Source organism: Miscanthus floridulus, chromosome 16, assembly GCF_019320115.1.
Source record: "Miscanthus floridulus cultivar M001 chromosome 16, ASM1932011v1, whole genome shotgun sequence".
Taxonomy (NCBI): domain Eukaryota; kingdom Viridiplantae; phylum Streptophyta; class Magnoliopsida; order Poales; family Poaceae; genus Miscanthus; species Miscanthus floridulus.
This window is the reverse complement of record NC_089595.1, coordinates 7,863,491-7,935,579: the sequence shown is the minus strand read 5'-3', so window position 1 is coordinate 7,935,579 and position 72,089 is coordinate 7,863,491. Positions and strand designations below refer to the sequence as shown.

Genomic DNA, 72,089 nt, shown 5'->3' with positions numbered 1-72,089 from the left:
ATGTTCTATTCTATATCACCGTTAGGCAGAAATAGAGTAAAATATCATTCTTGTACATTAATTCCACATCACCGTTGGGCAGAAATGGAATTAACGTATAGAAATTCAATAATCTTGAAAACATAGAACTGCTCCTCAAAATTAAATTCTCCTATTGGTTCGAATTTAATTAGAAGACAATCAACTTCATTGCAGCGGAAACATGAAAATACTTTATCTAGTTTAAGAGCATTCCTTGATCTTTATCTATTCTCTAAAAAATTGGTCACTTTGATGCAAAATTCACCGGCCTTGCTTTTCCCTTTCTGCTTGTTTGGATCTTGTTGCTCTTCTCGGTTTTGACCGATTTGGGGATGGGGATTGGATCTAGGGTTAGGGTTTTGTTGTTCTCGAAATCGAGACCCCTTTTGTAGATCTTTTCTTCCCCAATCTAGACCAATACGGTAAAACCTGGCTTGATCATCCGAGGGATTGGAAAAGGAGCTGGTGGCCATCACAGGTTCGGCGGTGAAGTCTGCGCACAGGCAGCGACGGTCGGAGTGTTGGCGCGGTGCAGTGGCGGCAGCGGTGCTTCCCGTCACTGGCTGCGCCCTCTGTCGATCGGGTTTAGGGTTAGTAGGTGGGGCGTATGGCTCAGGCGAACCTCGTACTTAGAGCCGCCGGCCCCCACCTCTATTTAATGCGTAGTGTGACAGGGGCCCGCCAGCCATAGATGGACTAGGCACCCCCCGATCAGGGCACGAGGTCAACGCCCAAGTGGTCGTTGGGCCACTGTGGTTGGGAGATCAAACCAACACTGGGAGTTCTAGATCTCGAGAGGTTCAGTAGAGCGCTGCGACTGCGTTGGCTCTGGTTTTCATGGACAGAACCTCAAAGGGCATGGATCAGAACGACATTACCTATTGACGACATTGACGCCGCCCTTTTTGCTGCAGCTACAATAGTGACTGTCCGCAATGGTCGTAAGGCACTATTTTGGCACTCCAGCTGGGTCCATGGCTGCCCTCTAACCACCTTCTTCCCGCTACTCTATGGCCATAGCAAACGAAAAAACAGGACAATACACGAGGCGCTACAGAATGGTGCTTGGATCAAGCATATCGCTTACGACCTAAATAACCCCCTGCTCACAGAATTCTTTAGATTATGGGACCTACTACAGTCCATGGAGCTCAACCTAGATGATAGCATAGAGGAAGACCAGATCAGTTGGATATTGGAGAGTTCGGGCAAATATACTACAAAGTCCGCCTACAATATGCAATTCTGTGGCAACATCGGCTCCAACTTCCCCCAAGCTAATTTGGAAAGCCTAGGCGCCTCCAAAATGCAAACTCTTTCTTTGGCTGTTCCTACATGACCGCTTATGGACGGCGGCGCGTCTACAGGCACGAGGATGGGAAAACAATTACTTTTGTGGGCTTTGCATTCGAAATCTGGAGACTGCCATGCATCTATTTATTGAATGCCCCTTCTCCCGTGCCGTTTGGGATCTTGTTGCTACCTAGTCCAATAGCCATAATCTGCGACCTTCTCAGTGGAGCGAGCCTGTGGATGTTGAGGACTGGTTCTTGTCATTGGTGGAGGGGCCTGCATGACTTCCTGGCATATGGGTTATTCTGCGTCTGGTGTGTTCACGGGAAGTTCTCATGCCCAATATGCAAGGAAGGTCTGAGGTTCATTTGGTTGTAGAAGGGTGGCAAGTATTCGTCGTTCGACAAATATCATCAATTCCTCCCTCTTGACCATCCATTTAGACAAGACATCAAGAACTTTACGAAAGGTGTCGTAGTGTCAGACCCTGCACCGCAGATGATGATTGGTGCCAAGGTTCATGCTCAGATAGATGCTCTCGTGGCCAATCAAGAAGGTGGTTTTGTGGGATATGGTGAGCAACATATATGGACTCATAAGTCGGGCTTGACGAGACTCCCCTATTTTGATGACCTTCTTCTACCACATAACATTGATGTAATGCACACTGAAAAGAATGTCGCCGAGGCACTTTGGGCAACACTCATGGACACTAAAAAGTCTAAGGACAACCCTAAGGCTAGAGTGGACCTGGCAACGTTATGCAATAGACCAAATCAAGAGATGCAGCCTCCTAGAGGCGGCAAGAATTGGAGAAGGCCTCAGGCCGATTTCATCTTGACCAACAAACAAAGGAGGGAAGTACTTGAATGGATTAGACGCTAATGTTCCCTAATGGGTATGCAGCGAATCTGAAGAGGGGAGTGAACTTATCTACTCTGCGAGTCAACAGGATGAAGAGTCATGACTACCACATATGGATTGAGCGGCTTCTTCCGGCGATGGTTCGAGGCTATGTCCCCGAGCATGTCTGGCTAGTGCTGGCAGAGTTGAGCTATTTCTTACGCTAGCTTTGTGCCAAGGAGCTATCTCGGACCGTCATTGATGACTTAGAAAAAGGGGCACCTATGTTGCTCTGTAAGTTGGAGAAGATCTTTCCACCCGGCTTCTTCTTGTCGATGCAGCATTTGATTGTGCACCTTCCGTATGAGGCACGAATGGGGGGGGGGGGCGTGCAGGCCCGTTGATGCTATCCAATCGAGAGATGTCTAAAGACTCTTCGCAAAAAATGTAGAAATAAAGCCAAAATTGAGGCTTCCATTGCAGAGGCATACATTCTGGAGGAGGTGTCAAACTTCACAGAAAAATACTACACTGAGAACCTTCCTAGCATGCATAATCTACCCCCTCATTACAATGCTAGCGAAAATGAATCGAACCTCAGCCTTTTCCAAGGGCAACTCGGAAGCGCAAGTGCATCGACCACTAAGCACTTGAGTATTGAAGAGTGGCGCAGTATCATGCTATATGTGTTGACCAACCTTGTCGAGGTGCAGCCGTATGTGAGGTAAGTTCTCAACGAACTTGTTTCAGTATGCGGTCACTATTCTGCATTCAACTCCCTTGTTTCTCGTTGGTACAGGGAATTTCTTCGTGAATCCTAGCATCAATCAAGGGATCCTACCCCGCAGGAAAATGATTCCCTTCTTTCATAGGGTGCGGGACCAGGGAGGCCCGGTTTCATTTCTTGGTTCAAAAATATGGTACTGTCCAATTTAGCTCGTCTTAGTTCGACATTCCAAGTTGCTCGTATGTTCGAATAATATAACGATCTATCCTGCTTGAGCTTGTAGGCCCAAACCGATGCGTCTATAAGTGATGAGCTGAGACAAGTTGCAAACGGCTGTGCCTTAAGGGTCAGGTCATTTACCAGTTATGACGTGAATGGATATCGCTTTCACACAGCAAGCTACGAGCAGAGTCGGCCTAATAAAAAAAACCACAAATAGTGGAGTTTTTATGCCCGGCACTGATGACCTCGACTATTATGGAAGAATTGAAGAAATATACGAACTTTCATTTTATGGTGCCAAACCTTTTAATCCTGTCATATTCAAATGCCATTGGTTTGATCCTCGAGTAACGAGACGGACCCCTAATCTTGGGCTAGTCGAAATTCAACAGGATTCCGTCTATCCAGGAAACGATGTCTATATTGTGGCTCAATAGGCCACACAGGTTTATTATACGTCATACGCGTGCCAAACCAAAGGGCATCTTAAGGGTTGGGTATCGTGCACAATGTCTCGCCACACGGTAAACTACCTGTCCCAAACGATGAAGATTACAACTTCAACCCACACACATATGACGGAGAGTTCTTTCAAGAAGAGGGGCTAGAAGGGAGGTTTGAGATAGACTTAACCGAAGCCATCGGAATGGAACTAGACAATGAAAGGGTTGATGACGAGGACGCTGGAGATGAGGTGCAAAATGTGAAGGACATCGAAATGCTTGAGCGATTACGTTTAGGCAATGACAATGAAGACAACATTCCTCCTTCGTATAGTGTTGATTATTTGGGCAATGATAATGTTGATAGTGATGACGAGACCTATGATCCAGCTAATCCCAATCATGAAGATTATTTCTAATACATGTAATACTATGTTTTTGTAATTATGTCGGGCCGATGAACAAAGATGGTAGGCCGAAGCGACCGTCACAGGGACGTGTCCTCGCTTTACCAAACACCACGCACTGCAGATGCCGCTGCAGGTGAGGGGCCGTCGGATAGGAGGAGGAGGAGGAGCGGCCACAGTAGGCAGCCGCCACCGCTTCCTACCACACAGCGTGAGGAGGACGAGGAGGAGGCGAGGCTCGAGGACGACGACGAGCTGGTTCGGTAGACGGACGAGGAGGAGGGGGCACACGAGGGGGAGGGGACGCACGAGGAGGATGGTACGGGTTCTGCTTCCTCTGGTTCGTCCAACGTCTACTTGCGAGGTCTAGCGAGCCTCCCTTCGGTTCTGCTTCCTCACCAACGCCCAATGATTCGCCCCGAAGGGCAAAAGTAAGTAACTTTAGATTTAATCACCACCACTTCATATGATATGTTGAAAATTGATTGAGAAACTAATAATTTTTCTTAATCACTTGTGCAGGAACTAGACGATTGTGTCGGGTGGTGGTCACGGACGCCTGGTCAATGGCGTCCTAGGTCTTCTGTGCAGACAACACTACCCTGGCCTAGTTGACTACGCCAGCAGGAGGGAGCCGGCCTAGACATTTGACCACTATGCCGCCGCCCTCGATGTGGGTTACCCCAACAAGGCAGAGCGGGTGAAGGCGAAGTTTTGGGTAAGTCTCCCTCGCATTACACTACTCAATACATCGCATTCATTAGACTTTTCTTGAAATAATGAATGGATACATCGCGTCTGTATGCAGACTTATTTCAGATGCGAGGAGGGATCTGAGGCCAGGGCAAATTTGGTGGCTACCAAAGCCTGTAAAAAACTCATCACCGACATGCATCACGAGACGCACATCCAGGCCATCATAACCTACTACAGGTCAAAACTTGGAGAGAAGGTCAGCAAAGAAGAAGCAAGAAAGATGACGCTGACCCGGGACACGTACCTTGAGATAGATAAAGAACATTAATATTGATTCGTTTTGAGATTAAGTTGGTTTAATTTGATCTTTTTATATGTCAAATACTTGATGATGTGTAGATGTGTCCCTGGAGGTGCTCCTCGTATCCCGAGTGCTGGGCGATGATCATGGACAAGTGGTTCACACCTAGGTGGGCCGAGACACACGATGCTGCCTGGGAGCGGCGTTTGCAGATGCAAGGTCTAGCACACCATCAAGGCAACCGCAACCTCGTCGGATACAAATAATTATGGGTACACGAATTCATTTATCTATTCTGACGCTCAATTATGCCTGATTTCTAATCATCTTGCTGTCTTTCTCGCAGTCGGAGGCACATGGTGGCCAACAATGCTCCGACTTCTAGGCATGGTGTATGTCCCACAAGGGCAAGGCGACGTTCGGCGTCTCCTACAACCCAGAGGACCCGCCCGAGGTGTATACCAACCCGAGCGTCCACACCCGCATCAGTGAGTACACGTCGGCGGCAAGGTCGGTCCATGGGCCAGAGTACAACCCAAGCACCGAGGACATTGATGCAGAGATCGTCATGAGGGTGGGTGGAGGCAAGAAACATGGGCGGTACTGGCTTGGTGACGGCGTCATCGACTCGACCTCTACTCCCTCTCTCCCAGATCCGAGCACGGAGCACGAGCGCAAGCCCGGCCATACGGCCATGGCCAAGCGCTTCACAGCAACGGGTCAACGCACTCGAGGTTATTCCTGTTTTACTCGTCGTACATTGATATTTACACACCTTAATTAGCTTTGCATTACTGAAACATTGGAGTAAAATATTGCAGGCCCGGCTGGAAGAAGAAGCAAGGCAACGTCAGGACCTGGCGGCCCAGCTGCAGTCCGAGCGGGCCGTGCAAGAGGCCCAAGCGCAGAGGATGGCGGAAATGATGCAGTTCATGCATACTCTTGGGCAACATACGGGTCTAGCTGTGCCACCTGGGCTGTTCGCTCCACCTCCGACTCCTGCAGCTACTCGTGTGAGTTTTCGCTTGTGCTTTGCTTGTATGACCTAGATTAGCTATCCAAGTAATCTTGTCTAATGCATGCAATCTCTTCTCCTTTGTGCAGCCTCAGTCAGAGGGTTTAAATAATCCAGCTCATGCACCTCCGACTGATCTAGCTTTTCCTTCACCAGGCACTCAGTTCCCACCTTGGTGATGAGTAGCATTAGTTGTATTTGCATTTGTTGTTCACTTGGTGATGGATTTCTGATATACTTGTCATGCACTAGTGGTATATTTGGATAATTGTGATATATGTGATAGATGTTTGAATTGATGTATGTGATATATTGTGACGAATGTGATATATGCGATGGATGTGATAAATATGTGATGTATGTTTGGATGGATGTGAGATATATGTGATAATTTGTGTTTGTCGTGATGGAATGTAAAAAATGAATAAAAAAACTAGTTTTGGTCAGTTTGCTGAGTGCAATGGTCACTGCATTTGGCAAAGCTAGAAAAAGGGGCGCCAACCTGTTTCCCAGCTTTGCCGGCAAAGAATTGTTTTAAAAAAAATAAAAAACTTTGCCGAGTGTCATCCATCCGGCACTCGGCAAAGATTTTTTTTTTAAAAATAAAAAAGAACTTTGCCGAGAGCCACCCATGCGGCGCTCGGCAAAGAATTTTAAAAAAAATAAAAATAAAAAACTTTGTCGAGTGCTAGCCCGCGCGGCGCTCGGCAAAGAATTAAAAAAAATAATGAAAAACTTTGCCGAGTGCCATCTGGGTTGGCACTCGGCAAAGCCGCCGTCACCGTTTCCTACGCCGTGACGGCTCGTTTTCTTTGTCGAGTGCCCGACAAATGGCTCTCGGCAAAGGCTGCTTTGCCGGCCATTTTTTTCTCGAGTGGCCTTTGCCGAGTGTATTTAGGGCTTTGCCGAATGGCGCAGGCACTCGGCAAAGCGCCTGAATCCAGTAGTGTTTTCTGGTGTCTGACTAGGAAGTAGGAAGTCGCTTCGCTTGCAGGGAAGGGCAGAATCACCAATTCATTTCAACCATCAGATCGGGTGGAGCGTCGTCGGCCGAGCGAATGAAGCCGGATCGATCGGGGCATCATCGGCCGCGGAGGACGCGAGTGGCGCCGGCCGCTGGGGGATTTAAGTCTCGGGCTGGCTTGCAAGACCGGGAAAAGGCCGCCGCCGTGGATTCCGATCGGCAGTTGCGAGATGGCATGCATCTCCCAGCGACGTTGTTACAAACAATTTCATATATATGACACAGGACCTTGATGCTAATGCTTCAACCAATCCATGCCTGCTCATTCATCCAAAGCGAATTTGCTAATGTTGTGCTTGTGCCCGATGTGTCGCCAAATGCTTGATCCATGACTGCTCCATCCAAGGGAGAGATGCTAATGATGCAATGCCATTTTGCCTTAAAAAATGATGCAATGCCATACTTTACAAATAGTGTGTGTATGGGCAATCTACTAATAACATGTCTGCTCCTTTCATCCAAGGCCGATATACAAATCTCATGTACTACACATTACGAGCACTGATTTGTTTAGCCCAACTTGACTCCCCTGAAGGCTCAGCTAACATGAATTTGATAACATTTCTTAATTTCTCTCTCTGTCTTTATTTTTGTTTGAAACCAACATTTCATAACATTTCATAACGCATGTCGTAGCAGGAGCTCGCTCCATCGCTGCAACTGCTGACATGCATGCATGCCGATGACGGAACCAGTTCTTTTTTTTTTCTGAATTATTATTACCTCACCTGCAATGCAAACACAGTGATATCGTCGTACTGCTAGGACCCCAAGTTGCCAGTCGAACCATGGCCTGCAAAAAATAAATAAATAAATAAATAAATAAATAAATAAATAAATATATATATATATATATATATATATATATATATATATATATATATATATATATATATATCTCATACTCACTGTGTATCTGTCTTCAGAGATACACCCACTTCATGCAGGCACGTCCAAAATAACCAGCTTTCTACAATCTAAGAAAATGTCTACATTAACTGTAATGTCTCGGAGAGGGAGCTCTTTCCCAAACTGAACAAAAGCAAACTGAGCAAAAGCAGAAACTAGGGGCCTCTTTGGTACGGTGATCCGGCTTCACCTGACGCCTTCAACAGTGAATACGTCAGGAGGAGCTAGATCGAATCCATGCCAAAGAGGCCCTAGATAGTAGCTACTAGAAGCGTTCCTCTCTGGGCGGCAGCGTTTTCAGCTGTCGTTCTCTCTGAGCGGAGGCTGTTGGTTCCCATCCCGGAGAGCAGTATCCAAGCGGATGAAGACTTTGCGTTGCTCCTCCATCAATTAGTGTTGCTGCTCCATCAATTTGCGGTTCAGATCCTTCAACACGGATATTTCATGCTCGACTTGGGAGCGAGAAAGGTTGGCCTTCTCGAGCTCCTTCTTCAAGCTGTCGTTCTCGGTATTGATCTTTTTGAGATCCCCCGTCAGGCGGATGATCTCCGCCTGGGCTTCATCAGCTTCGGAGCGAGCAGCAACGGCCCGCTTTTCCGCATCAACGGCCTTGTCCTTGGCTAGTTTAATCTGGGCTACGCCATATTGTGCAGCCTTGTTGAACATATTTTCCATATCAGCATCCTCTTCCACCACCTTAGTCGGTTCAAAGGGCTGGGGGGGGGCATGACCTGGTGGGGCGCCGCAGCGGAATCCTCTTCGCCGTCCACCTCATCGTTCGTGGCCATGGCTATCCTCACCCTGCTGTTATTCGGGAGGGCGGTCTCCTGGTCCAGGACCGACTGACCAAAAATCTCGACCATGCTCGCGTGGATCTGGTTCTGGTTCAGGAGGCCGGCTTCTGCATGCAAAAGGAGCAAGGAACCACGAGTGAGTAGAATAGAATGTTGTTTCCTGTTAGATACTATACATGTAATGAATTGTTGCATGCTTTGGACCTAATAAATGTTTTCTAGATTGAATATCTGTTGCAGGATTCTTCCTTTGTAAAATTGGAGTACATGATATATCTGTTAATTTTCAGAGTTGTTTTGCTTCCCTCAATCCCTCATTGCAACGTGTCTTTCATATTTCCGTGGTGCTTCACTGTTCACACTTACCATAGCATCATCATGTATTCATACATAAAGATAGATATATTCCTATACAATTATATGCCAAGAGCCTGAGACTTTATATATTCAGAGTACATCAACTAGTGCTGTATGAAGTAGTAGTATGACGTGAGACTGCTGCAGTGCATGCTTACCTGGAGGGAACATCCTCATGCCGTCTCGGAGCGGCGCCAGCCGGTGCATGACGGCGTCGGCCATCACCATGGCCCCGGTGAGCCCACGTCGCTGGAGGTCCGCCAGACGCGCCCGGCGGTCGGCCAGCTCAGAGGTATCGCGGGGCTCTAGGTGCCACGACTGTGTGCTCTACCGGACACCCTCTCTTTGCCGAGTACTTGCGCAACTCGGCAAAGCCCTCGCATTCGGTAAATAATTAATCGGCAAAGAAGCCTTTGTCGAGTACTTTTTTGTCGGGCACTCGGCAAAGCCTTTGCCGAGTGCCGAAAAAAGCACTCGGCAAATATTTACGCTCGGCAAAATAAAAATACGAAAAAACCCAAAAATAATAGCAAAATTTTTTTTCGGGGAAGGCCGCCACCATCGAAGTCGCTGCATTTGTTGTGTAAAATTTGCAGCTAACGTGGCCGACGGGATTCGAACTCACGCCCTTTCCCTCGCGTGTCTGTTGCTCTACCACTGCACTACACTATCACTTGTATCTGGATTCCATTATCTATCCTCATATATTATACTAAATCGAGAGTAAATTGCTTGTTTGAAGCGCTAAACGAATTTAAATCAAAAAGTGGTCAACTACAAAGTTTCATAACTTTTCGAGATCTACAATTTTCATTTAGGAAGTTTTTCCATCCGAGGTCGTTTGAAAAATTCGAATTTCAAATTTGAGATTCAAACATAGTTTTGCATGATAAGATGATTTCAAATCAAAAAGTTGTCAACTACATAGTTTCATAACTTTTGAAGATCTACAATTTTCATTTAGGAAGTTTTTCCATCCAAGGTCTTTTGAAAAATTCAAATTTTAAAATTTTCAAATTCAAACGTCGTTTTTGCACGACAAGATGATTTCAAATCAAAATGTTGCCAACTACAAAATTTCATAACTTTTCAAGATCTACAAAGTTTATTTTGGTCATTTGTTCATTCGACATAGTGGTAGTAACATTGTTCACAAATCTTATATATCTCTCTTCTACTTTCATGAAACTAATATGAGAGATATGAGAGAGATGTAGATTTTATGAACAACGTTATTGTCGCTTTGTCAAATGAAGAAATGACCAAAATAAACTTTGTACATCTTGAGAAGTTATACAACTTTGTAGTTGAAAAGTTTTTCATTTGAATTCATTTAGGGCCTCAAAAATTGCTTTGAAAAAATAATTTGCCGAGGGCAAAAAAAAATGCACACGGCAAAATGCCTCTTTGCCGAGTGTCAAAACAAAGGCACTCGGTAAAGACGCATTTTGCCGAGTGCCAGAAAAAGGCACTCGGCAAAGACGCATTTTGCCGAGTGTCGAAAAATGGCACTCGGCAAAATACATCTTTGCCGAGTGCCAGAAAAAAGACACTCGACAAAGACGCATTTTGCCGAGTGCCGAAAAATGACACTCGGCAAAATACATCTTTGCCGATTGCCGAAAAAAAACACTCGGCAAAGCCATCTTTGTCGTGTGTTTTTTGTTTTGCCGAGTATATTTTATTTGGCACTCGGCAAAGACCGTCTTTGCCGAGTGCCCGATAAAATACACTCGGCAAAGTGCCGGTTTCGGAGCCGCCGGGATGGCCGTCTCCGCAAGGCCGCTACCGTCCTCGATGTACAACTACTCATCCTTCCATTGATAAAAATGTCCGCGCCACGGGATGTGGATGAACTCTGTGTTAGTATTGATCTCATCCATCTTGACCCAACGGTCGAGACGGACCCCTTGACCGCGTCCTGATCGGGGACGTCCAGCCATCTCGTGGCTAGTGGGCCCCCGTCGCACAGTGCCTATAAAGAGGAGGTGGGAAAAACGGCACACGGTACGAGGTTCACCGCCGCCACAGCCCCACTGTCCTAACCCTAATCCGATCCAGAGGGTGGCACTGCCAGCGGCGGGAAGCGCCACTGCCTCCACCACCACCGCCGGTCTCCACCACTACTCCGACCATCGCTGCCTAGTACAGAGCTTCACCAACGAACCAGTGAAGGCAGGGAGCTCCTCCGATGGTCAGATGCTCCTACATCTCCCTCTCTCTCTGTTATCTACTCCCTCTGAATCTCAAAGTCACTGATTATCCCAAATAGAAAAGAACTCACCCCACTGATCCACACCTAGACGATCCAAAGTAACTAACAATGGTATCGGAGCAGGTTCTTTAGTATGTGGATCTAGATCGGGGATGAGATTGAAACACGGTTTCAACAAAGAACAGACTCTAACCCTAGTGGGTGAAGACGGAAGGGGCTCGGTTTCAAGACCGCTTGATCCGAACCCTAAACCCGATGAACTTCGGTTCGGAGAAAATGAAATCCTAAACAAATTGGACGGTCCGGAGAAGTTTTCCCCACCGCCGTCATTACCGCCTCACGCGGGATGGAGCACCCGCCGCTGTTTTGCTGACGCGCGGGAAGAGATGAGTTAGATCCGGTTCGGATCGAAAGAAAAGAAATATAGAGGGTTCATCGAACCCTAAACCCTAATCGGGTGATAGAAAGAAAAGAAAGAAGGGGATTCAAATTCGATTCGGATTACCCTAAAGAACCCTAACCCTAAAGAACAGTGAATCGAATCGGCCCTAACCCTAACTTGCCGAAACCCTAACCCTAGAATCCCCAAATCCCAGAAAAGGTGAGAACGAACAAGGGTCCTACCTGGGCCGACCGCGTCGTCGGCCCTCGCCGGCGTGCGGGAAGACGGCCGTGCCACGCCACCGCGTGGGCTCGGTCCGCAAAGGGCACCACCGTGGCTCTCCTCGACGGTGCCGCGCGCGGCTCTAGCCGCACGCGCGCGCCGGCGAGAGGTGCCGCGGCGGCGCTGTCACCTTCAAGTCCTCCTCTGGACGCCATGCGCAGCTGCTGGCTGCACTCGGCGTGGATGAGAGAGAAGGGGAGGGAAAGAATGAAGCTAGGGTTGAGGGACGCCGCGGCCGGTGGGGGTTTTGTTCCTCCGAGATCGATGCTCAGCCGTAGGATTGGCGCGAACGGTGGGGATTGTGTGGGCCAATCAGCGGCCCAGGCGGGCGAGCGAGCCGCGGTGTTTTGCCGGCCCAGGCCCACGTTGCGGCCTGGGTGGCTGCGCGCGCGCGCGTGCCGAGTTGGGCCGGGCCATTTTGTTGGTTGGGCCACAATGCAGTAAAGTTTAAGCCATTTTCATTTTTCATTTTCCAGTAAAATTTTATCTCCTAGAAAATGAATAATGGCTCAAAGAAAATTAGAAAAGAGAATTTTACTATGGGTAAAATTCACTCAATTAAGTTGATGTTTCCGCTGCAAAGTTAAAGGTTTATTGTCTTCTAATTTGATGAACAGTTATAGTTATTCAGTAAATGATGAAAAGTTTATCCTCCAGTTAAAATTAGAACCAAAGAGAAGAATTTTTTTTAATTGGAGGAATAGTCGGTTTATAGATAAAATGAATTATAATATTGTTATTTTCTGACCAACGTTGATGATAACAATATTATAAGTTCATTTATGAATTTAAGCTTAAAGTTAAATTATGGTATTGTTATTTTCTGACCAACGTTGATGACAACAATATTATAACTATATGAGTTTTATGTTTAAAGTTTAAATCTCTGATGAATTTTGCATCAAAGTGACCAATTTTTCAGAGAAAATATAAAGATCAAGGAATGCTCTTAAAATAGAGAAATATATTTTCATGTTTCCGCTGCAAAGAAGTTGATTGTCTTCTAATTAAATTCGAACCAATGGGAGAATTTAATTTTGAGGAGCAGTACTATGTTTTCAAGATTATTGAATTTCTATACGTTAATTCCATTTCTGCCCAACGGTGATGTGGAATTAATGTAGAAGAATGATGTTTTATTCTATTTCTGCCCAACGGTGATATAGAATAGAACATAAAGTTTTCAAAGTTTAATGAGCATTATTGTTGAATATTTTTCAGACAAAAGACCTCCATGCTTTCATTCTTGAAGGCAGAAAGAGAAATGAGCTGGGTACTTGTGACTCAGATGATGAAATGCCTAAGGGCAAGTTATGTACGAAAGAATGCCATTGGTTAAGGGACTGTGTTCTCTTTAAAGAATGACTTCAAAAGAAAAGAATTCTAGGATATTGATCCAAGAAAAGAGATAGATCAATGAGAGTTTTCATTGAGAAATGTCTTTTATGTACTCTCTGTGGAGAAGAATTTATTTTCAGTTTCACTTATGAGAGTTGTAAAAGTCATATACATGTTTAATTTGACTAACATTGGATTAAACATGTGTGTTAAAAGAATATTCGGATTTATTTCTGAATTTGATGACCGAACACGAGCCAATACTGGCAATTATGTCCGTTCAAAGGAATGTCTCGCATGGCTGGAAAAAGTTATGATAGTACCCGCATGGCGGGAAAAGTTTGAGAAAATACCCGCATGGCGGGATAAAGTTAGCATAGTACATATGTTAACCAATCCTGCATGGCGGGAGAGTTTAGCAAAGTACTTATCCCGCATGACGGGAGAAGGATGTGATGACTCATGTGCTCTAAGTGTATCCCGCACATGGAGAGAAGTTTGAGGTAGCTTTTATGCTATCATAGTATTGACCGTACACTCTGATTGTGTCATGGCCATAAGTACTCAACGAGTTTGAGAACAAAAGAATGTTGCATGTGAACCAAGAGATAAGAATGATATGCAAGTGTGACTTGTAGAAGTATTGATAATAATAGACTATGTTGAGTTTTGAAGTGTAATGAGGAAAATGTACTCCCATACAAATTTTGTTTGCATGATGTAATCATGTGGATGAAGTAAGTAATCAAAGTTTCCTCATTCACAAGAGTTCTAAATGTTTCGAAATTGTGGTAGAAAAGTTCATACCACATTTCGAGGGGGAGAAATGTAAGATTAAGAAAGATACTTCCCCATACTTCAGATAATGCAATGCATACTATGCATTGAAGGTAAAAGTGATCTATAAAAGATGAATGCGATCGTTGAGGGAGTAAGACGGTCATAATAACGATACCCCTAATGTAAAGAAATAGCTAAATTCCTGGACTTTTTATAGTTCCGATGGGAAGATAGCATAGTCAGCTAGTATTCATACTGGACGAGTTCAGAGTCATCAAGGCGGTGCTAAACGCGCCGTATGAGTTTTTTGACAGATTAAACCCAAAATAAGAAATTTGAAGATACACCATATTTACAGAAGATGGAGTAATCTGGGGGAGCATGGTATGTAGATACCTAAAGCTTGAATAGAAGTGGGATTACATATCCACTACAGTGTTTAGAGCAACAAATTGCTTAATACATGTTGATGTTGTATGATATATACAACACCTGATGTTAGCTCTTAAAGAAGATGAATAAGTAAACAAGGATCTTATGATACGGGAGGCTATAGAACATTTGCCTTTTGGCAATAAAGAGCAACAATAGCCCCATACGAAAGAAGTGCCACGAGGCCCCAGAAGGTCTCAAAGAATAAGAAAGAAATTTAAATGGAGGATAATTCCACCTCATTTGAAAAGCCATGAGAGGGCGTTCACTCATCTAAATGGCAAGAAGTAAAAGAAGATGAAATACCAACGATGTTTGGGACTAAGAAAAATTCCCAATGGAGCCAAAACAGTAGGCTGTAATGGGTCTACAAGACAAAGATGACTCCAAAGGAAATATAGAAAGATATCAAAAGGGAATATTGAAAGCTATAAAGCGTCACTTGTGGTGAAATGATTTACACAAAGAGAAGGAATAGATTATAATGAGCATGCAATGATTCTTTTAGAATCATAATGGTGTTAGTGGCACATTATGATTTATAGTTACATCAAAAGGATGTAAAGACACATTCCTCAACGGGGACTTGTATGGAAAAGTTTACATGGCATAACTCAAAAGGTTTTGTCGTAGAAGAAAAAGAACGTAAAGGGATGTTGCCTAAAGAAATCCATTTATGGATTAAAGCAAACTTCAAGATAGTGGTTCTTGAAGTTTGACAGTACAATAAGAAAGTTTGGGTTTTAAAGAGAATATAGAGGACAATTGTATTTATGCAAAGTTTAAACATGGGAAATTTATTTTCCTAATCCTGCATGTGGGTAGCACCTTACTCGCTAGTAGTGGTGTTAATCTACTGTTGGAGAAGAAGCAGTTCTTGTCCTCAAGTTTCAATGAGAATGGTCTTGGTAAAGCATCATTCGTTCCAGGAATTGGAACTTACCGAGATAAAAGGAAAAGGGGTATTAGAACTGTCTCAAGTGTATACTTAGAGAAGATTTTAAAGAAATAAAGTATATATGTGAGTAAACTTGCGCCTGTTTCTAAAGTAAAGGGTAATAGTTTTCAAAACTTTCAGTGTTCCAAGAATGAATATGAGATCGATCAAAAGGACGTCCTATATGCTTCAGCTGTTGGAAGCTTAATGAATGCTTATAAGCAAGAACTTACCCTGATATAGTTCATGTATCCGGGATATTTTGGTAGAAGTCCAATCCAGATATAGATCACTGGAATGGAGATGAGAATGTTTTGCAATTGTGCAAAGATTTATAGGCCTCATGGTGAGTAAGAAAGAATAAGTACTCTCAAATAGTTGTGGGTACAAATATTAAATTTTAGCGAGATGTTTAGTGAAACCCACATAGTAGCTAACACTCGCAGTTGGAGTTTTATTGTGGAAAAGCTCCAAAGAAACAGTTGTGGTGTCATCAAGGATGCATACCCACAGTATAGCTTGATATGAGGCTTAAAGGACAGGCGAAGTGGTTAAAAGAACTTACACTCGGAATTGATAATGGTATACAACAGCAATAACCATTTAAGTAGTTCGCTCCTATAACAACGGGTCAAGTGTGCTGCCAAACACATTGACGATAAAGTTGTACGTTGTGAAGGAGAAAGTCCGGAATCATACTAAAAATATTGAACATAAAAGTAACAAGCAAGTGCTTGCGGATCCGCGTACAAAAGGCTTACCACCCAGTGTGTTTAGAGAACACACAGTCGACATGGGTTTATGGTATAGCCTATGATTTCCGGACAATAAAGGGCCCAAAGTTAAAGAATCTGTTTCAGAAGAGAGATGTGTATTGTAGCTGTTAAGTCTATCGACGATTGACCGTGACGATGAAGCATGCTCTATACACTAATCTGTGATGGAACAAATAAAAGCGAAAGGGATTAAAGTCAAAGTTTAAGGTTAAAGTATGAGTTGAGATCAAGGGGGAGAATGTTAGTATTGATCTCATCTATCTTGACCCAACGGTCGAGACGGACCCCTTGACCGCGTCCTGATCGGGGGACGTCCAGCCATCTCGTGGCTAGTGGGCCCCCGTCGCACAGTGCCTATAAAGAGGAGGTGGGAAAAACGGCACACGATACGAGGTTCACCGCCGCCACAGCCCCACTGTCCTAACCCTAATCCGATCCAGAGGGTGGCACTGCCAGCGGCGGGAAGCGCCACTGCCTCCACCACCACCGCCGGTCTCCACCGCTACTCCGACCGTCGCTGCCTAGTGCAGAGCTTCACCAACGAACCAGTGAAGGCAGGGAGCTCCTCCGATGGTCAGATGCTCCTACATCTCTTTCTCTCTGTTATCTACTCCCTCTGAATCTCAAAGTCACTGATTATCCCAAATAGAAAAGAACTCACCCCACTGATCCACACCTAGACGATCCAAAGTAACTAACACTCTGTGGTAGACTTCCCTGCACGAAGGTGGAAATGGCATGTGCCGATAGCATGCTTCATCGTCGACGACAGCGACGAGAGATGGCATGTGCCGATTGAATGCTTCCGCGACGAAGACTGCGGCGAGTTTGCAGAGAGGCGGTGGGTGCGGCAAAAGTAGTACCAGCGGAAGAGGTCGAGCGAGGGCGGCTCCCCCAGGAACTGATCGCAGAGAGGTAAGCGAAGACGGAGAGGATGATGATGGAGTAGGGCGTGAGGTGGGCCAGCCGGATGCCGTAGTGCCGCAGCACGGCGATGAGGAAGTCCGAGTACGGCGGCACCGCTCCAGCGAGCAAGAAATATTTGAAGGTAAGGCTCATGCCGTCCCGCGGCTGCAGCTCTAGGCGCAGGTCGTCGCCGAGGCGCGCGCGGAGAGCGGGGACGTTGGCCTTGGATCGTTGACTGCTTCGTGGCCCAGCCATGGCAACGGGGCTGGAGGCGGCGGCGCAGTTGGGGCGCAGGCGTGCGTTGCTTAGGGAACGGGAGGCGGCGGCGCTCTTAACGGGAGGGGAGTGAAGAGCGCCTCAAGCAGAGGGGGCAGGGGCGAAGCCAAGGCCGGCGGACCGGCGGCTCTGGGTGCCAGCCTGCCTGACACTAATACGTGATGAATTGAGGCCTAATCAGCCCAAGAATGCCTCACGCGTGTGTGTAGGGCGCGGCAACAGCCTTCCCAAGCTACCTAGGATAGGATCCTCTCTCTCTCTCTCCTCTCTCTCTCCTCTCTCTCTCTCTCTCTCTCTCTCTCTCTATATATATATATATATATATATATATATATATATATATATATATATATAGAGTAATATAATAATACTATATATAGGCCAGATCTTTGATCTTTTCTTCACAAAACCCCTGCACGTGCCGCAACTGAATCAGGTCAGATCCGGGCCATCAGGAAGGAAGACGTAGTGTACGGCCAAGAGAATCTTGCTACTCCTTCCGTCCCTGAATAAATAGTTCTAGAGTTGTCTTAAGTCAAACTTTTTGAACTTTGACCGAATTTTTAGAAAAAAAGCATTAAGATTTATGGTATTAAATTAGTATCATTAGATTTACCATAGAATATATTTTTACATGGTGCTTATTTTATATCATAGATGTTATTTTTTCATATAAAGTTAGTCAAAGTTAAAAAAGTTTAGCTGGCACGGATTCTAGGAATTGGTTTATTGGCACGGATTCTATGAATTGGTTTATTCAGAGACGGAGGGAGTATTTGAGTTTATAATAAAGTTGGCTGCTTAATTTTATTCCTCTGCACTATTTCAGACATTGAGGAGCAGGCAAGAGTTGTTTAGAAATCACTGATTCCAAATTGTTATGCTAGCTGTTCAGAAATCACTGATTCCAATTGTTATTCCTCTGCACTATTTCAGACATTGAGGAGCCCTACAATTTTTGGAAAAATAAGATAGTAAGAGTAAGGCTGTAATTACAATTTATACTGCCTTAACTGCAATTCCAATAGTGGTTGTAAAAAAAAACCTTGACTACAGTAGATATAGAACTTTAATTTAATGGTATGTTGTTTAAATGTTCAGTTAGTTCGGTAGTGATTACAATTTTTTTTGGGCATTGGCATATTCCATTAAACAAGTTCACATATGAGTTTTTATATGAGGCACTAAGGCTTGTCCTTTTGATTGGTTTTAGTTCTCTTCTATCATCCACCTTATTTTAGATCTGACACATGGTTCTATTGAGTAATTCTTAGATAATGGACAACCGTCAATCGCCCACCGGCGCGGCGTCAGACAAGGCGATTCCTTGTCACCAGTGCTGTTCATTCTGGCCATGGAGGTGCTAAGTCGGTTGTTTGCCAGGGCGCAGGAGGAAGGAGTACTCCGAGGCGTGAACCAGGCAGGGTTCAAGTTTCAGTGCAGTATATATGCTGACGACGTAATCCTCTTCGCTCACCCGGACGAGCACGAAGCCAACGCGATCAAAGAAATCCTAGCCATCTTCGGCGAAGCATCCGGCCTACATACGAACCTGGCAAAGTGCTCCATCACGGAGATCTTCGGCGCAGCTGAGCACATCGAGGGAATCAGAGACATCATCCAATGTCAGGTACTGGGATTCCCGATCCGGTACCTGGGTCTTCCACTGAGCACAACCAAGATCCCCAAGGCGGACATCAGGAAGACAGTCGATGCGGTCGCGAGAAGATTGCCGGCGTGTCACGGGCCACTGATGGCAAGGAGCGGCAAGCTGATTTGGATCAAGTCTGTCCTCTTGGCGGTGCCAATATATGCCATGATCGCTGACGGCCTACCACCATGGGCGAGAAAGGAGATTGACTCCATCTGCCGTAGGTTCCTATGGACAGGCAAAGATGGCGGCGTCAGGGGCAAGTGCATGGTGGCTTGGGAAACATGCACTAGGCCAAAGGAACTCGGCGGCCTGGGAATCACTGACATGCGACTCGCCGGGACTGCGTTCGAAACCAAATGGCTGTGGCTTCAGAAGACTGACAGCGATCGTGCGTGGGCTGAACTACCACTGAGGACGTCGCCCGAAGCAGCAGCATTCTTCCGCGCCTCCACTTATTCAGTAGTTGGCAGCGGCACAGAGACAAGGTTCTGGATTGACAACTGGATCGGAGGGTCCTCCATCGAAGCAATGGCGCCAACTTTGTTCCAGTTAATACCGAGAAGGCCAAACAGTGGCTGAGGCGCTGCCAAACCGGGGTTGGATACAGCAAATCAGAGGAGGGATGCCACTGCCGGCCATCGCAGACTACCTGCGCATCTGGAACGCGACGCAAGACGTCGTGCTCAACGACACGCCAGACCAGCTGATTTGGAGATGGGCCTCCGACGGCAAATTCTCAATCAGGACTGCCTATGGTGCCCTACACCATGCTTCGCACCCGCTGCCGGGGTGTGATCTAATTTGGGAATCCTGGGCACCACTGCGCATTAAGCTATTCCTATGGCTGGCCCTCAGGAAACGTCTATGGACAGCAGACCGGCGACGACGACATGGTCTAGAAGCTCAGGACAACTGTTTCCTTTGCGATCAAGAACCAGAATCTGTTGACCACATCATCGTTCTGGTGGTTCATCCGTTCGGCGCTGCAGGAAACAAGCCAGCTACAGCCAGCAAACTCTACCTTCGACTGGTGGAACATCTGGAGAGGACAGTGGTCTGGACAGTGCCGCCAAGGTGCCGATTCCATCTTTGCGCTGGTCGCTTGGGAGCTTTGGAAGGAAAGAAATGCCAGGTGCTTCCGCGGAGCAAACACCCAGGTGGCCGATCTGCTCAAGCTCATCAAGTATGAGGCCGAGCTGTGGATCACCGCCGGCGCGAAGAATCTAGGTTGTTTGATGCAGCGAGTAATACACTAGCAGCTGTAATTTGGGGGGGTTCATGCTTGTTGAAAATCCGTGAGATCAAATCCCCGAGCTTGTAAACTTTTTCCTCCACACTTAATACAAAAACACACAAGTCTTTTGCGAGACCGAAAAAAATATTTTATTAAGTTTTTTTAGTTCAATAGTAATAGCTTCTTTTATTTGTTGGATATCTTTTCCTCTTGTTCTCACTGATTCTTTAAAAAATTAAATTTTACTTATTATATTCAAACTTCATTCCAGACCATGGTTTCCAATATCGGCCGAAATCTCTCGATATTTCCGATATATCCTCTTTATTCGTAGGTGCCAATAAGAAAATATCTATCTTTTTCGTACAAATTTTGTTTAAATTTATTTAAATTTACTTAAATTCAAATTATATTTTATTTGAATTTGGTCCGATATTTCCGATATATCAAGTTTATCCTCTTTGTCTGTGACCCCCGATAAATTTTAATTTTCGAAAATGAAAACCTTGGATATGACCGAATTTGGCTAATGCTTTTTAGATATGTTCTATAGTTTTGACATTTCTATTTTTTGTACTGAAATATACTTACATTTTTTGTGGATCATTTTAAAAATATTGTTAGATTTCTTTCTTCAAATCAGTTTTATTATATGATACTGGAAGTGCATTGGCCTCCTATTGGTTTATTCTCCGGTGGCTTTCCTAGTCAAGTATTCATGCTAGATTTTATAACGGTCATAATTGTGGTAAATAATGAGGCAATTGGATCATTCCAGGAGCTTATGAGGGACGCATGTGTGGATCCCTTGAGTATGAATCAAGTGAGCAAGATGGATTTTATTCTAAAGATTCTTAAACAAAAGGTTATTTTTTGACAAGGGTGGTCAGTTATGATAACTCAGCATAGAACAAGGGGTGTTTTTTCTCCTTAAAGCTCGTAATCTGTTGATGTATTTTCTATTTATTCCTTTTTTCTCATTTTTCTGATTGACAGGAATGGAGAAGAACGTGTACATCCAGTTTCAAATTGACTAATCCAGGTATTGTGGTAGTTTCAGTCCGGCTATTTTAATACCCATTGTGGGTTTACTTGTTATATGCCTCTTGAAAGCTTAAACAGTTTATGTTATTGCCCATCAAGACATTTGTTGAGCTGAAGAGACCAATGAGAAATTTAAGCTGTGCAGAATCTTTATATTAGCTAATACTTTTATGCATTGTGAGTTGCTTCTAAAGACTTCCAAACTACTTTCATCCTTGTAGCTGAAGGAGTACTAAGTTTGTTCTTTTTAGTAATTTTTGGACCTCTTTGTTCTTTTCAGTAACTTTTGGGCCATAGAGTTTGTCTTCTACAATTCCAGATAGTCCTTTTCAATTGAATGGTACTGGTATTCTTGTACTTATTTTTCATCACCAACCCTGTACTACATCTGGTCCATCTTTGAGGTTAACTGTTAATTGTAGAAAAACAATTATAATATTATGCACAAGTACATTTATTTTGCAGAACACTAATTTTCCATGCTATTATGTGGAATTGTGGTCAGCTGTCTAAATGAATATTTAGTTGTGTATTGTTTTAGCAGCAAAGCTCAGTGAACATCATGTCTATATATATAAGATAAGATGTATACAGTTTATGAGCTTGCACATACCAGGTTCCGTAGTTTACGAGTTTTCAGTAACTAGAATTCGGGTATGCACATTTTTGTTTCCTCCAGAAAAAAGTATTGCTGACATGTCATCAATTGGACAAGTAGTTCTAGTTAACAGTAACAGGGATATATTAGTTTCCCCAAAACATGAATTATGATTTCCTTCTGAGGTGACCCATTTGTGTATTCACTTTTTTACAGGAAGCATTATTCTTTTGAGGCGACACATCTCATCCCAGCTACATCTGTTTACTTTTTAAGTGTTATACTGTTGTATGTATGAGAACCCACTAAGCATATTTTTTTATCCCTATGATCTCTTTTTTTGCACAGTGCACAGCTATATTCTCAATGGGATTAGTCATGTCCTTTACACTCTGTTTCACAGTCCTTTGACCAACAGGATCAGTGTATATATTTATGAATTTTACTGATAATTAATTACTATCTTGCACTCAGAAGTGTTATTAGTTATCTGGTACCCAACAAGGATTTTTTATTTATTGAATACCTATGAAATCATTTTTTAAGTGAGCTATATCCTGAAATAGAAGTCCTGTTTTTTTGGAATACAGTCCTATTTTTCAATCATACTTTGGCCAACAAGATCAGTGTCTATATAAATTAATTTTGCATTGCTATGCGAAATTACTAACTGTGTTTCAGGATTTGCCATCTAAAGATATGTAAGTTATGGATATGGGAGCTTGTATTGAACTAGTATGTAGAAATTAGAATACATGGTGTTTTACTGTGAATCACCTTCTCCTGAGTCGAACAATTCGAGCTGATGATGAGCGATGCTGGCTACTGCTTGCTCTCAGCTTGCCATAGCTTTTCTGTTTGTTCTTGCTCTGTTCATCAAGACTTCTTTTTGTTATAGAGTATTTGAGCAGAAACAATTTCTGGATATCTGATACTGAAACAATAGTATACCTTCGGCTTTCTTAAGAGGCATTGATCGCCTCAATTTGTTTGATTTGATCTAACACCAGTAAATCACCTGTTTCACCAAGCTCACATGTATCATGTCCCCTCTACTTCACTTTATTGACAGATACACCAGTATACACTCCATCAATACCTATAAGAAGATTTGAAGACACCAATTGTACTTCTTCACCTGTGTGGCCCTGTTCAAATGTACTAGTGCATATCTATGAGAAGGTGGTCATCTTGGTGTATCTCTGGTGGGGAAAGAGATGTGCAGTACATGAGGGAGAGGGGCCGAGGGCGAGGAGTAGCTCACAGCTCGCACTGATGATCAGAACATATGCTGAGGAGTGTTCAGTGTTTGAAAAATTCAGAGCGGAACTTATTTCCCGTCCGACAATACCAGTATGGAGCAAACCTCCAGAAGGCTTTGTCAAACTCAACTGTGATGGAGCATTCAGACATCGAGCTGTGGAGTTGGGAGTGCAGAAAATAATCCTAGCGACTGATGCTGCAGCAGTGATTCAGGCGCTCTCCAGACAAGGTGTTGATCGAAGCTCGGCAAGTGGACTCGTCTGGGAACTCAAGGATTTGATTCACTGTAATTTTGTTTCAAATGTAGTAGTTCATAATCCCCGTTCTTGTAACTCAGTAGCTTTCCTTAGCTGCTTGTGGAGCCAGTCTTGGTTCGGGTACTGTCTCAGTACGAGATAGTATTCCAAATTGTACTCATATTCTGTTGGCCAATGATTTGGCCTCAGTTAATGCGTAATGGAGATCCCTTTCCATGTTCAAAAAAAAAAAGAACCAACTGACAGACCATTGAGAGGAGAGGAGAGGAGCCTGCCTGTGCCTGTGAGGCTCTGTGACTCTGACCTTCGTCTCCTTCACACGACGATCGAGTACTCCAGCACGCAGTCGCAGTTGTCGTGTGGGGTGGTGCCGTGGTCGGTCGAGGTGGAGTCGTCGGGTCGGGACGTCGGGTCGGGTCTCAGTCTCTCACACAACTCTCTCGAGTCTCAAGACTCAAGAGAGGAAAGGTTGCTTTCTGGCCGGAAAGGGAGGCGAGCGCGAGCCCCCTGTGATCCCAATTAAGCGCCCAGCCGCGACGGCCCCAAAACGGCAAACCTCCCCAGCCCGCCCGCCGCCCGCCCGCCCGCGATGCCACCCACGCCGCCGGAGACGGAGACGGAGCCGGAGTTCGCCGAGGTCGACCCCACCGGCCGCTACGGGCGGGTAATGCCTCCCTTCCCTTACTCCCCGACCACCCTCCCCGCCTCCGCTCGATTCGGCCTCTGATCCCTCGCCCCCCGCTCCCGTGCTTACGCATTCCGCACTCTTGCAGTACACGGAGGTTCTTGGCAAGGGCGCCTTCAAGACGGTGTATCCTTTCATTCCCCCGGGGGCCTTTGACGCCTGGGTCCGATTCGGGGCCGTTTGACTTCGCGCGATCGATTAAAGATCCCGTTTTTACGCGGTCCATGCCATGGGAGGGGATCGTTTCTTAGGTTTTCGCCGATTTGGATCGGGTCCATGGTTTCTGATGCGCTCATTGTCCAAAAGTTCCAGCCCCGATGCCACTCTCTCTATATGAATATGATATGATGCCTCACATATTGCCTTTTTGTTGGGAATTCTAATCTCCTTTCGTTTAAATACGTGACTGCATTGCTCTGCTGTGACTGCTCGATGCATTTTCTCCATTTCAGTTCCCAATTCCATTTTGTACCTGCTGTCCTAGGCTCATAAGTTGACATTTTGGTGTGTCGATTCCAGCCTGGGTCGTTTGACTTCGTGCTATCAGATGAAGACCCCATGTCTACACAGTCCATTCCATTCCATGGGGGGTCTGTTCTTAGGTTCTCAGTGCTTTGCCCAGTTATAGCACCACGCCATTTGGATTGGTTCAATGATTTCTTATGCACTTATCACCCAAGTTCCTTCTCTGATGCCTCTGGGTGCAGGCCTCTTGGGGCCTAGGAGACTCTGTCTGAGTGTCTGGCATATATGCCGTTGTGTGCAAATTCTGGCATTCTTTCATTTAAATACATTACCGCATTGCTGTGCTGTGATTGTTCAATGCATTGCCTTCTTTTCAGTTTTCCAGCCGTTTCATTTGTACAATTGTACCTGATGTCCTAGGCTTATTAAGTTTGACATTTTGGCATATCGATTCCAGCCTGTGGATTGAGACGTGCACGTCTGACATGATTATTTAGCTGCCTTTTTCTGGTGTGGAAAGTGATAAGTGCCATCTTCTTTTGGATAACTATCATTTATGTCATCATTTAGTATGTTCGTAAGCATAAACGTGTCGTTTTCCCCTTTTTCTGTGTACAGTACATTTATCTTTAGTATGTAAGTTTTCGTGGTAGCCATTCAAATTGCTTGGATACTTGAAATAACTCTTCCTGTGCCAAATTAATCTTATGCATGTTGATTCATTTATCACTTGGAGCACTAGTTTCTAGCTGCTGGTAATTGAACGGTTTTCCATCCATTGTAAAAAGTTCAGTTCTAGAAATTGTTTATTTCTGGTAAGATCAAGGTCATGTGTGTATGTATTTCATTTGAGAGATTTTCTTAGTCAATCTTGACGAAAAGGCAAACCCAACATTTCCTTTAGATGCCTAGACTTTTGTGTTATGTCCACAACTGTTTTTAGTCCATGGAGATGTGCCACAGTGATCATCTATATTTGCTAATTAACACTTATATATCTGCTCCAATTCTATCTGCTTGGGATCCTTGATTTAGATTTTATTGGCATAGATACAAGGCTTTTGATCAACTTGAAGGGCTAGAAGTTGCTTGGAACCAGATCAAAGTGGGAGATTTACTTCGGAACAATGATGATTTGGAGAGGCTGAGATCAGAAGTGCGGTTGCTTAAAACCCTCAAGCATAAAAACATAATAAAGTTCTACAATTCATGGCTTGACAGAAGAAGCAACAATATAAATTTCATCACAGAGGTCTTCACATCAGGGACGTTGCGCCAGTATGTGCCTCTTTGATTATAATTGTTTTTCTTCAGATATTCTGTGCAAGCTGCATTAAGTAACTGAAACCATTTGGGTTAACATTGTTGTTATCACCCAGTCATAATACTAAGGGACGCAACTTTTTTTCCCGAAAATTGCTGGCAGGACTTCTGCCTAGCAAATATATTAATATAGGAGAGAAGAGAACACAACATTGATATGAACAAAATTTACAAGCTGCATACATTTTAGATCTTTGAAAATACATGACCTTTCTCTTGCTGAACTTTGTATCGACCTCTTCCTTTTTCGTTAGGTACCGGATTAAGCACAAGAAGGTAGACATTAGAGCTTTAAAGAAATGGTCAAGGCAAATCTTGAGTGGTCTTGTCTACCTGCACAGCCACGATCCACCTGTAATCCATAGAGACTTAAAATGTGACAATATATTTGTGAACGGAAACCAGGGTGAGGTAAAGATTGGAGACCTTGGTTTAGCAACTATCCTGGATAATGCACGTTCAGCTCATAGTATCATTGGTAAGCAATTTATTTGATTATTGTTCCATTAGAAATTTTATAATTTCTCGTGTGACCTTTGCTTCTTCTTAGGTACACCGGAATTCATGGCACCGGAACTCTATGATGAGGAATATAATGAGCTTGTAGACATCTATGCTTTTGGGATGTGTTTACTGGAGCTTGTTACATTTGAGTACCCATATTGTGAATGTTCGAATGCAGCACAGATATACAAAAAAGTATCTGATGTTAGTTTACTTATCCTTCCAATTACTTTTAGCTATTTTTCAGAATGAAAATGACATATGGAACTTGGCTAAACATGAAGCCAGAGTTATGCATTTTAGTTAGGGCGATCTTTGAACATTGTTTTCCGACATAATGTGTGACTTTTTATATCTTTAGGGTTAGTTAAGAGCCATATGTTTTAAACAAATAGTCACCTTTTTCTGATGAAATCTGTGAGACTACTGATCCTGCAAATGGTTTCAACTGAAATAATTTAAAGTATAGGATCCGAATAAAAGTTTTAAAAAGTGTGCATGCTATCCGACTCTTCTAATGTAGTTCTAGTTGAGTCAATACATCTGAAGATCAGTTTTAATGTTCTCCACATGGAAAGTGTTGGAGTATGAGAGTATGAGTGTATTAGGCCCATGAGGCCCATGTATGACTAATATACATTGCTACCCTTCTAGGGTTAGCCCAATAAGACTTACACAATTCTAGCATGGTATCCAGCTAGGCCTTCCTCCCTCCCCTTCCCCGACCAGCCGCCAGGCGCCGCCGGCCGGCTTGCCGCCGCCATGGCTGGCCGCCCTCCCCCTCCCCCTCCCTCCCCAACCTACTTCCACGTTTTCCCCTCCCTTCCCTACCCGTCGTGGGCCCAGCGCGCGGGCGCCGGCCCCCTTGCCGCGGACGCGGATGGCCGGGCCGCCGCCGCTGTCGCTGTGGGCGTGGGCGCGGGTGCCGGCGCGGGCGCGGGCGCGGGCGTGGGTGGCCCAGCCGCCGCTGCGGGCGCGGGCGCAGGCGGCCCCCGCCGCTACGGGTGCGGGCGCAGGCGGCCCCGCCGCCGCGGCGCGGACACGGCCAGCCTGCCCACTGCCGCCGCCGCCCGCTGCTGCAGGGCGGGGCGCGGGCGCAGGCAGCCACGCCGCTGCCGCTGGGGGCGCGGGGGAGACCCTGGAGCCTTTCTTCTTCCCCGCTCCCCCTCCTCTGCCGCCCCCTGCCCCTCTCCAGACGGCAGGGGCCAACTCTGCTCTGGCCGCCGCTCTCGTGGCTGCACGGGCTGCTGCTGGCGGACAGCCAGGCCCGGGTGCGGGCGGCCGCCCTCGCTTTGGAGCGCGAGCGCGACGCGGCTGATGCCCTGGCCCGCCAGATCGCTGAGGCGGAGCAGCTCCTCGTCCTCCCTACATCCTGCGACACCGCGGCCACCTCTTCAGGCTCGACGGGTCACCGCGCGTCTCGCACCACGGTCATCTGGCACGACCCGGCCGACCCGCACGTGGCTCAGCTCCACTACCAGGCCGGGGGTGTCCAGAACATTCGACTCCTCGTCCCGGTCGTCCTCGAGCCTGAGTCGCCCTCTTACGCCCGCTGGAGGGACCTGGTTCTCCTCACCCTCCGCCGCTACGCCCTTGACGACCACGTCCTAGTCGACGCCTCGGTCGCGGTCCAGACCCCATCGTGGCTGCGCCTTGACAGCGTCGTCCTCTCCTGGATCATCGGGACGATCTCCCTGGACCTCCACGACCTCGTCCGCAACTCTGCTGACGCTCGCCGGGCTTGGCTTGCGCTCGAGGGCCAGTTTCTGGGCAATGCCGAAGCCCGGGCCCTGCGTCTCGATGCGAGCTTCCGCACCTTTGTTCAGGGTGACCTCTCCGTTGGCGATTTCTGCCGGCGCATGAAGAGCATGGCGGACTCCCTCGGCGACCTTGGCTGGCCCGTGGAGGACCGTATTCTGGTCCTCAATGTCCTCCGCGGGCTCAGTGACCGCTACGCCCACCTCCGGACGTGGATCACCCGGCAGAGGCCCTTTCCCTCCTTCCTGCAGGTCCGTGACGACCTTGTCATGGAGGAGCTCACTCAGGGCGTCCAGCCAGGGTCCACCTCCGCGCCAGGGTCCTCGTCTTCCTCGACTGCCCTGGCCGCTACTCCTCCGGCGCGTTCGTTCGCTCCACCGCCGTCGTCGCTTCTTGGTTCTCCTCCCCCCGGGCCGGGCGGGGGTGGGGGGGGGCCGTGGCGGCCGCCGTCGCCGCGGAGGGGGGCGTGGGGGCCGCGGGGGCCACCACACACCGGCTCCTCCAGGGAGCCACCAGTCGCCCGCAACTCCACGGGGTGCAGCCTGGCCCTCTTTCCACAACCCGTGGTTGGGGCGCATCTCCATGTGGCCCTTCCCGGCTCCAGGTGGCGAGCCTCGCCCACCAGTGGCCTTGCTCACTGGAGCTCCTCCGGGGATTTACTCCCCGTCTGCGTGGGCTACACCTCCCGGCGCATCTTCGTGGGTGCCACCTCCCGACACCTTGCCCGGGCCTGTCGGTTGGAACCCGGCGGCCTTGGCCAGATCCTTCAGCACCATGGCCCTGACACCGCCTGCCGGTACCGACTGGATTGCCGACTCGGGTGCCACTTACCACACTACTCCAGACCCTGGTATACTCTCCTCTATTCACCCTCCTTCTCCCTCTCATCCTTCGTCCATCATGGTCGCGAATGGTTCGTGTATTCCAGTCACGTCCGTGGGTGCCGCCGGCACTCATGGTTCCTTTCTTCTTCCTGACATTCTTGTTGCACCCTCTATGGTTCACAACCTTCTTTCTATTCGTCGTTTTACAGCTGACAATTCCTGTTCTGTTGAATTTGACTCTACTGGTCTTACTGTAAAGGATTTGGCTTCCCGGCGTCCTCTTCTCCGATGTGACAGCACGGGACCCCTTTACACCCTTCGGCTTCCGACGTCTGCTTCCTCTTCGTCACCGTCTACTTTGTCAGCTGCCTTCGCCGCCACTCCTTCTTCCACCACTTGGCACCGTCGCCTCGGCCATCCTGGACGTGATGCTCTGACGCAGCTTAGTCGCAGTTCCGACATTGGTTGTACTCGGGCTCACGATGAGCACTTGTGTCATGCGTGCCAGCTGGGCCGTCATGTTCGTCTCCCTTTTTGTTCTTCTTCTTCACATGCTACGCATGTGTTTGATCTTGTACACTGCGACCTATGGACATCTCCTGTCATCAGCATTTCTGGGTATAAATACTATCTTGTGGTGGTTGATGATTTCTCGCATTATTCGTGGACTTTCCCCTTGCGTGCAAAGTCGGATACCTTCACCACTCTTCTCCACTTTTTCGCCTGGGTGTCTACTCAGTTCGGCCTTACCATCAAGGCCGTCCAGTGTGACAATGGCCGTGAGTTCGATAACGGCACCTCCCGTGCCTTCTTCCTCTCTCACGGTGTCCAGTTGCGCATGTCTTGCCCGTATACCTCCTCCCAGAACGGCAAGGCCGAGCGCATGATTCGCACCACGAACGACACCATGCGCACCCTTCTGCTCCAGGCGTCGCTTCCTGCTCGCTTCTGGGCCGAGAGTCTGCACACCTCCACCTATCTCCTTAACCGCCTTCCTTCCGCTGCCTGCCCGGCTCCCACACCACACCACGCTCTCTTCGGTACCCCTCCTCGGTATGACCACCTTCGTGTCTTCGGGTGTGCGTGCTACCCTAACACCACTGCCACCGCTCCCCACAAGCTGGCTCCCCGTTCCGCTCTGTGTGTCTTCCTTGGGTACTCCCCGGATCACAAGGGGTACCGGTGCTTTGACCTCACCTCCCGTCGGGTCCTCATCTCTCGCCACGTGGTGTTTGATGAGTCTGTCTTCCCCTTCTCCACCACCACCACACCATCTCCCACCCCCGATCCTGACCCCTTCTCTCTGTTTCCCACTGACACGGTGGTCCAGCCGCTTTCACCGCTGTCTCCTGCAGGTACTGCTTCCCCGTGCCCCCGCTCGCCGCCCACCAGTGACGCCCCTGGCCCTGCGCCCTGCCCGGGTCCGGAGGCATCGCCCACCGGAGCTGCCCCTGCCCCTCCGTCCGCAGCGGGTCCGGGGACACCGCCTGTCGCACCTCCTGCGCGTTTCGCCCAGCCGGTGCACGTCTACCAGCGCCGTGTGCCGGCGGCAACGCTGCCTCCGGCACCACCGGGGTCCACCTCTCCACTGGTGACGCCTACACCACCGGTGGCTCCTTCTCCGCCGGCGACCCCTACACCGCCGCCGCCGCCTCAGGCTGCCCGTGTCGCGTCGCCGGTGTACCACCCGCAACTCCTTCACCGACACCTGCGGCATGTTCACCCTATGGTGACGCGTCACGCGGCTGGTACCCTGCGGCCCCGGGCTCTCGCGACGATGCCCGACGACCCGCAGATCTCTCCTGTACCCTCTTCCGTTCGCGACGCCTTGTCGGACCCTCATTGGCGCCGCGCGATGGAAGAGGAGTACGCGGCTCTCCTCGTCAACCAGACATGGGATCTGGTGCCCCGTCCACCCGGATCCAACGTCGTCACCGGCAAGTGGATCTGGACACACAGCGGCGGGCTGATGGTACCCTTGAGAGGTACAAGGCTCGCTGGGTTCTTCGGGGTTTCACTCAGCGCCCTGGAGTTGATTATGATGAGACTTTCAGCCCCGTGGTGAAGCCGGCCACCGTACGCACAGTGCTCTCCCTGGCTCTCAGTCGCTCTTGGCCTGTGCATCAGCTGGACGTCAAGAATGCTTTTCTCCACGGGACTCTCACCGAGACAGTCTACTGCAGCCAGCCAGCGGGGTTTGTTGACTCTTCTCGTCCGGACATGGTCTGCCGGCTCAACAAGTCTCTCTACGGCCTCAAGCAGGCCCCCTGGGCGTGGTACTCTCGGTTTGCTGCTTTCCTGCTGACACTGGGGTTTGTGGAGGCCAAGTCGGATACGTCCCTGTTTATCTATCACCATGGAGCTGAGACTGCCTATCTGCTGCTCTACGTTGATGATATTGTCCTCACAGCCTCCAGCCCGTCCTTACTCAGCCGTGTCATCGCCTCTCTTCAGCAGGAGTTTGCTATGAAGGATCTTGGTGTGCTCCACCACTTCCTCGGGGTCACTGTTGAGCCTCGCCCCACCGGTCTTCTCCTTCACCAGCGGCAGTACACTCTTGATATCCTGGAGCGTGCTGGGATGACTAACTGCAAGCCCTGCTCTACTCCAGTTGACACACAGGGCAAGCTGTCAGAGGCCGTGGGCACCACCGTGGCAGACCCCACTGCTTACCGGAGTCTTGCAGGTGCCCTTCAGTACCTCACCTTCACCAGGCCAGACATCACCTATGCAGTACAGCAGATATGCCTTCACATGCATGATCCCCGAGAGCCTCACCTCACTGCGCTCAAGCGCCTCCTCCGTTACCTCCGCGGCACTGTCGACTATGGCTTACTCCTTCAGCGGTCTTCCTCCACCGAGCTCGTCGTCTACACTGACGCCGACTGGGCCGGGTGTCCGGACACTCGGCGCTCTACCTCCGGCTACGCTGTCTTTCTGGGCGGCAACCTGGTGTCCTGGTCGTCCAAGCGCCAGCCGGTGGTCTCCCGATCCAGTGCCGAGGCGGAGTACCGAGCTGTCGCTAACGGCGTGGCTGAGGCCTCCTGGCTCCGACAGCTCCTTGCCGAGCTCCACAGCCCTCTCTCCCGGAGCACGCTGGTCTACTGCGACAACGTCAGTGCGGTGTACCTCTCCACCAACCCCGTGCAGCACCAACGGACCAAGCATGTGGAGATCGACCTACACTTTGTCCGTGATCGGGTTGCCATCGGCGATGTTCGGGTCCTACACGTCCCGACCACCTCCCAGTTTGCCGACATCTTCACCAAGGGCCTCCCGTCATCGACCTTCACCGAGTTTCGCTCCAGCCTCAACATCATTGGTGGCTAGTTGCGTCTGTGGGGGGGCTCGTGTGTGTGCTTCTTTTCATGTCCAGTCTGTAACTCCGCTGCGACGGTAGTTCAGACTGCGGGGGGGTGTTGGAGTATGAGAGTATGAGTGTATTAGGCCCATGAGGCCCATGTATGACTAATATACATTGCTACCCTTCTAGGGTTAGCCCAATAAGACTTACACAATTCTAGCAGAAAGATCTTGTAGGCTTCAGTGGAAGGTATCTTTTTATGGTTATAAATGACCAAACAGGGTTATTCATCAGTGAGTATTGTACTGGAAGCATGGCTGTGCCTAGAAATTACATAAGTAATTGCTAGCATGATTTATTTGAAGTATCATAATGTATTGATGGATAAGGCCTAAGCCATAGGCAGTGTCACATGTATCCCTATGGTTGTCTTGTCTTATACTATATGCCTGTGCTTTAGTATTTTTGTTCATAGAAATTACATAAGTAACCACTGTCATTTGCACTGGCATAATGGATCGGGGGGTAGTGGGCTAGTGGCTAGCTACAGCTAGTGTGGCTTCTAGCTCTGTGGTCGTCTTTTATTCTACTAGCATGTTGCATTATTTGCTCAACCTGGTATCAAACTGCCTACAGTGTCATCCTGGTGGATTTATCATTCTCAAAGAGTTCATGACTTTTCTTTAATGCAAATCACATACTAGTCTGTTCATTGGTAATGTTTTGAAGGGATATCTTTTCTTTGCTAGCGTTCTTTTTCTTGATTGGATTGAACACACCTGCAGATGATGCACATACTAGATTTGCTACATAGTCTAATCCAAAAATGGATTTATATTATTCATGCTCTGCGTGTCCTAGGAAATGTATTCTTCCTTGAATCGATGTTCATAGTACAATGAAGTGACGTTTTTCAGTTTCATAATTTCTTTATTTGTGGTATATATGACAGGGTGAAAGGCCAGGTTCACTGGCTAAGATTGATGATCCTGAAGTAAAGTTATTTATAGAGAAATGCATTGCTAAAGCCACTGAAAGACTTTCGGCAAAAGAACTCTTAATGGATCCTTTTCTCCTAGATGTTAGCGATGAAAAAATATTCTATCCACTGCATCCAAATATTAATACATCAGGTACGTGACTGAATTGGAGATATCTCATGTTACAGATACAGATTGCAGTAAACTTTCTTGTTCCCACATAACTGTACTTTAGAATAAACATGGCAGATACTGGTAGTCCAAAACCAAGCTCTAGTTTCAGATATGACAGAGTAGCATCATCTGTGGGCTGCCATGATCGCTCAGGTATAGTCGTGAAAAGGCGTAATGAACGTGGCACCGATTTAATGATTCACCAGTACGAGGCTTCTCTCCTTTTGATATGTCAACCTTATTGTGAAATGCAGGCAGCATGTCAGATTCACATCCTTCTGATAACTATGTACATGACACCATGGATCCACATGCTGCAATTGGTCGAAGTATCACAGTCGAGAGTCAACGGAAGGATTTGAATACAATATTTTTGAAACTGCGCATTGCTGATTCAACAGGTTTTTATGATCAAATATTGAAATCTCATTGAATTATCATTGTATTGTTAATCTGACACTTATCCTATATCCATTTTTTTATCCCAATGCACAGGTCATGCCCAAAACATCCACTTCCCCTTTGATATTGAAGCGGACACCTCAATCAGTGTTGCAACTGAGATGGTTGTGCAGCTGGATCTCACAGATCAAGATGTGACGGCGATTGCAGAAATGATAGATGCTGAAATACGTTCGCATATTCCTGATTGGGAAGCAGAGGAATCAATTGACAACCAAGGGGATGAAGCTGCTCATTCTGATACCCATAGTTCAGAAGGTGACGAGGGAACTTCTGAATTCCGTAATGAGGTTGATGCCTCACGTAACGGCTTTGTTCAAGAACAGCTTCCTTCTGGACGAAAGTACTGGTCGGACTCACCCAGGAGAGATGGTGAAATATCTCAATTGGTGGTGGAACCTAAAATCGGTGATAGTATTCCCAATGGAATACCAAAGAGGAACAAAGTAGATGACATTGTGAACTGTGCAAGAGATAAGGAGGATCAATCCTTTGGCTCTTCCATCCATCCTGTTGAAGGCATGTTTGAACGAATATCATCATCTGTGGACTTGTCAAACTCATCTGTGGTCAACAGCATGTCTAGGGAAGCTTCTGTCGGTAGCAGCCCTCGCTCTTTACATGATGAGCGGGAGCACAATTCTGATCAGCATCTGGTAGCAGATGTCACTGAGAGGTTAATAAACCTGTTGGCTGAGCAGCAAGAGGAGCTTAGTGCACTGCAAAGGAAGCATAAGGCAGACATAGAGGACATGTTGAAAATTGTACCTGCAGAGGATCGGGAAGAGACCTTAACTCGATGCCGCTTGAAGATGGAACAGAAAAACAGAGCCGACAAACCTTAGCTGTGCATCTTCTGTGTGTTGTTAGATTTATACATACTCACACCAAGGAGTTGTTTACAGCCGTTGTTGTGCAAAAGGGGATCTCTGTTGTGCAAAAGTTAGTCTGAAGCCTTTTTCATTGTACTTTTTGATATAATGGAGAAGCTTGAAGTGCTTGTCTGGAGGTCTTTCAATTCACCGACCAAGCACTAAATAGTAAACAAACAGTGTGGAGGTTTTTGACGGCAAGATGAAGTTTCTGCCCACCTAATGAAATCTGCAGATACCACTATGCCGCTATGTACCTGAATACATAAGGAGTGCCTCCCTTTCTTTTTCTTTTTCTTTTTTATGTCTTTTGTACTTTGACTTGCCAAGGATATACATCAGTGTTTGAGCTGTTCCAAACCTGCAATGACAAACTTAAAAAGGGCGTACCCAGTGCAGAGAGCTCCCGCTCTGTTCAGGGTCTGGGGAAGGGTGTCAGTGGCAAGTCTTACCCTCGCCTGTGCAATGCGAGGAGACCGCGACTCGAACCCAGGACCTTCCGGTCACAGGCGGTAAGACTCTACCGCTTGCACGAGGCCCGCCCTTCAATGACAAACTTAAAGTGCAATTATTTTCTGGATCACATGGTTCCACCAAGTTCTTAGAGCTGTACCATATGTGGGCACATACTGATATATATTATTAAAAAATATAGGGGAAAGATAGATGTACATATTTGTTAATTGCAAGTGTGCCGTGGAGGCTGCTGAAGCTGCGGAGGAAGTCTCAATGCACTCCCAGTGATGAGGTAGCAGATCTGGATTCTGGGAGTGGGCAGTGGATGACAAGCATTTGTGCAACACATGCATGCTCCAGATCCCCCACATGCATATGCCTGGCTGCCCCAGTTTTATTTATGCCTTTGTGCACTTCTTTTCAGTGGTGCATCTGAATCTGTGTACTTGAAACCTGAGGCTCTGCAACCCAGCTGGTTGGGTTAGGAATTGTGCACATAGAAATTGGATCTCTGTTACAGACTACAGTGGCAGGGCCACCCTCCAATGCTCCGTCACCACATCTTGGGATCAACCCCCTTCATATATGAAGGAGAAGATGTGGAAACTTGTTGACCACTAGAGCTGGTTTGGGGGGACTTAAATAAATAAGCAGCATCAGGACAGATGAGTCCAAGACTTGCAATACTAACAAAAGATTACAGAGCTGTTTGGTTGGAGGCCTCTGATCTCCTAGCCCAGTCAGCAATCTCAGTGCCAGGTCTCCAAATTTGGACACCTCAGATTCATGTCTTGATCGGGCAGTTTTGCCTGGGCTCAAACCAATCAGGCCCTAACCCAACCAACTATTGTCGAGCTCCAATTTTTTTTTTGTGAGACCAGACGCAGACACTCACATATACGAGTGCACACTCACCCCATGAATGCGCGCACGCACACCCTATCCCTATGAGCACCTCCGGAAAACCGAGTTGGACCGGCAAATCTTGAGATTGACGAAGTCACCACAGGCACCTCGCTGTCGACGGGCACGTCGCCTACCACTGAAAGAATAGCGCCGTTAAATCCTAGAATAAATCCAGAAAAATACGAATGCCTGTGTCAAGCTCCAAGGTACTCCTATCCTAGTGAGTGTTTTCCCTCTGAGATTATGGCATAATACTTGCATAAGTAGAGTGTTGAGATATGATAAATTGCACATCTCTATATCTCTAAAGGTGCATGTTGAATGATGATTGTATGTATATATGCGCCCCACAAACAAAGCCTCTTTATGGATATGGTGCATGCATCAAACCAATAAGGAAGGAGGATACACATGCATGCCCAGATGGCCATGAAAACAACAAGCACACCTCTTGCACTGCAGTGCAGTGCATGCTGTTGCTGTCCTCTCGTTTTCACACGACAGCTGCTAGTACTAGCTACAACGGCTGCACCGACATCGATCAGCGCAAATCAAGGAGGAGCAATGAACTGAAATGGATACAAACAAACAAGAGAAACTAAGTAACTAACACAACAGATAATTCAATACCAAAATCACCAAGCTGACTGGTTGCTATTATTATATATACATATTATATATATTCAAAGATGATGACGATGATGATAATGATCCATACACAAATACATACATACATGTATCCAACAAACAACCCATCATCCAACACATGAATCCAATGCAATTATGTAGCATTTTGCCTGTATCCAGCAGAGCCGATCGATCTGATCGAATAGAATAGTTTAGTGATGGCGAAAGGTATCGTAGCTCCATGATGATGATGATGAGTTCATCACCCACCACACCACCGTACCCTATCATCCATGTTCTTCTTCTTCTTCCCCCTCCCTGGTCTCTGCAAGCGGCTAGATGGTCTTCACTATATAAGCATCTCTTGTTCCTCCCCTGCGCCTTCCTCTCTCTCTCTCTTTCTTTCCTTTTCTTCGTCCACCTCTCTCTCTCTCTCTCTCTCTCTCTCTCTCTCTCTCTCTCTCTCTCTCTCTCTCTCTCTCCTACATGACGCTGTCGCGGCTGTAGCAGTGTAGCCATGATGGACCACCACGTGTCGTCCTACACGCACCGGAGCGGCGGCGACCAGCCCGCGGCGCCCTCGCCCTGCGACCTCGCGGCCGTCGACGACGTCGTGGGCAACGGCGGCCACAAGCCAGGCAAGGCCGTCACGGCGTCCGTGTACCGCGCCAAGATCGCGGGCCACTCGCGGGTGGTGACCGTGTCGTGGTCCCGCGACCTCCTGTCGCACGCGTTCGCCGTGGCCATCTCCGGGGCCGACGGCGCGTCCGCGGAGTGCAGGGTGGAGCTGCGGCCGTGGCAGTTTTGGCGCCGGGCCGGTTCGCGGCGCGTGGAGCTCTGCGGCGGCGCGTCGACGGCCCCGGCGCCCGTGCGCGTGCTGTGGGACCTCCGGCGGGCGCGGTTCGGCGCCGGGGTGCCCGAGCCCCGGTGCGGATACTTCGTGGCGCTGGAGGCGGCCGGCGAGGTGGTGCTGGTGCAGGGCGACATGCGGCGCGACGCGCTCCGTCGCGCGGCGCCGTGCGCGGCCGCGGAGGCCGAGGCCGTCCCCGTGGCGCGGCGGGAGCACGTGTTCGGCAGGCGGCGGTTCGCGGCCAAGGCGCGGTTCCACGACCAGGGCGACGTGCACGACATCGCCATAGAGTGCGGCGGCGGCGGCGAGGGCGGCGACGCCGACGTCGAGATGACCATCGCCATCGACGGCGAGGAGGCGGTGCAGGTGAAGCACCTGCAGTGGAAGTTCCGGGGCAACCAGTCGCTCACCTTCAGCCGGGCCAAGGTGGAGGTCTTCTGGGACGTGCACGACTGGCTCTTCAGCGCCGGCACCAGGCCGGCGCTCTTCATCTTCCGCCCCATCGTGCTGTCCAGCGCGTCGGCGCCGGCGGGGATGGCCGCGGGGATGCTCGAAGGCACGGTGGCAGCCACCACCGGCTTCTGCTTGTACCTCTACGCGTGGAAGCTGGACTAAGCTGCTAGCTGCGGTGACATTGCTGTCTGCTCTCTGCTGCTGCTGCTGCTGCTGCCGCCGCCATGCATGTTGTTGATCGATCGATGAGACTTCACTGCTCTGTGACTGTCAGCCAATGCAAAATGCATTCCTGTGAACTCAAATTAATGATGAGTAAGAATTTTTTTTCCTTTTCCTTTTGTAATTTTGGAAAGATATATATATAACTATTAATTGGATATATAATTCTTCAATCAAAATAAAGAGGCCATTGCCACAACCCTGTTACATTGCAATTTGCAAATGTGTTCAGCAATATGAGAGGTCATCAAGATCACAGCCTTGATCTCTCCCTCCCTTTGTGCAGATGCTCCTCTGTTTTTTCTCACCAGGAATAACACCAGCAGTAAGAGAAGAGCAGTTACCGACTTACCTCTTGTAAACTGGATATTGACTTTACCTATGCTACATCTGTATACATATGTAGTAATGTAGAGAACAATGCATATACTTGTTCAGTCATGTGTATTAGTGTATATATGGTCATGCATGCTGCATGTTAATCAAGAAGGATACATATGCACTGTAACTTGTAATAAGTAACTAACTTCTGGTTAGGGAAATGATATGAGAGAGAGAGAGAGAGGGAGAGGAGGCAGGTGGTCTGCAAGACTGCAGTGCAATGTGCTGGGTGGGAGGCACATGGGAGGATGAGACGACAGGGAGTGGGTTCCAGTGCTATGCAGCCTGTTCGGCTGGAAATTCAGCCGGAACAGTATTTTTCTATCACACCAAACAAGCTAACAGTATTTCTTTACGATCCAGCAACGAACAAGCCCAGCCAAACGAACATGCCGATGGTGTGCTGCCTGCAGCCAGACAGAAGAAGCAGCAGCAGTTGTGGACTAGCTAGCTCACTGATCCAAGAAAAATATACAAATATATTGCCACCGCAAAAGATGACAGGTTGGATCCACCACCCTAATCTCCTCTTGCCCCCACATACACTTGATTAGTTTTAGGTTTATCATATCATGTACCAGTAGTTCACATTATTAACCTAACAAGTCAGGGCATCATATGTGATGCATGATGTGAAAAGAACTCACATTGTGACCCCTCACCCACTGGGACATAAGTGAACAGTTTTCATTAGGGGCGCGTTTAGTTGCACCAACTTTGGAGGTGCAAACTTTGCACAGTAAAAGATTCCCCACTGTAGCATTTTGTTTGTATTTATGAATTATTGTTCAAATATTGACTAATTAGGCTCAAAAGATTCGTCTCGCAAAGTACAACAAAACTGTGCAATTAGTTTTTGATTTTGTCAACATTTAGTACTCCATGCATGTACCGTAAGTTTGATGTGACGGAGAATCTTCTTTTTGCATAGTGCCAAAGTTTGAATTTTGGGGTAACTAAACAAGGGCTAGATTTGGAATGTTTGGCATGGAGGAGTCAGACTCAGGTGAACGAAAAAATTGTCTTATTATTTTGTAACCACGGAGGGATCGCAACTGGCTTGAGCTCTATCAAATAGGAGTAGGGCCTAACATGATTTTTCTTCTTGCGCACCTACTTACCCTATTCTCTTAACCGAGAATGGACAATGTATCTGCATATATTCTGTGGAAGAGAGAAAATTTTCCCAATCTTTTTAAATGATGCCAGCGTGCCTGTCATGAGAAATTTGCAAGGCTGTATTTCCATTTGTTTATCTGTGTGTATCGTATCGTCTATATAATCGAGTGTGTTGGTGAGATGCCAAAAGGCTGTAAGATTCCATCATGGAAAATCAGTGAAGGAAGAAGATGTGGGAAAATAAACAATGTGCATCCATTTTGTTCCCTTGTACGTACCAGCTTTGCATGCATCTGTTTGATAGCTGGGTGACAATCATTGTTACATCTTTTTATTCATTATATTGAGCAAAAGGATTAACTATGTACTACTTGTGATTGATACCAATTGGAATTTGTGCAATGGTATCGATTCATATTATTTTGACAATAGAAAGGTTTTGTTTAATGAGGATGATCCTAATTGACATAATGCAAATCAAAACCTAACCAAATTTGGATTTTATTCAACAAAGTGTCCTCTGGCTGTATGGACGGAAAAATGAAATTTAAATTTTCATTTTTTTCCCTCGGACCGTACACGCAAATAAAACAATTTTGTTTAAGTTAAAATCTATGTCTGTGAACAATGTGGTAGACACACGCAATGCAGCTAAAGCTACACCCATAAAAGGCTGTAGCTAGCTAGCTTGGAACAAATTAAATAAGAATAAAATGACAACAATGTTCCCTAATAAGAATAGTAATTCATTAAACAAGGTTTTGTTTCTCGTTGGGCCCTGAATTTCCAACTGAAATTAAGAAAACAACACATATAGAAAGGTCAAGTCGCATGCATCCCCATTGCATTGCCCTGGTCAAAGCTGATACCTCTGTCGTTATGACAAATCTTCCTAAACAAAGCACTTTGTTTGTTCTAACCTATGCAGTTTTCTGACAGACCAGTGCGTGGGTTCCTGAATTTCTTTGACCCTTTAGTTTTCTGCTGGAAGCTCGATCTATCTGTTTCAGAGTTCAGAGTTCAGACTCGACAGTTGCTCGGTCAAAACTAGCGTTAGTTGTACACACAGCAGTATTGTTTAGAGTTTAGACCCTGCAAATATCTACAGCTCTGTTTGACTTGACTTCCACATATAAGGATAAATATATTACTATAGCTCGTTACTCGACGATCCCTTTATGAAGAAAAACATTTTGTATAGGATATTTTTTTTCCACAACGATTTTGTATAGGATATAGTGAAACAAGTTGTTAACCTGTGCAACAGAAAGCTAATTAAGGGATCAATGCAAGCTAGCACAATAACATCATCATGTATATATTAGTACAGCAGCAGAAGAAGGTGGAGGATTAATAAAAACTAAGAATAAGCTAGCTAGCATCGAAGAAATACACTGCATGCATATATTTTAGGTATGTTTGGTTTGTGATCCAAGATACGGGTTTCCTGCAAGTCTAATTTGATGCCGCTCACTCAGGATGAAGTAGCTTAGCTAGCATGGGGATGTGTGAAGCTGTCTTTTTTTAGTTTATACTCCTCCATATATGCATGGCATGGTTTGTGCCCGGGATCAGCGGACAGGGGTCCCTTGCTTCTCCCTGCTGCTTGTGTAGTGTGCAACTGTGCATGGTGGATTCCAGCAACCACTACCATTTGGCCATGTGCATGCACCGCCAATCTGGTTGTTGCAAATCGAATCAAATGGATGGATAACCTTGTCCTCTTATGCCTACGAGACGAGTATACTCCCTCCATCCCAAATTACAAGTCTTTTAACTTTTTTAAAGAGTTAAAACATCTTAAGTTTTATTGAATTTATATAATAAAATATTAGCGTTTATGATACCACAACTAAGTATCACTAGATTCTTCATTAATACTTTCATAGTATACGTATTTGATAATTTTTTGTAATTTTGTCTACAATGTTGATCAAACTTGAGATGCTTTGACTCTCCAAGAAAATTAGAATGATTTGTAATTTGTAATGGAGGGAGTATATAGTTTGACTAGGCATGCATGCAAAGGAAATAAAACCCTAGCAGTATTTCTTAGTTCTTACTACTACCCTATATTGCAATGGCATGCATATATATATATATATATATATATATATATATATATATATATATATGGAGAGTATATTCAGTAGCCAGCTACAAAATAAGTTATTCTGTAGCCACCTCCATTTACGATAATTTTATATATTAATTTACGATAATGCCAATACATATTTACGATAGTTGGGTTACTATAACACATGAGGATATTAACCATAACGTTATAGTAAACCACTCAGTAAGAAGTTACTATAATCTCATAAATTAACATAGTAATTATCGTAACTCAGAGTGGCTACAGAATAAGTTATTTTGTAGCCAGCTACATGATAGTAGTTATATATATATATATATATATATATATATATATATATATATATATATATATATATATATATATATATATATATATATATATATATATATATATATATATATATATATATATTCACTCCAGCTAGTAAATAAAGACATAAGACCTCTAAGTTTTAAAGATAAACTAAAAGGAGGTTGTGAGGATATTGAAACCTTAGAAGAAGTGATAGACTTAGAAAGAGATCTTGAAAGATATCAGAAAGATACTTTAAAAAAAAATAAGGCCTCAACAAATATATCAAATGGGTTGGTTTGAAAATAAAAATGGATTATATAGAATATCTAGAGAAGTAGAATTAAGTGTATTGGCAGAACCAGTTCTGCTAAGAATTGTTAGTAAACAATTTGAGAATGCTTTAAAATATTCAGGGTATAAATATATACACCAGGGAATGTATATCATTGGAATTAAAGGAATGACAAGGAAAAAATTAGGAACCAAGGTTCTAATAACTTTATTAGATAAAAGATGGGACTCAATAAATAAAGCAGCATTAGGATTTTTAGAAGGAGATATGAATGAAAATATGTTGATAACATATATAGCTCCAGACTTAATAATGCCAGTTAAAGAATTTATAGATAAGATGGCATTCGGATTTCAAACTAAAGGATATGAAGAATTTAAAGGAACGAATCTACTAGTAAGCATAGAATTTATAGGAAGGTTAACCAATAGAAGTGGAACCAGATATAAGGTAAATGTGAACAATGTTGTAGAAAGTATGCAATCTAAAGGAATAAAATTTATGAGTCCTCTTAAAATAAGTTCTGAAGAAAGAGCAGGAGAAGAATGGAATATAAGCTCATTAATAGAACCAAAAATTTTAAAACAACCTAAAGATTACATAAACTATGAAAATAATAGAGGGTTGACTAGTATTAGGTTTGTAGATTATAAAGAACAAAGTTTAGATGATTTAGAAGCATCCAGTTCAGAGGTAAAACTGGAAGAAAACAGAAGACATAGCATATGTGAATTTATGGAAAAATTAGATATAGATAATGAAATAAATCATTATAAGAAAAAGCTAAACAAAATTCATGATGAATATAAAACCTCCATGATATGCAAATGGACTGCTATAAGAGAAAGGGAACTCTACTTTAGACGAGAAATATGTAGACTTGAAAATATCAAGAAAGATAGAGAATTAAATGCTAAGAAATTTAGCATTCCAATAAAGAAAAATGACTTTGTGTCAAAACAAATAGATAATAGGGTAAGGGAAGTCCAAAAAGAATTAGAACATAGCAAGGATAAGATAAATAATATAGAAGATAATGATATAAGCGAAGATGAGCAATGGAAAATTAATAATAAGTTATATTGAATTTATATAATAAAATATTAGCGTTTATGATACCACAACTAAGTATCACTAGATTCTTCATTAATACTTTCATAGTATACGTATTTGATAATTTTTTGTAATTTTGTCTACAATGTTGATCAAACTTGAGATGCTTTGACTCTCCAAGAAAGTTAGAATGATTTGTAATTTGTAATGGAGGGAGTATATAGTTTGACTAGGCATGCATGCAAAGGAAATAAAACCCTAGCAGTATTTCTTAGTTCTTACTACTACCCTATATTGCAATGGCATGCATATATATATAGAACTACTACTCTGTAGCTGGCTACAAAATAACTTATTCTGTAGCCATCTTGAGTTACGATAATTACTATGTTAATTTATGAGATTATAGTAACTTCTTACTAAGTGGTTTACTATAACGTTATGGTAAATATCCCCGTGTGTTATAGTAACTCAACTATAGTAAATATATATTGACATTATTGTAAATTAGTATATAAAATTATGGTAAATGGAGGTGGCTACAGAATAACTTATTCTGTAGCCGGCTACTGAATAGCCTCTCCCTAGGGAGAGGCTATTCAGTAGCCGGCTACAAAATAAGTTATTCTGTAGCCACCTCCATTTACTATAATTTTATATACTAATTTACCATAATATAAATACATATTTACGATAGTTGGGTTACTATAACACATGGGGATATTTACCATAACGTTATATTAAACCACTTAGTAAGGAGTTACTATAATCTCGTAAAATAACATAGTAATTATCGTAACTCAAAGTGGCTACAGAATAAGTTATTCTGTAGCCAGCTACAGGATAGTAGTATATATATAGAACTACTATTCTGTAGCTGGCTACAGAATAACTTATTCTGTAGCCACTTTGAGTTACGATAATTACTATGTTATTTTACGAGATTATAGTAACTCCTTACTAAGTGGTTTAATATAACGTTATGGTAAATATCCCCATGTGTTATAGTAACCCAACTATCGTAAATATGTATTTATATTATGGTAAATTAATATATAAAATTATAGTAAATGGAGGTGGCTACAGAATAACTTATTTTGTAGCCGGCTACTGAATAGCCTCTCCCTATATATATATATATATATATATATATATATATATATATATATATATATATATATATATATATATATATATATATATATATATATATATTGCGTATATAGGCAATGGCAATTTATTAATTTACACGCATGCATGTTGCTCTCCAGCTCATCACGGCACTTCAGTCTATGCAAATGTATATCTGAGCAGCAACTCAGCATACAGCTAACCTGTGCATATGTCATATCAAAATACATTATATATATCTACAAGTATTTAGTCTTGTATTTATTGTAGCTTGTATACTATTATTCAAAATTATATATATGTATGTGTTGGACCGTGTGCATCATGCTGCCATTGGTCAGTGATATATATATATATATATATATATATATATATGAAGATTCTCATGAGATATATAAGATCGAAAAGAACTACGGTGGCTCCATCCATATAACAATCCATATATGTGTAAAGAAGTAAATGTTAACGAAAAGAAAGTAAGATGTTTTCCATTGACATATATATGATGATGAGTATAGACTAATATATTATGGGGCATAGGAATATAGTTTTGGTAATGTAATGAAAAGGTATAATATTGTGTTGATGCTTTTCCTTTGCATTGGATGCCTTTGGCCCAGCAGCCGCCTTACAAAACAAGATGGGCCATTTGCTACACGTCGCCCTGCCGGACCTTTTCCCAAGCTTTCAACGCTAATAAAGTGCTTTCTATAAAAAAAACGCTAATAAAGTGCTCGATTTCGTGGGTCTTTTTGCTCATTAAATGTCTTTCCAATCAAAATTAAAGCTTGCATGCAATAATTACATCCTATAAATAATTACATTCTCGCTTTATCACTACTACATAAATCTTTTGTAGGGGCGGCTCCAGGTGATTTGTTGGGGTGGTTTGGCCAGCCGCCCCTACCATACTGTCTCTACAAATCATGCATTTATATGGGCGGTTTCCAGACCGTCCTTACAAATCGATTTGTAGAGGCGGCTGGTATTATCAGCCGCACCTACAAATCGATTTGTAGGGGCGGCTGGTAACATCAGTCGCCGCTACAAAATAGATTTGTAGGGGCGGCTGTAGTACCAGCCACCCCTATAATACATGTTTGTAGACGCGGTTCAGTCTAGAACCGCCCCTACATTATATTTTTCCGTAAAAAATCAAATTTACAATTCAAATTCGACCAGAACATATATAATTCAAATCTGACCACAAGCACAAGAGCACAAGGTGTTGGTCCTGAGATTTCTACCTAAGTGAACGTTACAAGTATGTATACAAACATAAATCAGAAAACTAAAAAGAATTAGGGTGACTAAACACGCCATGAGCTTCGTCTGTGCTCTCCATGAGCTTCATCGCTTCCCGTTCTTGCTTGCTCTGCAAAGAAACACGCCACATTCAGTCTTACATTCAGTCTCCAGCGGAATCATCTCTAGTGGAGCATGCCCTACATTCATATGTTTGGAATGGTGAGGCAATCATCTCCGGTGTAGACCCTACATTCAGTCTTAAGACGATGGGTTTACTAAAAATAGTGTTTTGATCAGTTTATATATGCATATCCACAATAAAATAAAAACTTACAGTGCATACACTTCTACTAATTTACACATCACAAGTCACAATGTCAATTTAATTGTAGCAGAATCTAATTCCAGTTTCAGAAAAAATCATAAAACATTATCATTTTTTTATTAGCAAAAGTACCTTCTGGGTGGAGCTCATAATATAAGAAAAATGGTCAGTGATCAAGAGTGAAACATGGGTCATAACTTTAGTCCAGATATAGTCACCAAGCAGCTAATCCTAAATCACACATTACACATTTCTTTGAACCTACTGCATTCTAGTGCAGGTGATGTATAGCATGTGTAAAATCATCACAAATCTGAATTGAGCACCTAAAACCTATTGGATTGGACAACAATCGGTACGAGTATATAGATTGTCTGATTCAATTTTCGGCACTACTTGCCTCCAGTAAGGACTAAACTCAAATACAATTTTACACAGCTAGTAACAAACACATCAGAACACTGGTCGGTACTCAGTACCTCTCTCGGAAGCTCCTCATCGACTCTGTGGCCATTGGCCGCCTCCAAATCCAGCTTCACAGTGGCTTCATCTAACAACATCATCCAATAATGTACTATCGTGGCAGTTTACACCTGCTACCTAGAGACTGAAACTACATTTCGTAATGTACTAAAATCTCACATATTATAAGAATACCATATCAAAAATAGCACCGATAATCATAAAATTTTCTAAGAAAGCTTTATGTATGGAGATCTAGATGTATGGGATCATATGAGCGACCTGCTTGTGCAGTAGATCCAGATGTATGGGATCATATGAACTTAGTGCTTTCGTACTGAAAACGTCTTCTATTGCCTTGTGAGACTTGTCCATCATTTCTTTCAAACGTTCTTCAGAGGTACGATAATTATGACATAACGAAGCAATAAGATCCACGCCTTTCTCAGTTTATTTGACTGAATTCAAGAAAGCAAAAAAAAACATAACTATGTGACATATGCTGAATGAATAAATAGATTCAGAAGGAACAATTACTTAAGTGAGAACGGCCTTCATTCGTGAAGCTCCTAAATTTAGCTGGCACGTAAATCAAAAGTATGGCATGCATTGAAGTAAGCAGTTTTGTGATCAATTGAAAATACAAGTAGCAGCTCACAGCACTAAAGGAGTCATAGTTCAAAAATCCATAATGAAACAAAAGGAAGACGAAATAAGCAAACTGGCCAATACAACAACTGATCCATTGGTCTAGGAGACCAGGACACCAGGTCCTTGAACAATTCTGGTGATCTCGAACGAAGCATTAAGAAGAGACGCCACCCAAAATATAGTCAGGAGTATTAGTCGATGATTGAGGCTCCTGCTTAGTAGTTACACCTGAGAACGGTTCATTATATGCTTTGCTGTAGAACCTGGCATTTCATGAGCATGTTGGTAAGAGTTATAATACCATATGAAATTATGAACGAACAGACAAACTAAATAGTTATGGATTATATGTTGCAATGCGCCATGGATGCAGCCTATTATTAGTAGCACATTTGAAGCACCATTTATTTACACAATACTACTATAGATCTTTCTCTCCATACAAAGAAAAAGGAAGTTGCATCTGGTGTTCTAATCAATATTCCAAGTTAAACAAAGATAGCAAGTTGTAAATCCCAAAAATAATATAACTAGATTGCTTGCAATTTAATAGCGCAACAGTTTACAGAAACATGAGTAAGATGAAGAGGAAAATTACTACTTACTTTCGTAGGCCTCTTTGTACATATCGACAACTTTTGATCCAATTCCTTTTCTGTAGTACTCCCAATCAATTGGCTAGGGTTCCGGCAAAATAATTGAAGAAATACTGAGAAGACCACCCCAAAAGGCCAAAAATTCATAAGAGATGGCACATGATTTCAATGTTGCCAAGAGCATACAAGTATCAACCAAACTCAATGCACAACTACAATGAAGTAGGACTACGAGCATTTAGCAAATAAGAGGACTATTTACTTAATAAGGTCCATGTTGCTTGTCTTCTTAAACTGCAAGCAAATGCTGCTTGCCAATGTGTAATATAAATCTCTGCAGTGCTGTTGATAGACATCAAAACAATATATAATCATTTATACCAATTGATTACATGCATCAGAAGCAAATCAGCCATTGACCTGTACCATTTTTTTGTTGGTACTTATAACAAGCATACTGAGATACAATTATTGAAAGCAAAACAGAATCAGAAGGTATTTGGGCAGCCTTAGTGCAAAATGGAAATTTACCTAGAACATACTACATTCGGCATTGTCTGATTCAGTATTAGAATGTAGTACATATACCTGGGTTTTATCTTGCCTATAGAAATGCAGGTGAAAAGACCTGGGTTTTCACCGACCTATTGAAACGTGTTGCGGTCTACACACATATGCGAGGCTGCAACATATCATTATATGCAATGTAGAAGATGGCCCTGATTTCCGCAAACAAATTGGTACTCCAGGATGCTACGAATCTTGCCTATAGAAATGCAGGTGCAAAGATCGCTACGGATCGCTAGAAGAAAACCCGATTCAATCAAACCTGATCTAGGGAAGATGAACCAGATCTAGGGTTTCCCGCAGCAGGAAGGGAAACGAAGCAGATAGCCAACTTAGTCAGGGTTTGGGTGCACGGTTTCGCGCAGCAGGAAGGGAAACGAAGGGGCCGGCATACCTGGGTGCTTGATGCCGGTGAAGGGCACGACGAAGAACTTGGCACCGCAGCGGCGATGTGGCGTACGCGCCAATGGGAGGCCAAACCCTAGGACGGCATGGCCGCACCGGGGGCCATCCACCTAGGTTGATGTGCCAGCTCAGGGGCTAGAGAGAAGGCCGCGGCGTACGTAAGAGGCGACCTCGCAGGGGGGGGGGCGACGACGGTGGTCGGCGCTCCTGAGCGCAACGACCGGGGGGCGACGTCGCGCCACCAGCGCCTCGCACAGGGATCCAGCGGTGGGGGCCGGCCGGGATGACGCGAGGGGGGAGGAGGAAGAGGAGGGGGCGGCCGCAGCTGCCGAGCCGCGCGTGCCAGCGGCCATCGCCCTGTCGGCGTCGGGAGAGCGAGGGAGGGAGAAAGCGAAGAAGAGAACGAAGGGGTGAGAAGAAGCCTCTGGAACGACTGAAGCCGAATATTTATTTGTTAGGTTATTTGATTGCTTACGTGCGGCATTTGTAGGGGCGGCTGGTTATTGAGCCGCCCCTATAAATCTCAACACCGGGGGCGGCTGGTGAGTGAGCCGCCCCTACAAATCGACCCATTTGTAGGGGCGGCTCGTATCACCAGCCGCCCCTACTGTGCCATTTGTAGGGGCGGCTGGTTTCGAACACGTCACTATAGGGGTGACTCCATCCCCAGCCGCCCCTACAAAAAAAATTAAGCTGTTGCTACAAAAAATTTTTGTAGTAGTGTATTGAAGTCAAACTGTTTTGGCCCCGTTGGCTTACCTTATAATCCATACTATTCAGCTTATTTTTTCAGCTGGAACATTGTTTTTCTCTCACAACAATTCAACCAGAACAGTATTTTTCAGCTAATTCAACCAAGTTTCAGCAAGCCGAACGGGGCCTTTATGTTTAACTAATTTAACATTTATTGACAACATTAATAAATTAGTTCTACATCATAGAATAGTACTTGTGCTCTCAAGTTTGTGTGGGAGCAAACACAATCATCTAGTCTACGTGGTTGAGCCAAAATGACTTGGTTTTTGACAAAAAGATACTATCACCTTATTTACTGGCTGTTTTCAAGGCTACTTATTGATCTGTTTCTGATCCATCTTACAAAAAAAACCATGACCAACCCACATTAAAGTGGGCAAGTCAGTGTCCTGGTGACAGCAGTAATGTAGATCTTCTCCAAACATGTGTGGCTGTTTTCAAATAGGATTACTGCATAGATTGTTATTACTTCTTGCAAGCTTATTAAGAGCTTGTTTTTATTTGTTAGGGACTTGTTTCATCTTTAAACTTTGATGAGTGCATAACTTACGAAGAGATCAGAATAAAACCTAAATTTTTCTATATGACGATTTTTTTGCGACTATATGACGATTTATTTAATGATACTTATTTATTAACATATAAATATTGATATTATTTTACATAAATTTTGTTTAGAACAATCTAGGCCCTTTGGACGGAGGTAGATTACTCCAAATGCAGCAGCATGAGTCATTATTGAAGTTAAGAAGGATGAACAACATTCAAAAGGTTAATATTGTTCCTCCATTTTTTATCATTGACGACCATTTCTTAAAATTTAAGGTGAGATTACCTTTTTGCCCCTTGAAGAAGGAGATTCCACTTTAGCTGGAGTAGTCTGCTAGGACCTAGGAGTAGTGGGGAAACCGGAAATGCGATTATTACTTTTAGGGAACCATCTATATATTTTTTTTTTAAAAACATAGTCAAATTAAAAAAAATCAATCACTAGTAGAGAACAGACCTTTGATCCAAGGGTCAAATCAGGCTCTAGTCCCGGCATTTTTTGCGCCCGGGACTAGAGAGACCTTTAGTCCCGGTTGGTGGATCCAACCGGGACTAAAGGTCCCTGCCCAACGGCTCCTGCGCCAGGTCGTTGTGGCAGGAGACCTTTAGTCCCGGTTGGATACACCAACCGGGACTAAAGGTCGACCTTTACTCCCGGTTGGTGGATCCAACCGGGAGTAAAGCTCTTGTCCCGGCTGGTGGCGTGGCCCGTGGCTGAAAACATACCTTTAGTCCCGGTCGGATCCACCAACCGGGATTAAAGGTCCACTCCTATATATACCGGCCGGCTTCTTCCTCCCCGAGCCCGCCCGAGAGCTCAGTGTTCTCGCTCTTCCATCCATTCTTCTTCGATTCTCCGTCGATTTCTTCGATTCCTCCGTCGATTCTTCGGTTCTAAAGGTTACCAACTTCAAACTCTCATGTTTCACCATTGTCTTATCTCATTTTGTTCACTATATATAATTATATATATATATATGGTTCTTTATTGTAGTTTTTTTCATTTGTAAGCAATTTGAGCTCAAAATCACTTAAAGTTTGCATATTTACATTAAGGAAGGTTAAAGTAGCTATTAAAAACTAGTATTCACCGTTCATTTGTAGCATGCATAGCACACTTCATTGTTTAGAGATATAGAGAATTTTAGAGTTTTTTTTAATTTTATTTGATTATAAAATGAGAAATTTATAGTGTATTAAAAAATGAGTATAGAGAGTAGATGGCAACTGCTTCTGGGTCCTCGGCCTCTCATGGGTTCCCAAAGCGACTTAGGCCGGGCCTCCCACTCATTGCATGCGGCAAGTGTTGTGATGAGACGAAGATTGTGATGGAGTACCGAGTGAAGGAGTGTCCGAACAAGGGTCGCATTTTCTACAAGTGTCCGGATCGCAATGTGAGTTATTTTATCGTATTTAATGACTATGGTTAGTTTATACCTATTTTCATGATGGTTGTGATTAAAGTTCTAATTTATGTTTTAATTTCAGTGGGATGGCACTGGATGTTCAGGCTTCTACTGGGAGGAAGAATATGTTGAACTCGTGCAAAAATATCTTGCACAACAGGCAGATATGGTGGCTAATGATGCAGTGATCCAGTCAAAGAAGCCCAAAGATGTTGAACAAACGGGAGATCTGTTTGTTTTAGTTGAGATTGGTCACGAAATCCTTGTTCTGCTGAAGTGCATTTTAGCTTTAGTGTTTATAGTGGTAGTTGGGATTGTCTACATTATAGCGAGGCTTTCTTAAATTTATAGCTTTTGTGGTGGTATGCATGTTGTATAGTTAACTATTTATGTTCTAGGTTTTAATACGGTATTTATGCCATGTAATGCAGATGAGTCAGCATTGGATGTACAATGCTGATCGTCGCTCACAAGAGTTCATGGACGGCGTGCATTCTTTGTTACGTGCGGCCGAGGCAAACAAACGCGATGGTTTCATGTGCTGCCCATGTGCCGTATGTAAGAATACGATGGAATATGCTAACTCAAAGACTCTTCATTCACACTTGTTCAAGTCGGGTTTCATGGCAAACTATATTTGTTGGACGAAGCACGGAGAAACCGGAGTTTTAATGGAAGAAGGTGAAGAAGAACAATGGGGCGATGATGACATTTTTGCTGAATATGGTGCCTTCAATGATACTGCAATGGGGGAAGCTGAAGAAGAGGTGGGGGCAAAGGAGAAACCCGCTGAAGAAGAGGCGGGGGCAGAGGAGGAGCCCGCTGACGATCTTGGTCAGGCCATTCGTGACGCACAAAGAGAATGCGAAAGTGAAAAGGAGAAGATCAAGTTCGACCGCATGCTAGAGGATCATAAGAAATTGCTATACCCAACTTGTGATGCGGGGCAGAAAAAGTTAGGTACCACATTGAAATTGCTGCAATGGAAGGCAAAGAATGGTGTATCTGACAAGGGATTCACGGAGTTGCTAAAAATCCAAAAGAAGATGCTTCCGAAGGATAACGAATTGCCCAGCACTACGTACGAAGCAAAACAGGTAGTCTGCCCTTTAGGATTAGAAATCCAGAAGATACATGCATGCCCTAATGACTACATCCTCTACCGTGGCACGGAGTACGAGAAGTTGGATGCATGCCCTGTATGTCACGTGTCGTGGTATAAGATCAGGCGAGATGACCCTGGTGATGTTGAGGGCGAACATCCCAAGAAGAAAATCCCTGCCAAGGTTATGTGGTATGCTCCTATAATACCATGCTTGAAATGACTTTTTAGAAACAGAGACCATGCAAAGTTGTTGCGATGGCACAAAGAAGACCATAAGGTAGACAATATGTTGAGACACCCTGCTGATGGGTCCCAGTGGAGAGCAATTGATAGAGAATTCCCCGAGTTTGCAAGTGACGCAAGAAACTTAAGGTTTGCTTTAAGTATGGATGGTATGAATCCTTTTGGGGAGCAGAGCAGTAGTCACAGCACTTGGCCTGTTACTCTATGTGTCTACAACCTTCCTCCCTGGTTATGCATGAAGCGTAAGTTTATTATGATGTCGGTGCTCATCCAAGGCCCAAAGCAACCTGGCAACGACATCGATGTGTACCTGAGGCCACTAGTTGAAGAACTTCTACTTTTGTGGAACAAGCCAGGTGTACGCGTGTGGGATGAGCACAAGCAGGAGCACTTTGACCTGCGAGCATTGTTGTTCGTAACAATCAATGATTGGCCAGCTCTAAGTAATCTTTCAGGACAATCAAACAAGGGATATAATGCATGCACGCACTGTTTCGGTGACATGAAAGGTATATTCTTGAAAAAGTGTCGCAAGGTCATGTACCTTGGGCATCGATGATTTCTTCCTGCAAATCACCCCATAAGAAAGAAAGGCAAGCATTTTAAAGGTAAGGCAGACCACCAGACCAAGCCTCGCAACCGAACTGGTGAGGACATCCTCGATATGGTCAATGATGTGAAAGTAGTATTTGGAAAGGGACCTGGCAGCCAACCTGTTTCGAAGGACGCCAACGGTCATGCACCCATGTGGAAGAAGAAGTCCATATTTTGGGAGCTACCCTATTGGCAAGTCCTAGAGGTCCGCAGCGCGATCGACGTGATGCACCTAATGAAGAATCTTTGTGTGAACCTGTTAGGCTTCATGGGCATGTATGGGAAGCCTAAGGACACAATTGAAGCACGACAGGACCTACGGTGTTTGAAAGAACGAGACAACCTGCATCCAGAGAAGACAGATGATGGACGCCAGTACTTAAGTCCTGCCAGCTACACTCTTAGCAAAGAAGAGAAGGACAGCTTGTTTGAATGCCTAGATAGCATTAAGGTACCGTCTGGATTCTCCTCGAATATAAAGGGTATAATAAATGTGCCAGAGAAGAAATTTGGACACTTAAAGTCCCATGACTGCCACGTGCTCATGACTCAATTGCTTTCAGTTGCATTAAGAGGAATTCTACCGCCAAATGTACGTCTAGCCACCGTGAAGCTATGTGCATTCCTCAATGCAATTTCTCAAAAGGCAATCGATCCAACGGATCTAGCGAAACTACAGAATGATGTGGTTCAATGTCTTGTCAGCTTTGAGTTGGTGTTCCCTCCTTCCTTCTTTGATATCATGACACACCTCCTAGTTCATCTGGTCAAGGAGATTACTATTCTCGGTCCTGTGTTCCTACACAACATGTTCCCCTTTGAGAGGTTTATGGGAGTCCTGAAAAAATATGTTTATAACCGTGCTCAGCCAGAAGGAAGCATCGTCAAGGGCTACGGAACAGAGGAGGTCATTGAGTTCTGTGTTGACTTCATTCCCGATATTAACCCGATTGGTGTTCCTGAATCGCAACACGAGGGGAGACTAAGTGGAAAGGGGACACTAGGGAAGAAAACATATATTGGTAAGGGTGATGATTATTTCAATAAAGCACACTACACAGTTCTACAGAACTCTGCCTTGGTAGATCCGTATATCAAGACACACAAGAACCTCCTCCGATCTGAGTTCTCAGGGAAGTCTGAAGCATGGATTACGCGTCAGCACATGGAAACTTTCAGCGACTGGATGCGAAAAGAATGTCAGGGTGATGAGAGTATTGATGAGGAGTTGTATTTGTTGGCTAGGCAGCCATCGTGGCATATCCTCACATACAAAGGGTACGAGATAAATGGGAATACATTTTACACAGTAGCACAAGATAAAAGGAGCACCAACCAGAACAGTGGTGTCTGCATAGATGCCACCAACCCTAGTGGGAACAAGCAAACATATTATGGCCACATAGAGGAGATATGGGAACTGGACTATGCATCTCATTTTAAGGTACCTTTGTTCAAGTGCTAGTGGGTAAAGACGACTGGAGGCGGCGTAGTAGTCGACAACCAGTATGGAATGACAATAGTGGACCTCAACAATATTGGGTACAAAGGCGAACCGTTTGTCCTTGCGAAGGATGTGACTCAGGTGTTCTATGTCAAGGATATGTCTACAAAACCGAAGAGAGGGAAAAACGACAACCACCCAATCAATGATGAGCCAAAGCGTCACATAGTTCTTTCAGAAAAAAGAAACAATGTCGGAATCGAAGACAAGTCAGACATGTTAGAAGATTATGAAAAGGATGACCGAATTTCACCCTTCACAGTGAACAAAGACCCTAGCATCCAGCTAAACGATGAGGACACTTCATAGTTACGGCGCGATCATAACCAAGGGACATACGTCAAGAAGAAGTTCACTACTGTGCCCGCTTGATATATATATATTGATGTTCAATAGTGTGTATTTGAGATATTATATAATAATTGTGAATTTATGTTTGAATGTGGGGTTATGTCACGTTGAAACGATGTGAAAACAAATTTATGTTTGATGTTGGGATTATGTCGCGTTGAAATGATGTGAAAACAAATTTATGTTTGATGGTGGGATAATGTCACGTTCAAATGATGTGAAAACAAATTTCCAGTCAAAACACAAGAGTTTTTCTGAATTTAATTAAACATTATATTTTTGCATTATCGAAATAGTAATTTAAACACAATATTATGTTTTAAAACTTGTTAAAAAAAATTAAAACTTTAGGTCACAGAATTTTGCTATGTACAATAAAGCAAAATAGAATCTATATTTTTTTAAAACATTTTTATGCCTTGTATTTAATTTTCTGTGCATTTAACAAACATTTTATCAATTGTATTTAATAAAGCAAAATAAAATCCTAATGAATTGGTGGGCAGTGAAACTGCATGTTTGTTGCCCGCCAAAACACCTTTAGTCCCGACTGGTGGCGGCGCCCGGGACTAAAGGTATTTTCCTCTGCTCCCGCCCTGGCCCCTTAGGGACCTTTAGTCCCGGGCCCTGTGAACGCCCGGGACTAAAGGACCTTTAGTCCCGGTTGGTGGTTGAGCCCGGGACTAAAGGTTCTCCACCTATATAAGCGCCAGCCCGGCCCCTCTTCTTCCTCCTCCCCACTGCCCTAAGTCTACCGCCGCCGACGCCGCACCTCGCCCGCATGCCACCTCGCCGACGCGGCCCACCTCGACGACACCGGCGCCCCTCCTCGACCTCGCGCTGGCCCCCGACCCTCACCGGCTCGGCCCACCGGCGCCCCGACGCCGGCCCCCGACCCCCACCGCTCGGCCATCGGCGCCCCGGCGCCCCTCCTCGACCTCGCGCCCATCGGTGCCCCTCCTCCACCTCGCGCCGGCCCTCGACCCCCACCGGTTCGGCCCACCGGCGCCCCGACCCTATGCCACACCGACACGCCGCCCCGGATCGACGGCCGCACGCCACACCGACACGTCGCCCCAGATCGATGGCCCTACGCCAACCCTACACCGCCGACCCTACGCCGCCCCCACTGCCACTATGCTGCCGACCCTATGCCGACCCTCGACGCCGGCCATCACCGCCCCGACGCCCACCGAAGCTCACCGCTGAGCACACGGTATATGACTTGCATTGTGTGTATGGTATATGACTTGTGTGTATGCAGTGTATGTTGTAACTGCGGAGCAACGCCGCCCCGTTGTTGTATATGCGGAGCAACGCCGCCCCGTTGTGTTGTATATGCGTAGCAACGTACGCCGCGATTCGTCCTAGCGAGAACGACGATTCGCCCTAGCGAGAACGACGATTTGCCCTAGCGAGAAGGGCGAATTCGCCCTAGCGAGAACGACGATTCGCCCTAGCGAGAAGGGCGAATTCGCCCTAGGGCGAATCGTCGTTCTCGCTAGGGCGAATTCGTCGTTCTCGCTAGGGCGATTTTTCCTTCTCGCTAGGGCGAATTGTCGTTCTAGCTACGGCGAATCGTCGTTCTCGCTAGGGCGAATTGTCGTTCTCGCTAGGGCGAATTGTCGTTCTAGCTACGGCAAATCGTCGTTCTCGCTAGGGCGAATTGTCGTTCTCGCTAGGGCGAATTGTACATATATGACTTGTTTACATATATGAATTGTTTATATATATGACTTGTTTATATATGTGACTTAGATTTTGTTAAATTTGTTAGATATGGCTGCCCCGGGAGACAACATGGATGAAGAAATGATGAATATTATTGCTGGAGGTGATGCGCAGGATGTTGATGACGGAAGTCAATATCTAGCTCTTGAAAATGAGCAAGAAAATGTTTTGCAAGAAAATACAGGCGAGGTATATATACTAAATATATATTATATGTGGAATATTGTATATATTTCTGTGTACAAAAGATATTTATTTATTATTTTTTATATGTAGCCCTCTAGATCGGTGACCACAACGGCGAAGAGCAAAAATGTTCGAGGACCGAAGAAACCACTGGAGGGCCGGTACATAATATCGGAATTCAAGATCGAGACAGGCGAACCACTTGGTCCACATAAAAGGAAATTCGTGGAACACTGTGGGTACCTTGTAAGGGACAGACTTCCGATCAGTATCCGTGAATGGAAGAAAAAGATCAACGAGCCCGATGTTAGTTTTGTCCCTGATGTTGACAAGAATTTGCTCTGGAATGATATCCTTGCCCATTTCACGTTGCAAGCGGATGATTATGATGATATCAACGATGATGAATTGAAGGAGCTAGTTCGATCATGGGCTATGAAGAAGATGGCCACACAATTCCAGACTTGGAAGAAATACCTATACAACACATACATCAAGAAGAACGAAACGCCGAATTGGGTTACTGCTAAGGGCCCGATCTCGAAACAGAGGGCCTATTGGAATGCTTTCGTACAATACAAGACATCAGAAGAGGGTGAGGCACGGGTAAGAAGGAACCAAGAGAATGCCCGAAAAAAGGTATACCACCATGACATGGGATCAGGTGGCTACGATACTGCCATTTTGAAGTGGCAAAAAATGGAAGCGGACATTATTGCTAAGGGGATCGAACCAGAATCAGCCAAGTGGCCCCTACGCTCGAAGAATTGGTTTTTCGGTCATGGGGGAAGACTCGACCCACAGACCGGTCGAGCAGTGTATGGGCCAAACTCGAAATAGCAGCATGCCGATTGGCTTTTGCTATAGAAGCCAAAGAGATTGGTGCGTTCAAGCCCAATAGAGAGAAGGATGAGCTGACGTATGCCATCGGGACTACTGAACACACTGGCCGAACCAGAGGCTTAGGACGCAACACTCCATGGGTTCATGGTTTTCCTGATGATAGGGAAACCTACCGAAGCCGCCAGAGAAGCACGGAGGAGCAAGCAGCGCGGGTGGCAGCGTTGGAGGAAATGGTGCTTGATGCAAAGGAGCGAGAAAAAGCAATGGAAGCAAGAATGCAGGAAGAAATCAGAAAGCAAGTGCAATAGCAATGAGTGCTCAGAGGCAGGCATCAGAGCCAGGAATGAATGTTAATATTAGCCCCCCTGGTCAGTTGAAAAGCAGCTGCGCTTCCACTGAGCTGCCAAAGCAAGATGACGCAGCGCTGCGCTTCCCCGTGGATGATGTCACTATTCCAATGACATCAATTGAGCTACATGTTCCAAGGGGGAATGACACAATCAAGGTCGCTGTCAGTGTTTTTACTCCTCCAGACCCTACCAAGACACCAAGAATCCATGGGGCACTAATACAACCTAGATATGCTAGGGTTGCAGTGGACCAAGTGAGCAAAGGTTATGAGGATCTAGTTCTTGACATTCCTGGAGGTGATGGAGAGAAGACTCTAGGAGAAGCAGAGAAGGCATATATACTATGGTGCAAGCGCTACATCATTATCCCTGGGGCGTCTGCTCCACCGCCAGCAGACATTAGGTGCGGACAAAAGTTAACAAAACATTTTTTTGATAATTTTCTATGGGCATGACTAATAATAAGCATTTACTTATATCTCATTATTTTTGTACTCACAAAGCAGGGCCTCCGCCAACCTAAGTCCAGTTGTTGCTTCTCCCGACCATCATAGTGCTCAGGGCAATGATGACGCCTTCGAAGGCACTGCTGCATCCCCACCATCTCCAACTCCTCCGCCACCTCCAAGGAAGTCCACAACTCCTCCGCCGAGGTCTCCAACGCCTCCGCCGCCTCCAAAGTCTGCACTGCCTCCAAGGCAGTCTCCAACGCCTCCCCCGCCTCCAAGGAAGCCAGCCCCTAAGAGGTCCGCCCCGCAAACGAAGCCGTTGCCCCGCCCGTCGGCAAAGAAGCAGAAAGCAAGTACTCATCCAGTTCCCCAAAAACTATCTTATGAGAAAAGTGATCAGGAATTAAAGGATGCAGTACAAAAAGATGTGCATGATTTCTTTGAAGGTGTAAAACAGGCACAATGAGCGAGGGACAACCCGGAGAAATCATACTTCTACCTACCTCCGGATCAGCTAAGAAAGAAGGTGGAACAAAAAACGGGATTCTCTTAATAGCGCCGCGAAACAACCGATATCGGACTATGACCGCTCTCTCACCAAGTCATATGAGGCGGCGCAAAAAAAGAAGACAGTAGGGAAAGGTGTTGCACAACTCGGACAACAATCGCAACAATCAATCCCCCCCTTGTTGTTCCTAACGAATATGGTTCAAACTTAAACTTAATGGAGGAGGTAGGCGGCTATGAGTCGTTGCTTCAATTTTATCACGACACTGGTTTGAACCTTGCCCAAGTGCTCGCTGAAGAACCATCTGCTCTGGAAGTGGATCCTTACAAGAAGTTTGTAGCAGGCCAGAGTCTATACAACCCAGAGAAATTAGATGAACTGGGTACGCAAATGTACCTGCTAAACGAGTGGTACATGTCGGCGTCTGCTGCGGGACAAATCTATATTTCTGTCAGAATTAGAAACCACCATTACTTCCGTGGCAATGACATTATCTATGTCGAGCTTCCAGAATTACACCAACTATGCCACCTGGACTCTCTCGACAAAAGTCTCGTTAGCTGCTATTGTCTGTAAGTGTGATTATTTTCTACTATATTCACAATTTCTTTATTATATATTCACAATATATATTCACTATTTTCATGTATGCAGATATGAGATGACAGAACTTAGAAAGAGAAAGGATAATGATGTTGGGTTCGTTGATCCGTATGTCGTATTCAAACACCCTAACCCCCCGAAGGATTATAAGCCAGAACCTGAGAGAAATCTCATGAATTTCTTAGTGAACCAACGCGACAAGAAGGAGATACTCTTCCCCTACAGCTTCAAGTGAGTGTTATTATAAGTAATTAATGTCGATCATATATATGGGACATCAATATTTCCTTACTAGCTAGTTACCTCTCTCACACACATATATATATATATATATATATATATGTTTATGCAGCAATCACTGGATATTGATGGTCATCGATATGGCCAATAGTAAATTGAAAATCTTAGACTCGTTGAGAAAATCACAAACGGAGTATCAAGACATGATAGATACTATACAAGGGTAATTAATTTAGTTTCTCTATAACAACATATATATATATATAATGGCGCCGATCTCTCAACAATTATTAAAGGTTAAATTATTTTTTATTTTATTGGGAGCAAGGTTTGAAAAAGGTTAATTGAGGAACAAAAAATGAAATATTGCAAAGAGCCACTGGATGTAATCGCACACAAAGTAAGTACTATAACTACACATTTATATTCAATTAACACCATATGATGATTTCAATTCACCCTAATTGATTTTTTTTCGTAAAAGTGGGTTCTAAGGCAGGAGCAGGGTAACAACTACTGCGGATACTATGTTTGCGAGTTCATCATGGCGTACTCAAAGAGAACTCCTGAAGAGCGTCTCAAAGTACGTATATAAATACTTTTTCCTTCATATTATTTCGATCGTATATTTACAATTTCTTTATTGCTCTCATTTGTATAAGTAATTACATGAGCAATACACATACATACATATATATATATATATATATAGGGAGAGGCTATTCAGTAGCCAGCTACAGAATAAGTTATTCTGTAGCCATCTCCATTTACCATAATTTTATATACTAATTTACGATAATGTCAATATATATTTACTATAGTTGGGTTACTATAACACACGGGGATATTTACCATAACGTTGTAGTAAACCACTTAGTAAAGAGTTACTATAATCTCATAAATTAACATAGTAATTATCGTAACTCAAAGTGGCTACAGAATAAGTTATTTTGTAGCCAGCTACAGGATAGTAGTTCTATATATATATATATATATATATATATATATATATATATATATATATATATATATATATATATATATATATATTAATACTTTTTCCATTAACTTTTATTGAAGACTGAATGGTTGAGGAAAAGAGTCATACGACTTGACCAACTTAAAGCAATTCGAGAGACTATAGCAGGATTTCTCAATGACCAGGTCACCAACCCCAACGGCGAGTTCTACAATGACCCGAACGAAACGTGGAATCCAAATCTGGAGGAGTAAATTCCTAAGGACCTAAACAATTTATATATCAAACATTTGTAATATATATAGAGTATGGTGTACAAAGTAAGGACGCGTATATTCGTTTGTTATTTATGTACAAAGTTCGAACGAAAACTTACGCGTGCGAAGTACACATATATATTACTATTATGTATTACTATTAGCAGCGTATTCGAAAATATATTTTAATATCAAAACTAACTAATCATTAAATGAAAAAAGAAACCAAAAATAGAAACCAGAAAAAAAAAGAGAGACCTTTAGTCCCGGTTGGTAACACCAACCGGGACTAAAAGTCCTGCCGCGTGGCGTTGAACGCCAACCCTGGAGACCCCCCTTTAGTCCCGGTTGGTGTTTCCAACCGGAACTAAAGGTCCCCCTTTAGTCCCGGGCGCCAAGCCGGGACTAAAAGAGGGTACCTTTAGTCCCGGATTGGTGCTCCCGGTTGGGAAACCGGGACTAAAGGGGTTTCCCAACCGGGAGCAAAAACCCTTGCTGCACCAGTGAATAGAAAATGGCCCTATTCGTTTGTCTTATAATCCGTACTTTTCAGCTTGTTTTTTTAGCCGGAACTGTGTTTTTCCCTCACAATAAATCAGCCGAAACAAGGGAATGGGCCAATATGGGTTTTAGAGGGAGGGGGGCCCTCATCCTTTAACTCTGGCACTGCCGAGGAGGAGGTGGTGCTCGAAGTGGAGACATATATATGAGAGGAGAAGGCACTACTCAGAGACTCATTGAGTTTCGCTGCTGGTAGCCAACACAATATCAACAAGCTCCTCATTGGCTGCTACTGGCTATTCAGTTATCGACGGAGGAGTTGTATATCTTGACTGAGTGGAACCGTATTTCTGAAAAGAACAGTGTTTGGTTGGCTGCAGCAGCTGTGGATGCAAGCTAAGCTGAGTCTGTGTTTGGTAGGTTGAATCTCAGCCTGTACGAGTGGATGCAAGCTGCTGAGAATGTGTTTGGTGCCTATATTTTATGAGTATGGTTACCTTGCATTTGTAGAAGGTATATATGCTTACCCCTTCGTGCTGAACTTGAAAACTAGATTGTTTTTTCCATGTCCAAAAATTTATGGTTTAACTTATTTAACACACAATTGACGTCATTTCTATTTTGCAGTCCTAGGAACTAATGTAATTCACAGAAAATATGGGGTCTTCGTGCACCATGCACAACCTTATCCAACCAATCCAATTGACAGGATCACATGAGCCACCCGACACGGTTCAGTTTGATGTTAAAAAAAACACGTACCGTTCAGTTGAAGGCAAGGTTATTACTGTTCTAATTAAAAAGAAAATGGACAAAATGATCTCTTTTTAGCACGTTTTTTTTGACAAACAGCACGGCGTTTGTAATATTTCCCCTTAACTAATAATTTTCATTTTTTTTTGCGCTGTCAAATTGCAAAAATAGGCCGGCCCGTGGGCTGCGAATATGGGCTTCGTGGTCGGACAAGGAAGCCCACAGACCCAACATCTCTGTACTTTCCCTGCCTCAAAGAGGGAGAGCGCCGGAGAAAGAAACTAGGAAGGCGAGCCCGATAGACAGAGGAGCGGCGAAGCCGCCGGCGAGCGAGGAGCCTTCAGCCTCCAGCGGCCCAGACTCGGTGGAGGATCCGATCCGAAGCGAGAGACCTGAAACCTGCGGCTGCGGTGGACGCGGGACCACGACGAGCGTCGTCGACGCCCAAGCAACGGTGAGGTCGTACCTGATCTGAACTTCTTTGTTTTTGTTTTCCCCCCTCGTTCTCAATCGACATGGTGACAGCAAGAGAGATGGGAATAGGGATGGATCATGGAGCTCCCCAAGGGCCACTTCCTCCTCCGATTCAACTGACCTCGGTTGATGATTGGCCTACTTGCTGCTATAGAGAGAGATTATGTTTATTGTTTCCCAAGTATGTGCTACTGGATGGAATTCCAGTGTGTCCTGCAGATGTTCGGTGTAATTCGTGCTCAGAATTACAAGATCCTTGCTGAAATTATGTGCCCAAAAGAATTTTGCCGACTTTTTTGTCGCTTACCCAGCAATTAAAAAAACGGATTTTTCTACTGCTGCTCATGTTGTCAGAGGTAGAAAATGTAGCAAACTGGCATTCTGCACTTCTGCTCAGGGAGGAAAAGACAACTACAAAAGGCACACACTCTGCTAATTTTGTGGTCAACAAGGCAAAACAGAAATTTTACTGCTCGTAGGTAGGTACATATGATTCCGGTATTCTGTAAATACCAAAATGCCATCCTTGCAACTTGTAGTTGTATCATGGTAGTTGCAGGAATCGTGAGCTCATGGCCGGTTAGTTTAGTTTAGTCCTCCTGTGATCATGATGCCTCATAATCCGCCCCCAGTACGGGGAGCATTTTGTTGGCCCTTTGGTCCTTAAATCAATCTTCGTTCCTTAGTACTACGTTTGCAGCTGGATCCACAATCACTGCATTACCAGTTTGTCCATAGTCTGCTTTGTGTGAAAGTTTGTAGTCCTTGTGCTGCTTGCTTCTCCAACTGACACTGTTGTTGTTCCCCCAATCAGGTAGTTTTCTTGCCCAGAGCACACACAAGATGGTTAACGCAATCAAGGGGCTGTTCATCTCCTGGTAAGCTCCAGCTACAGCTGAAAACCCGTGGCTTTTATGTCTTCCTTCCTCCCTTTACAGTTGTTGATACATGATTGCCATTCCTCTGTTTTCTGCCCTACAGTGATATACCTATGGCGCAGTTCATCGTTAACCTGAACGCCTCGATGCCGCCATCGGAGAGGTTCATCCTGCATATGCTTGATCCTACCAACATGTTTGTGCAGCCTCATGTGGCCCACATGATCAGGAGCAAGATAGGAGAGTTCAGGGATCAGAACAGCTACGAGAAGCCGCAGTGAAGGATCCCATTCTACCTCGCAGTTGGCTTCGTTGCCTCTTCCTCCAAAGATGCATGCCATACCATTTTCTGTGGAGCTGCGATAGAATAATATCTAGTCGTGTTGGGTACTGTCAGAAAATGCCATATTGCAGTTGCTTTCTGTATCCGGATCGAACCTTTTCTTACTTTAGGCTTTGGGACGGTGCTGATAAATTGAAGCTACAATTTGTTGCCTTTTCTCCTTTCAATCAAACAAAAACAAGACAATTTGTTGCCCTTGAGGCTTCCAGGAGGGTACGTCTTGCATGTATTTCTGTTGTGAGCTGAGCCCCAAGGGAGAAAGCACTGCAACTTTACTGAGATAACAATCTACTGAACGGTGACGAGAAACGGCATCACATTGTCCTTGACATGCACCCTAGCATCGTGTTGTGTACAGTGGCAGAGCTAGAGCAAATTTAAGGGAGGTGCATTTGCCTCGTGGGTGCATAGCTTTTTTATCGTATGGGTGCGTGTATAGTGAAAAATTGAACATGATCACTGTTTTTCTAATTTCTTGTGGGTGCGGCCGCACCCACGACCATGAATATGGATCCGCCCATGGTTGTGCATCGTGTTGTGGTATACAGTAAGATAGGTATTATTTTCTAGGCATAGTACAAACTGCATCCATGATTGATTTTCTTATAAGAGAGAAACTACATTCAGAATTTGGGACGACAGAGGAAACTGCGACCTCCTGATTTTTTCTTAAGAAAGAAACTGCATTCACAGTTGGGCCGAATAGCGGCAATGATGGGCCAGCGGAAGGCAACATGCATGTTTCATCTTCTGCTGAAAGTACAATTCCCACCCCTCTTTGGGGGAAACGGAAATGCTGCGGTGCAGGGACGGACGCCGCGCTTGACCAGCCCAACAGGACTGCTTCCCTGTACCTTCCTTCATGGTTTCTCCAAAAAAAAGATAGCGATATTTCCCAACCCGCACGGCCATCGTGGCGTGGCGTTCTCCATCGCTCGCCCGCCGCTCGCCTTCTCCAGCACGGTTGCTGTTCGCCACAGCCTTCTCCAATGCTGAGGCGCCTCGCCGCGGGCACCTCACCCACACGCCGCGACCTTCTCTAGCACAGGGGTGCCTCGCTGTGCGAGGCCGCACCCGACCGACCGCTACTGTCGCCTCCACCACTGGTGCCGCTCGCCGAGGGCACTGCACACCCCCTATCGCAGGGGAAGTGTAGCTGCTCACGGGAGGTTGTGCAACCCTCCTCCTAGACCCATCGCGGCCTTCTCCACCGGAACGGCGAGCTCCGCGCCGGTGAACTCCACACGCTGACGAGCCTCCATTCCCAAGCAGCAAGGAGAAGTTGCGTTGAAAGCACATGTTGCAAACATATGTTTCATGTGTTCCAAATGTTTCAGGTAATGTTGCAAGTGTTTTCGTATCGGTGTTGCAAAAGTAGATCGGGATGTTGCACATGTTGCAATCACTATGCATGTATGTTCCAAATGTTTCATCCATATCAGACATATGTTGCAAGTGTTTTCATTTGGATGTTGCAAAAGTAGATTTTGGATGTTGCATATACATACATGTTGCAAGCGTATTTCAAGTGTTTCATACGTCTGTTGCAAGTGTTTCATCTAGATGTTGCATATGTTTGCGATGGTTCAAGTGTTTTTCAGGTGTTTTGCAAGTTTTTCATACGCATATTTCAAGTGTTTCATCTGTCTTCTTTTGTATGTTGCAATTGTTGCATCTGTATGTTTCAAAAGTAGATCGGGTGTTGTACATGGAATGCGTGTGGGAAGTGGCTGGCGGCGCGGGCACGTTGCTAGGGCGGTCGCTCGCAAGCCAGATGCGTTGGGGGTGCTCGCTCACTCGCTGATTGGTTAGAGTTGGCCCTCTAAACTTTCATTCTCCTTCCACTCTCACTCCCACAAAATAAATAAAAGGTTTTTAAACTTCTATCTCCAAACTCTCGTTGCGTCCTTTCAGTTACCTCCAACCAAACGTGTGTGTTTCCTATACTCATTCCCAACGTTGTAGTTTTTTCAGAAACAGTTTTTATTACGCAATTGATATACGCTGTGTAAATATATAGTAAAAACAATATATGTACACAGATCAAAACATTCTTCTTTTTCACCGTTCTGAAAGGGAAAAAGAGAAGGGGGGAAAAAACTTTGGAGCTGGGTGAGAGAGACAGTTTGGGAGGGAACGGCATCTGTGTTGTTTGGTAGTCAGTGTTTTGTTCTGAGGGGTATAGAGGAGGAGGTGGTTTCTGCTGGTCTGGTCTGTTGACCTGGCCGGTAATCCCAGCAGCAGTACTACTACTACTATCACTATGTTTAAGCTTTCAAATAATAATAAAAAGCTAGTCGTAGTGGGTCAAGGTGACAACTGACAAGGTCTTTGGTCCAAAGAAATTAAGCTTTGTTTCAGTGTCAGCTACGTACTCAGCTCCGCGTAGCGTAAATAATGGAGCCCCCCACCCCCAGAGACGCCGTGGGCAGAGTTGGTGGTGTCTACCAATGGCCATGGCGCCCGCGGCTTTCGCGTACCGCGTACGTTGACTCTCTCTACCTTAGTGATGAACCAATCCCAATCATATCCAAAAATATAAAACCGGCCGGCAGAAGAGCAGAGCGAGCCGAGGAAGAAGCTTTCAGAGAGAAGCCTCCCACCCTAGCTAGCTCCCTGCTGAGCTCAAGACTGAGACTGAGAGTGACAAGCGCCATCCATCGCTTAGCTAGCCACCCCACCCAACTCAAAGATCCAGCAGTGCAGAGAAGAAGGGACCGATAATCGATCGCGATGGAGATGGCGCGGCCGACGACGACACCGCCACTCCACGACGACGGCCACGCCCCGGCGGCGTCGGCGGCAGCGGCTTCCATGCAGGCGATGTCGTCGTCCCTGTTCTGGGGCGACCGCGCGGTGGTGCTGTTCCCGGGCTGGCCCGGTGCGCGGGGCCTCGGGTCGTACCTGCTCTCCCTCCTCTTCGTGCTCGCCCTCGCCGCGCTCGCCGAGGCGCTCCACGCGGTGTCCGCCCACGTCGCCCACCGCTGGCGCCGCCGCGGCGCCGTCGTCCCAGCGCTGCTGCTGACGGCGGTCCACGCGGCGCGGATGGGCGCGGCCTACCTCCTGATGCTGGCCGTCATGTCGTACAACGGCGGCGTGCTCCTCGCCGCCGTGGCTGGCCACGCGCTCGGCTTCCTCCTCACCCGGAGCTGGGCGGCCAGGGCGGAGGAGCTGGAGGCTGGACATGGGGCCGGCGCCGGCGCCGGCCGTGGCCGCGACCGAGTCCCTCCCTCGGATGACGCCGCCAAGGCCTAGATTACGGTGCAAATCAATGAACAAATGGTTGTATCCATCGTGTACGGCTGGAGATAATAAATAAACCAATGTTTCTTTTTCTTTTTGGTAGATAATGAATCCATGTCCTTTTCTTTTGTGCTATTAAGTTTTTCTTAAAAATACGGTCTTGGTTGTGCATTCATTGAATATGCAGATGTTAACATATTTTGTTTTCAAAAACTTAGTCAAAGTCATAGAAGTTTAACTTAAAACAAAACCGATTTAGGATCTCACGATTTTGCAAGCTTATTAGTATATAGTAAAAATAAAGTCTACAGAGTGCTCAAGCGAACCAGCCGACGCCGCCCTTCTTCCCCTCCACCGCTTCAGTCCCCTTCCCTCTCCCTCTCTCTACGGCGATCTCACCGGTGACTAGAGGAGCGGGGACCTAACCTCTTCGTGGATTTAGTTTTTGTTGGTCTTTATTCATCTAGGGTTCGGTCTCTAGCGTCATCAACGGGGTGGTGGCAACGATGGTAGGTCTCTCCTTATCTCGTCGACGCCGAAACAAGCGTCGGAGTGAGAGTTCGCTCTGTTACATCTATCCAGTGGCGGAGCCAAGATGAGCACCTCAGGGGGGCCTAATCAATAGAGATTTATAACAAATGTCGAAAATTAATGGTGAAATCACGTTTTTTCTACAGTAATAACAAGCCAAAATCACCCTCACGGGGGGGTCCCCCCCGTGGATCCGCCAATGCATCTATCGGTTCTCTTCAGATCTTGGTAGTTGGTGTGTTTATCAAGGGAAACAATTTGTTGGCTTTCGATATGGTGATTTCGACCTCTTTCTTTGTATGTTCTATTGCAAGGTCTGGTATCTCCAACACTCTGTTCCGATGGTGAATGATTGTAAGCTTGCGTTTCTTAGAGTTTCTCCAAACGATGTTCTTTCAGTGGATACTAGATCTCGTTGGCAGCGATGAGTGTATTTTGCGGTCTTCGAAGCCTTGTATGGCGAGGGTGTTTGCAGGTATCCCTTTTCTTTGCTGCCATTTCAGTGCATTTTTCAATCTCTAGCGATGATCAAAGGAAGAAGATTACCGTTTTGGCCTTCGATGTACTCTTATTTTTTAGAGGTCGTTTTGTGTCAAGTTATCCATCATCTGTACTAGCTTTTTTTCCTTTAATATATATCAGATATGAGTCACTCTTTGAGTGTCTTTCTAAAAAAAACTAAAACAAAACTGATTTGAGTTGTAATCGGAACGAAGCAAGTAGCTAGTATGTGCCCATTATGACGATTATAACGGCCCGATGCACCTGGACGTGATACGGACCCTCTTTGTTGCTGCAACGTGGCGACCGATACAGCAAAGCACGTCCTTCCAGCACTAGATTGTTGCTTTGGACCTAGAATAGAATACTTTAATATAGATTATTAATAAGGATCGAGATCGGTTATTATATAGTTTGAGAACCTCAATAAAAATTACGTAGAAGTTTAGTGACCGTTTTTATAACCATGAGCGTGGTACCCACGTATGGGTTTCACACGTAAGCTAAAGCGTTGTGTGACGTTACTACCATGGCCTACAATTAATATACTTATAAATATTTTAGGAACTTAGGTGTATATATATAATTTACTCAACTAAATAAGAATACTTAATAACTAATATAGTCCAGAGACTGCTGGTGTAATTTAGTAGTCTAGTACTATATTTGTTTTCCAGCAGAAATTGCGTCCCTTTATTTATGAATGGATCTTCTAACTAGAAAGAAACTGCGCATTCGGAATTGGGCCCGGAGACTGGGCCGCATAGCAGCAATGGCGGTAAAGTGGAGAGACAAAGAGGAAAGCAGCAACAAAATCGTTTCCTCCTCTCCTCGGATTCGTTTCGTTACGTTACGTTACGTTGTTGGAATTGGAATTGGAATACCCAGCCCAGTCCAGCATATAAATAAATAAAATACTGTAGCACTGGTAGATAGATAGATAGATAGATTGGACACCCCAACGCGCCGAAACAAAACACAGAGCGAGGGAGGTCCGATCAATCCGACACTCCATCTTCATCCACAAAACATGGTTAACGCGACCAGGGGCCTCTTCATATCCTGGTAACTAATCCACACTCTTGCATTGCATTGTCTGATCCAGTCCACCCTCTGTTCTTATTTCCCGTACATCCAGTGATGCGCCGCTGGCGGAGTTCATCGTCATGCTGAACGAATCCATGCCTGAATCCGAGAGGTTCATCATGGAGAGGCTCGACGACGACGACACACACATGTACGTGCTGCCTCACGCGGCGGCCATGACCAGGCGCGAGATCGCAGAGTTGAGCAAGCGTAACTGCAGTAACTTGAGGCCGACGCGGCGGCAGAGCAAGATCGCTGCTGTCAAATCCAATTTCCAGGATGCATGATGATACTGCTATATCTTAATTATTCGATTCGATCGCTTCTTACCCAAGCATGTCGTAGGAGTTTATTAGGACGACTGTTATAGAATAATGGCTATGCAAACAGCTAGCAGCCTCTCTTCTGCTTCCTACGCCATGGCTTCGTCTTCTGCTCATCCGGTTGCTGCCGTCCTCCTGCTGTGCGGCGGCAGCGCGTGGCTGCAGGCGGCGGAGGCGCGCCCCCACCAGATGGACAGCGACAGCGACAGCTTCTTCTCCATCGTGGGGTACTCGCCGGAGGACCTGGCTCACCACGACCGCCTCATCAAGCTGTTCGAGGAGTGGGTGGCCAAGTATCGCAAGGCGCCGCTTCGAGGTGTTCAAGGACAACCTGCACCACATCGACGAGGCCAACAAGGTCACCAGCTACTGGCTCGGCCTCAACGCCTTCGCCGACCTCACGCACGACGAGTTCAGGGCCACCTACCTGGGCCTCCGTCTGACGCCACCGTCGACGACGAGCAGCGGTGGTCGTTTCAGGTACGTACGGCGGCGTGGCCGACGACGAGGTGCCCATCCCACGTCGGTGGACTGGCGGAAGAAGGGCGCGGTGACGGAGGTGAAGAACCAGGGGCAGTGCGGCAGCTGCTGGGCCTTCTCGACGGTGGCGGCGGTGGAAGGGATCAACTAGATCGTGACGGGCAACCTCACGTCGCTGTCCGAGCAGGAGCTGGTGGACTGCAGCACCGACGGCAACAACGGCTGCAACGGCGGCGTCATGGACTACGCCTTCTCGTACATCGCCTCCAGCGGCGGCCTCCGCACCGAGGAGGCGTACCCGTACATCATGGAGGAAGGCGACTGCGACGATAAGGCACGCGACGGCGAGCAGGTCGTCACCATCTCCGGCTACGAGGACGTGCCGGCCAACGACGAGGGGGCGTTACTGCGTTAGTCAAGGCGCTCGCGCACCAGCCCGTCAGCGTCGCCATCGAGGCGTCCGGCAGGCACTTCCAGTTCTACAGCGGGGTACGTAACCATTGCTCCATTATCCATCTAATCCGCCATTGTTGCAAATGCTGCAACTCGATCCATGGATGATCCATGATCCATGAATGCAGGGCGTGTTCGATGGCCCGTGCGGGGCGGAGCTGGACCATGGCGTGGCGGCGGTGGGGTACGGTAGCAGCAAGGGGCAGGACTACATCATCGTGAAGAACTCGTGGGGCAGCCACTGGGGGGAGAAGGGGTACATCCGGATGAAGAAGGGCACCGGCAAGCCGGAGGGTCTCTGCGGCATCAACAAGATGGCGTCCTACCCAACCAAGGACCAGTAGTGATCTACTGATGGATCGATGACGACATGGCAATGCATGCCATGCCTGCATGATGGATGATGGCTCGGATATTTCCCTTCAATTCCCTCTCATCTGACTGTTTCGATTTCGATCGTTTCCTCTTTTCCTGAATGTTTTTTTTATATTACGTAATTTCTCGATCGGACGTGGACCGATCGAGGAAGATCGACAAACGTGCACTCAAGCGCGAGCTATGTTTGTTTGTGTTTCACCTTCATTTGGTGCGTTGAAATGAAGGATGGAATAAAGTGGCTTTTGTCTTGCAGCGTAAATACATATAAAATTTATTGTTTTCGTATGATTTTTTAGTTTGAGTTTACATCTCAATTTTTGCATGTGAGTTTATATATGAGTGCACTATATATGTACTACATTTTAAATTTTTTGAATTACCATAATATGTTTTTTTTAAGGGCGGGCCTGGTGCAAGCGGTAGAGTCTTACCGCTTGTGATCGGAAGGTTCCGGATTTGAGTCGCGGTCTCCTCGCATTGCACAGGCGATGGTAAGGCTTGCCACTGACACCCTTCCCCAGAGCCCGCACAGAGCGGGAGCTCTCTGCACTGGGTACGCCCTTTACCATAATATGTTT

General features: G+C 45.4%; 3 protein-coding genes and 1 pseudogene across 4 annotated transcripts; all 4 read left to right on the top strand.

The window, feature by feature from the left end:
- Positions 1 to 23,795: 23,795 nt before the first annotated feature.
- On the top strand, positions 23,796 to 35,137 carry LOC136509968 (probable serine/threonine-protein kinase WNK2). 2 transcript variants are annotated; one of them, XM_066504547.1, is made up of 9 exons: positions 23,796 to 24,090; positions 24,200 to 24,237; positions 25,627 to 25,854; positions 26,154 to 26,377; positions 26,450 to 26,607; positions 33,242 to 33,422; positions 33,519 to 33,596; positions 33,698 to 33,844; positions 33,939 to 35,137. In XM_066504547.1, the coding sequence occupies exons 1-9, from the start codon at positions 24,016 to 24,018 to the stop codon at positions 34,748 to 34,750; spliced, it is 1,941 nt and encodes a 646-aa protein (XP_066360644.1). In that variant the 5' UTR covers positions 23,796 to 24,015; the 3' UTR covers positions 34,751 to 35,137. The 2 variants fall into 2 exon arrangements, with proteins under 2 accessions (XP_066360644.1, XP_066360645.1); XM_066504548.1 differs by lacking the exon at positions 33,519 to 33,596.
- Positions 35,138 to 37,113: 1,976 nt separating this feature from the next.
- LOC136514507 (uncharacterized) lies at positions 37,114 to 38,419 on the top strand. The gene has a single exon (XM_066508448.1). The coding sequence runs from the start codon at positions 37,284 to 37,286 to the stop codon at positions 38,229 to 38,231; it is 948 nt and encodes a 315-aa protein (XP_066364545.1). The 5' UTR covers positions 37,114 to 37,283; the 3' UTR covers positions 38,232 to 38,419.
- Positions 38,420 to 67,101: 28,682 nt separating this feature from the next.
- On the top strand, positions 67,102 to 67,860 carry LOC136514456 (copper transporter 6-like). Its single transcript, XM_066508409.1, has one exon. The coding sequence runs from the start codon at positions 67,250 to 67,252 to the stop codon at positions 67,769 to 67,771; it is 522 nt and encodes a 173-aa protein (XP_066364506.1). The 5' UTR covers positions 67,102 to 67,249; the 3' UTR covers positions 67,772 to 67,860.
- A 1,974-nt stretch (positions 67,861 to 69,834) lies between these two features.
- On the top strand, positions 69,835 to 71,677 carry LOC136513897 (cysteine protease XCP2-like; annotated as a pseudogene).
- The last annotated feature ends 412 nt before the right edge of the window (positions 71,678 to 72,089 follow it).

Coding starts and splice junctions, on each gene's coding strand:
- LOC136514456 (XM_066508409.1), top strand. CDS start 67,250: ATGGAGATGGCGCGGCCGACGACGACACCGCCACTCCACGACGACGGC.
- LOC136514507 (XM_066508448.1), top strand. CDS start 37,284: ATGATGGACCACCACGTGTCGTCCTACACGCACCGGAGCGGCGGCGAC.
- LOC136509968 (XM_066504547.1), top strand. CDS start 24,016: ATGCCACCCACGCCGCCGGAGACGGAGACGGAGCCGGAGTTCGCCGAG. Junction 24,238..25,626: donor AAGGGCGCCTTCAAGACGGT/GTATCCTTTCAT, acceptor TTATTGGCATAG/ATACAAGGCTTTTGATCAAC. Junction 33,597..33,697: donor GGGCTGCCATGATCGCTCAG/GTATAGTCGTGA, acceptor TGTGAAATGCAG/GCAGCATGTCAGATTCACAT.